The 72,089-nt window shown below is 39.0% G+C and overlaps 1 protein-coding gene across 1 annotated transcript; it reads left to right on the forward strand.

Moving 5' to 3' along the window:
- On the forward strand, nt 22,842-35,538 carry AGR3 (anterior gradient 3, protein disulphide isomerase family member). The gene is made up of 8 exons (XM_005678999.3): nt 22,842-22,935; nt 25,314-25,445; nt 29,669-29,732; nt 33,120-33,172; nt 33,680-33,756; nt 33,993-34,056; nt 34,523-34,606; nt 35,317-35,538. Exons 2-8 carry the CDS (start codon nt 25,337-25,339, stop codon nt 35,364-35,366), a joined length of 501 nt encoding a protein of 166 aa, XP_005679056.1. The 5' UTR covers nt 22,842-22,935; nt 25,314-25,336; the 3' UTR covers nt 35,367-35,538.

Consider the following 72,089-nt stretch of genomic DNA (forward strand, 5'->3'; position numbering starts at 1 on the left):
TGGGAAAAGAAAAACGAACAGAGCTTACGAGATTGTTGAGACCGTAACAAAAGATCTAATATTCATGTCACTGTAGTCTTGGAAGAAGAGGACAAAGAGAAAGAGGCTGAAAAGTTTTCAAAGAAACAATGGCTGAAATTTTTCAAAAGGGGTCAAGACATAGATTCAAGATTCTGAGTGAACCACAAGGATAGCAGGCCCAGAGAAATCCATCCCAAGACATACTGTAGTCAAAGTTCTATACAGGGACTTCCCTGGTTGTCCAACGGTTTAAGAATCCGCCTGCCAGTTTTCCCATACAGCTTCAATGGAAAACATCAGCTGTTCCCAAAGGAAGCTCTGAAACTGGGGTGACCCCTCTGTCCCATGCTGGGGTAAGGAGGCTGGGCCTTTATTCCTCTGTGTAGAACAGTTATGTGATTCTGGTTTTCAGGGAATAAGGATGCTAGCAAGCAAGCAAGTGAAAGTTGCTCAGTCATGTTCAACTCTTTGTGACCTCATGGACTATACAGTCCATGGAATTCTCCAGGCCAGAATACTGGAGTGGGTAGCCTCTGCCTTCTCCAGGGTATCTTTGCAACCCAGGGATCAAACCCAAATCTCACATATTGCAGGCGAATTCTTCACCAGCCAAGCCACAAGGGAAGCCCCCCAAGGATGCTGCTGCTAACTCGCTTCAGTCATGTCTGACTCTATGTGACCCCATAGACGGCAGCCCACCAGGCTCCCCCATCCCTGGGATTCTCCAGGCAAGAACACTGGAGTGGGTTGCCATTTCCCTCTCCAACAAGGATGCTAGATTTGGCAAATAAAAACACTCAACACACAGTTGAATTTGAACTTCAGATCAACAAGGATTTGTTTTTTTTAGTATAAGTGTATCCTATATAATATTTGGGGCACACCTTTATGAAAAATTATTTCCTGTTGATCTGACATTCAAATTTAACTGGGTGTCCTTTATTTTATCCGGCAACTCTTCCTGAGGGGGAGCATGGTCATTCAGAAAAGGAGAGCCTTCTGGAAGAGGGTGGTATCTGAGCAGGGCCCTGATGGGCAGGCTGGATTTGGACAGGCAGAGAGCACAGCAGGGGGTGCCCGGGGGTCACTGCACACTTGGGCCAGGCACACATTGCCTCAGTGATTCCCAAAGAGGCTGACAGTTGAGGCAGGAACGTGGGCAGCACTTCCAGGAGTAGAGGGGCATAAATCCTCCAGCCTTTAAGAGGATCTAGGGGCATGTTACAGCATCCACCATAGACACACATCGCTTCCCACTGTGTGCTATTGGGAATTATTTGTACCTGAGAGTCAGGTTGGTGGGCACGGGCTTTTACGAATCAAATCATATTTCACAGGAATAAAACAGAGAGGTTTTATGGTTTCTCTCACTTCAAAAAAGAAAAAAAAAGGACCCATTCAAGTTGAGATTGGTGAAATGACATCCCCAAATCCAAGCCCTTGAAAAAGATAATCTCCTGGATGCTCAATATATAGTTTTATTATCAACAACCATGACAACTTGACATGGTTGACAACTTGAATTGACAACTAATTCTGTTACATAATAGTTTCAGGAAGAATTGCTACAGAGCATGGTTTATCAAATTAATGTTTTTAAATACATAAACATCTATCCACATTTAAATTCCTTATGGAAAACATCCCTATCTAGCAAGTTAACTCATTTGCTTACTTAAGTGTACATTTTGTGATTAGAATACACTGAAAGGTTCTCTCACTTTCTGGGAGTCTTACTAAGATATCATGTGGCTCAGATGAACACATGGGTATCCTGCTTTAAATTTTTTCCAAGTGAAGATCTTTTAAGGCTATTAATCTACACATTTGGGACCAACATCATATTGTTGTTCAGTCACTCAGTTGTGTCCAACTTTTTTCAGCTCCATGGACTGTAGCACATAAATGTCATATGTCAATATGAGCACCTAATCTCTTTCAGAGAAAAATCTTGGCTCTGGCTGGGGTTTATCTCTTGGCCTGTCTCTGCAAGTATCATAACTTATTTTCAGGAATACCTCCTTTTTAGATTCCTTGTTCTAATTCCTAACTCAGCGTAGTTGAAACAAACCATATTGCTGTATCCTTCACAAGAACATAGAAGAGCTGTTTGCAACTGCTTTCAGGAAATATAACCCCAACTTGTAGCTTCATCATAAATCCTTATCTAAGAGTTGTCCAAAAACATGCAATTTATTGATTGCTTTAGGTGTTTGAAATTCATATCTTGACTGCTGAAAGCTACATTCTCATGCCACATTATTTTGACTTCCACAAAATTGCTTTTACAAAATTGTGTTTTAATTTTATCCTCTGTTCATCTTGAAGAATATAATACAAAAGAATTCTGTGAATTCTGCTAATAACAATGATATGTTGATAATAATAATGGTAATACTCATTATTAGTTATGTGATGACAATTCATGAATTCACTCATTCAATAAATATATATTAAGCAAAAGAAAAGAATCCGCCTGCCAATTCAGAGGACATGGGTTTGAGCCCTGGTCGGGGAAGATCACAAGTACTGTGGGACAATTAAGCCCATGCACCACAACTACTAAAGCCTGCACACTCTAGAGCCCTTCCTATATAACAGGAGAAACCACTGCAATGAGAAGCCCCTGCACCACAACTTGGAGCAGCCCCCACTCGCTGAAACTAGAGAAAGCTGCACAGAGCAACGAAGACCCAGAGCAGTCGACAAATAAATAAACCAAATACAAAGAAAAAAAATCTTGAAAGGAGAAAGGAAATTAAACATCACATAAAGGTTAAATAAACTGAAATGACAGCAGACTTATCATCAGAAACCATGGAAGTCAGAAGGAAATGGACATCTTTCAAGGAAGAAAAGAAAACTATTAGTCAAGAATCCTATATCCAGCGAAGTACCCTTCAACAATTAAGGAGAAATCAAGAGTACCTCAGATAAAAGCAAAGTAAGAGAATTTGTTGCTGGTGGACTGACCTTAAAAGAATGCCTATAGAAAGTTCTTCAAACAGAATAAAAATGATTTAAAAGAAAAAAAGGAATATTAGAACATCAGGAAGGAAGAGAAAACAACAGCAAGAGTAAGAATACGGCTAAATGCAGCAGACTTTTCTTTTAAACTGAGTTTTCTAAGTTACATATGAAGGTTAAAACATTACAAAACTTCATGAAGTAATTCTCAACTTACTTTTAATATAATTATTAAATTAATATAAGTAGGGAGGGGAGAATAAAGGGCTATAAAAGGAGATCAATGATTGGATACAGACAAGGAGAGCCCTCTGTGACTACAAAAGGGCAGCACAAGGGAGATTTTTCTGATAGGATATTTCTGTATCTTGACTGCAGCAGTAATTACACAAATAAACAGAAGTGATAAAAGTACACAGTACTATACTGCACACCTTATATGCCATGTCAGTTTCCTGATATTGACACTGTACTATAAGAAGATGTGACTACTATGAGAAATGGGATGAAGGCTACACAGAACCTCTCTGTACTTTCTTTGCAATTTCCCATAAATATATAATTACTTCGAAATAAAACCTTGAAACATTCTTTAAACTTTCCACTTAAAAGTTCCAGGTTCAGGAGGATTTATGGTGAGTTCTACCAAATATTTAAAATGGAAAAACAATACCAGTTGTTTGCAAAGTTTTTCAAAAAAATAGAGAAGGGAATATGTTGATTTTTTTTTTATGTTCTACTCTACGCCAATACTAAAAGGAACACAAAATTACTCATCGTTACACCTTATAAGTATAGACGCAAAAATTCTTTAAAATATATTAACAAATTGAATCCAACAACATATAAAAATAATATATCATGACCAAGCGGAGTTCATACTAAGAATGCAAGGTTGGTTTACCATTTGAAATTCAGTGTCACATATTTAACAGAAGAAAAAACAAAACACTTAATGATCATCTCAATAGATGCAGAGAAAGGTATGTGAAAAATTTCAACACTCATTCCTTATGTAAAAAAATTCTCAGGAACTAGTAATAAAAGAGCAGTTTCTTAATCTGATAAAAAGTCATCCATAAAAAAGTTATAGCTAACATTTTAATTATGAAAGACTATATGTTCTACCTTAGATAAAGAGCAAGATAAACATATCTGCCTTCACAGCAACCATGCAAACACAATAAAAAAGAAAAGGAAATAAAAAATTGAGAAGGAATAAGTAAATCTGTTTTTTTCATAAATCAAATATTTATGTGGATAATTGAATTATCTACCAAAAAGCTACTAAAATTACTAAGTAAATTTGGCAAGGTCACAAGGTTATAAAGCCAATATCCAGAATCAACTGTATTTCCATATTCTAACAACAAGTAATTGGAAAGCGAACTGATTTTTAAAAATGTTTTTCCAATGTCATCCACAAATATGATACATTTTATATGTGTAACAAAATACGTACAAGATCTGTATACTGAAAAGCAAAACATGAGCAGGTAAACACATCAAGGTATTTTATATGATGGAGTAATATTCATCAATAACAATCACTCAGAGAAATTAAGGAAGACTTGAAGGTACACAGATGAACAATGTTTCTAGATAAGATTAGATTTTTTTAAAATGCCAATCCTTCCCAAATTGATGCATAGATTCAAGGCACTCTCAATCAAATCCCCACAGGTTTGTTTTGACTTGAAGTTTTGCTTTGCTTTGTTTTTTTGTATGTGTGAAAATTGACAACCTAGTGTTTATATGGAGAGGTAGTTTCTAGACAGGCCAAAACTACTTTGAAAAGAAATAAGATTTACAATGCCTGATTCCAAGACTTACAGTATAGGTACTGCAATCAGGAGTATAAACATACAGACCAGCGGAGCAGAACGGAGGGTCCAAAGACACACCCCCATCTATAAGTTCAATCCATCTGCGACAAACATGCCAAATTCAACAGAGAAAGATTAGTCTTCAACAAATGATCCTGGAACAACTATGCAAAGAACATAAACCTCCACCACACTTCCCTCACACCAACTCAAAACTCAACTCAAAATCGGTTATGGACCTAAACATAAAAGTTAAACCTATATAATTTCCAGAATACAGAAAAAAAATTTGCAATAATGAAGTAGACAAAAGATTTCTTAGAAAAAATACAGAAAACACAAATATTTAAATAATAGATTAGAATATGTAAAAATTAAAACTGGTTCTAAGTATGACATGGGAAACAAAGTGCAACTACCCACTCGAAATGGTATTTCCTCTGATAAAGAAGCTGTATCCAGAACATAAAACTACTCTTAACAACTCAATATTAAGAACCTAATTTTTTTTAATGGAGAAAATATTTTAATAGACTTCTCACCAAAAAAGACACATAATCAAAAAAGTACATGAAAAGATGTTTAACATAATTATTAGAAAAATGAAAAGTAAAAATACAGTGAGACTTTATTAAATATCTGTGGAACGTATGCAAACTAGTTCAACAATTTTGTAAAACAGTTTGGTAGTTTCTTACTAAGTTAAATATACTCTTATCCATATAACTCTGCAATTCCACTTGGAGATATCTGTCCAAGAGAAATAAAAACATACCCATACCAAGCCCGATACTGGATACTCATAGCAGCTTTACTTACAATAACCCAAAACTATAAACAACCCAGATGTTCAACAACAGATGAGCAGGTAAACACATCGAGGTATTCTATATGATGGAATAATATTCAGCAATAGTGAGGAGAGATTTGTTGATGTGCTCAAAAACATGGATGAATCTCAAAACCATGGTGGTTAGCAAAAGAACCTAATCTATAGTGACAGAAAGCTGATTAGTAGTTGCCTGGGACTGGTGGTGTGATATCAACTGTAAAAGGGCATAAGGGAATTTTCTGGGCAGATAGAAATATTCTGTATCTTAATTCTGAGGGTGATTATATACGATAATAATGTCCTTGAACATCACTTAAGTATAACTTAAAATGGACACATTTAATTGTTTGCAAATTTAATCTCAATAAATGTGCAAATATATACATGAATTTCCAAGGTTCAAATCATACCACCTCCAGTTTAATAGCAACAATAAATCAGTCACCCATTGCTAACACTCATACTGGTCCCTCAAGTTTTCCGCCTCATACAGACAAAAGCCATTGCTATTTGGCAAGAGCTACTAATCAGACGTTTCATCCTTGTCCTGCGTATAGTACGTTGACTCTGGGCACCTTTCTTCTCTTGAGTCCCCTCGCCCATCTCCAACTTCAGTTATCATAAATCTGCCATTAGCAGATAAAGAGTGATGTAGCAGAAAGAAGCAGGAGGTATAGCTGTTGTATAGCACAGACTTAGATACTGTGGTCCTTCTTCTCCATTTGACTCCCGTCCCAATCATGTTAATTTATGCCAACTCTTTCCCCTTGCTTCTCTCTCTGTTGATTCAATAAACCATGTAATCTGAGAATCTGAGTTTGGTCGGTGAGACTTTTCATATTCTGAGCTCTAAAACTGTTTACTAGTAGCATGCTCTGAGCTATCATTAGCATCAAGGCACTTTCACATCATGACAAGAGTACCACCAACTTACACTGTGAAATTTATAAATGTACAATGGGATCAACCTTATGAAATGGAATTGTCAAGACTCTGGAACAAATGGCATCCAGGTATCAATGAAATTCAGAGAAAAACACATAAGTGAAAGTGGGTAAAGAGTGCTAAATGATGGGGTTTAAAGTAATTTCACATAAAGAGGAAAAAATACACTTATTGTGCCATCCAAAGGTGTGCACGTGGGTGAGACAAGGTCCCCAGACACCATGATAATCATTAACTCTAAGAGTCATGGTGTCACCGTTGAGGTTCACACTTTTTAAATTGTATGACACATCCATATTTTGGCAGTGAACATAATGCTGAAACAGGCTGGCAGAGGCAATGTGAGACATATGGAGATAAGTCACTTCTCCCTTTTATGGGAAATTATGTTTTAAGTCGTGCTAATATAAAGATTAATGGAAACTGGCTATTTTAGCTATAACTTTGCCTGTGAATCATCAAGATGATACAAGTGCCAGAAGAACAGCTTTAGTAATCAGATTCCACGAAATACTAAAATCACTGGTCTATGTCATACATTCATTTCTTTTCCAATGAAGACAATCAGAAGAAAGCAAAAGTATCAATTTTCAAATTGATTGTCCAATTGTCCAACAATTGGACAGTTACTGTGGACTCATAATCTCACCGCTGCCAATGAGGCAGAAACACCTTCACCACGACTTCTGCCTGCCCACCCAGCCTGTACAAATTCAGAAGTCTTTCCTGTCCATCCAATGTAAATGCAACAGTTTGTATATGATATTAGTTACCAAGCGGAACAAAGAGATCAGTGTTGAAGATATTTCAGAACAAATGAACATGTTACCAATACTATCCTGATGGAACCCCACACCTGTCCCCAGTATCAGCATACTCCCTGTGAACACGAAGGTAATATGGTTATGTCAGATTTTAATCATGATGCCCTTCAGAATCATGACAGAAGATGAATCAAGGGCTTGATCACAACTTGGGAAAGGATGATGTAGAAATGTATAGACCAAGCTTCTTTCTGTATCTTTCAGTTTTTCCCCGATTGCAACCTTGCCAATGCTAAAGCCATTCCTATGCAAGGCAGTAGGGAGCACTACCAAAAGAGAAATCAGACTTAACTTTGATACCTGTATTTTGAGTCTAACCCAGAGATCTTGTGGGCCCTTGATAAGCCAAGTTATTAATGCATATGTGTGTGGGAGGGGACTTGATAGTGAGCAATGGAAACAGCGCCTGTCCATCAGCTAAGGGAAGAGGTGTTTCAACACTTTAACAACTGAAGTGATTGTATGAGTACCTGCTAGTTGAGTATCAGCTTTGAGTGTATGTGTGTGTGTGTATATATATATATATATTATATTTGTATATTTGTGCGTATATATGTATATATATATACACACACATTAGATTTGTCAGTGCCTATGGTATATCAATTGCTAAATACTCTGAATCTATTCCAACAGTGTGTGCCAACTCATATACATGGACAAATACCTTTAACGCATCTTTTGGGAGGATGGACAGTTCACTATGTACTCTAAGAATAAAAGCAAATGAGGTGGGCACCAGGCTCTCCAACTGTTTGCATATATTTTGTTTAAATAAACACATATGAACACACCTGGCAACTACACTTAACACCCAAATGTCAGTAATGCGGAAGAAACAAAATAACCACTTCTTTCCAAGTATGAAACAAATTTCTAGTGTAAACTCACTGAATCTGTTGATTCTTCACATTTTTATAAAACAAATAGACTTGGGAAACATCTGGTAAATTCTATCATTTTTTTTAATTGTTCTCGTAATTTAAAAGTTTCTCTTTTTTAAAATATAAATTTATTTATTTTAATTGGAGGTTAATTACTTTACAATATTGTATTGGTTTTGCCATACATCAACATGAATCCACCACAGGTATACATGTGTTCCCCATCCTGAACCCCCCTCCCTCCTTCTTCCCTATACCATCCCTCTAAAAACATTTAAGGTTAAGCTTAAGTTCATCAGAGCTAAACTCTCCATGGACTAGTCTATGAAAATCTCATTTGTAACCTTTTGGGATGATTTCACTTTAAAAACACTTGGAGGCCCCTATCAGTTTTAGCATTTTTAGGGGAAGAAATAGCAAGATATGACAAGTAGTTATTAGTTGTTTCTAGTCAGACAGAACTGAGCAACTGAACTGAACTGAATCAACATTTAGGACAACGGATAATGTTGCCATACATGTATCGAGATGTTCTTTTTCACCAAGGCAATGTGGACGTGTAGGTTCTTGTCCAGGTACTTCCTACCACAATTTAAATGTGTATTTTTTCTCCCTGCAGGTTCAAGGTCCACTTCACTGCTTATTTGCATGCTCTGTTTTTCTTTGATTGTAGTGACACCTAACGTCAGAATCAGAGAGTACCTTCAGCTCAGCCCAAGCTTCCCAATTCACAGGGCTCTTCAGGTTACCACCTCACCTTCTCCACAGATGGATTTTGCTAGAATAATCTGTGGGGCCATGAAAAACGTGACTAAGAGTTAAACTTGTTTAAAATGAAAGTACAATTGTATGTGAAACTGTAAGAATCACACATTCTCAAAATGGGCCATTTCTTGAGGGAAGCCTCCCTTTTACAAAAGTGTACATTTTTGGAAAATACCTAAAACATGACATCATGATTATACAGTGGAAGTGAGAAATAGATTTAAGGGTCTAGATCTGATAGATAGAGTGCCTGATGAACTATGGAATGAGGTTCGTGACATTGTACAGGAGACAGGGATCAAGACCATCCCCATGGAAAAGAAATGCAAAAAAGCAAAATGGCTGTCTGGGGAGGCCTTACAAATAGCTGTGAAAAGAAGAGAGGTGAAAAGCAAAGGAGAAAAGGAAAAATATAAGCATCTGAATGCAGACTTCCAAAGAATAGCAAGAAGAGATAAGAAAGCCTTCTTCAGTGATCAATGCAAAGAAATAGAGGAAAATAACAGAATGGGAAAGACCAGAGATCTCTTCAAGAAAATTAGAGATACCAAGGCAACATTTCATGCAAAGAGGGGCTCGATAAAGGACAGAAATGGTATGGACCTAACAGAAGCAGAAGATATTAAGGAGAGGTGGCAAGAATACATGGAAGAACTGTACAAAAAAGATCTTTACGACCCAGATAATCACGATGATGTGATCACTAATCTAGAGCCAGACATCTTGGAATATGAAGTCAAGTGGGCCTTAGAAAGCATCATTACGAACAATGCTAGTGGAGGTGATGGAATTCCAGTTGAGCTATTTCAAATCCTGAAAGGTGAAAGTGCTACACTCAATATGCCAGCAAGTTTGGAAAACTCAGCAGTGGCCACAGGACTGGAAAAGGTCCGTTTTCATTCCAATCTCAAAGAAAGGCAATGCCAAAGAATGATCAAACTACCACACAATTGCACTCACCTCACATGCTAGTAAAGTAATGCTCAAAATTCTCCAAGCCAGACTTCAGCAATACATGAACCATGAACTCCCTGATGTTCAAGCTGGTTTTAGAAAAGGCAGAGGAACCAGAGATCAAATTGCCAACATCTGCTGGATCATGGAAAAAGCAAGAGAGTTCCAGAAAAACATCTACTTCTGCTTTATTGACTATGCCAAAACCTTTGACTGTGTGGATGACAATAAACTGTGGAAAATTCTGAAAGAGATGGGAATACCAGACCACCTAACCTACCTCCTGAGAAATCTGTATGCAGGTCAGGAAGCAACAGTTAGAACTGGGCATGGAACAACAGACTGGTTCCAAATAGGAAAAGGAGTACGTCAAGGCTGTATCTTGTCACCCTGCTTATTTAACTTATATGCAGAGTACATGATGAGAAACGCTGGACTGGAAGAAACACAAGCTGGAATCAAGATCACCGGGAGAAATATCAATAACCTCAGATATGCAGATGACACCACCCTTATGGCAGAAAGTGAAGAGGAACTAAAAAGCCTCTTGATGAAAATGAAAGAGGAGAGTGAAAAAGTTGGCTTAAAGATCAACATTTAGAAAACAAAGATCATGGCATCCGGTCCCATCACTTCATGGGAAATAGATGGGGAAACAGAGGAAACAGCGTCAGACTTTATTTTGGGGGGCTCCAAAATCACTGCAGATGGTGATTGCACCCATGAAATTAAAAGACGCTTACTCCTTGGAAGAAAAGTTATGACCAACCTAGATAGCATATTCAAAAGCAGAGACATTACTTTGCCGACTAAGGTCCGTCTAATCAAGGCTATGGTTTTTCCTGTGGTCATGTATGGATGTGAGAGTTGGACTGTGAAGAATGCTGAGTGCCGAAGAATTGATGCTTTTGAACTGTGGTGTTGGAGAAGACTCTTGAGAGTCCCTTGGACTGCAAGGAGATCCAAGCAGTCCATTCTGAAGGAGATCAACCCTGGGATTTCTTTGGAAGGAATGATGCTAAAGCTGAAGTTCCAGTACTTTGGACACCTCATGCGAAGACTTGACTCATTGGAAAAGACTCTGGGGGCAGGAGGAGAAGGGGACAACCCAGGATGAGATGGCTGGATGGCATCATGGACTCGATGGACGTGAGTCTAAGTGAACTCCAGGAGATGGTGATGGACAGGGAGGCCTGGCGTGCTGCGATTCATGGGGTCGCAAACAGTCGGACACGACTGAGCGACTGAACTGAACTGACATCAGTTCATCCTATTGATAAAGCATTGTCTCACTTAGTTACTGGGCTTAGTGTGCTCATGTGAATAATTGTTATAATAATAATGGAACTAATACTAATGGGGAAGTCAAATATCATTTTAAGATATTTATTTTTTCTTCCCCCCCAACCCCCCCCCAAAAAAGCAGCTCTCACTGACATATATACGCTGCCATGGATGAAACAGATAGCTAGTGGGAGTCTGCTGTACAGCAGAGGGAGCTCAGCTCGGTGCTGTGATGACCTAGGCGGGTGAGATTGTGGGGGTGGGAGGGAGGCTCAAGAGGAAGGGCATCTATGTATACAGATAGCTTATAGATTCACACTGTCATACAGCAAAAAAAAAAAAAAAAAACTAACAACTTTGTAAAGCAATTATATTTCAAATTGAAATAAATTTTTAAAAATAAGAAAAAGAAAGCAACTCTCTATACTGTCTTATTTCCAGTAACTATAAGAAAGTCTGATAGTCACATGTTTGGAAAGATACTATTTTTCTGTTCTTTTTCATGTTTTCTCTAATTTTCACAACTCTCAGATGAATATTATCATTATTTCTATTTACATTAATAATTCATTTGGCTACTAGTCAAGCACGTGAACTCAGACACCAGGTCTCTAGAGCATAAGGACAACTAGAGGCTATTCAGGAGAGGACAAATGGTCCATGATCACTGATCCTGAAGTGACTCCTCTAAGTAATATACCAAACCATGACAACTGTTAAGGAAATGATGACAGTGTTAGAGGGCACATTATAAAATACATGATGAAAAATCAAAAAAAGAAGATTCCCCTTTCAAGTTCTTGCTTTCCCTCCGTTAGCACTGGAGAACCAGTTCCCCATTCTGCCTCCTCATGGGATCTCTCTTCCAAGCTATTAGAACCAGCCTCTCCTTCGCTGGGACTCTCACTCTTCACCTCCATGTATGATGCCTCCCTAAGTGGGAAAAACACATAATCTGTATTCAAAAGATCTAAGTTTGAAACCAAGCTCTGTCACCATGAGCTTGGGCAACTCACTGAATCTATCTTGGGCTCAATTTAAGGGCAGTAAACGGTAGCTTTTGGCCCAAGATGGCAACATAGTAAGTCCACATTCTTCTGAACTCTCCTTTGAATGGAGTAGGGAAAAAACTATACCTCCTTGTATACCAGCAGTCCCCAGTCTCTTTGACACCAGGGGCCAGTTTCGTGGAAGACAATTTTTCCATCGACCAGGGTAAGGTGGTATAGTTTTAAGATGCTTCAAGTGCATTACATTTATTGTGTATGCGTGCTAAGCCGTTTCAGTCACCTCCGACTCTTTGCGACCCAATGGACCATGACCCGCCAGGCTCCTGTGTCCATGGGATTCTCCAGGCTAGAATACTGGAGTGGGATGCTGTGCCCTCCTCCAGGGGATCTTCACAACTCAAGGATGGGACCTGCATCTGTTACTCTACCTGCATTGGCAGGCAGGTTCTATACCACTAGCACCACCTGGGGAGCCCGCATTTATTGTGCACTTTCTTTCTTTTTTTTTTTTAATAATTTTTTTCCTGTATTTTAATTTACAATACTGTATTGGTTTTGCCACACATTGACATGAATCAACCACGGGTGTACATGCGTTCCCAAACATGAACCCCCCACCCACCTCCCTCCCCATAACGTCTCTCTGGGTCATCACCATGCACCAGCCCCAAGCATGCTGTATCCTACGTCGGACATAGACTGGTGATTCGATTCTTACATGATAGTATACATGTTACAATGCCATTCTCCCAAATCATCCCACCCTCTCCCTCTCCCTCTGAGTACAAAAGTCCGTTATACACATCTGTGTCTTTTTGCTGTCTTGCATACAGGGTTGTCATTGCCATCTTTCTAAATTCCATATATATGTGTTAGTATACTGTATTGGTGTTTTTCTTTCTGGCCTACTTCACTCTGTATAATCGGCTCCAGTTTCATCCATCTCATTAGAACTGATTCAAATGTATTCTTTTTAACGGCTGAGTAATACTCCATTGTGTATATGTACCACAGCTTTCTTATCCAGTCATCTGCTGACGGACATCTAGGTTGTTTCCATGTCCTGGCTATTATAAACAGTGCTGCGATGAACATTGGGGTACATGTGTCTCTTTCAATTCTGGTTTCCTCAGTGTGTATGCCCAGCGGTGGGATTGCTGGGTCATAAGGTAGTTCTATTTGCAATTTTTTAAGGAATCTCCACACTGTTCTCCATAGTGGCTGTACTAGTTTGCATTCCCACCAACAGTGTGGGAGGGTTCCCTTTTCTCCACACCCTCTCCAGCATTTATTGCTTGCAGATTTTTGGATTGTAGCCATTCTGACTGGTGTGAAGTGGTACCTCATTGTGGTTTTGATTTGCATTTCTCTAATAATGAGTGATGTTGAGCATCTTTTCATGTGTTTGTTAGCCATCCTTATGTCTTCTTTGGAGAAATGTCTATTTAGTTCTTTGGCTCATTTTTTGATTGGGTCGTTTATTTTTCTGGAATTGAGCTGCATAAGTTGCTTGTATATTTTTGAGATTAGTTGTTTGTCAGTTGCTTCATTTGCTATTATTTTCTCCCATTCAGAAGGCTGTCTTTTCACTTTGCTTATATTTTCCTTTGTTGTGCAGAAGCTTTTAATTTTAATTAGATCCCATTTGTTTATTTTTGCTTTTATTTCCAGTATTCTGGGAGGTGGATCATTGAGGATCCTGCTGTGATTTATGTCGGAGAGTGTTTTGCCTATATTCTCCTCTAGGAGTTTTATAGTTTCTGGTCTTATATTTAGATCTTTAATCCATTTGAGTTTATTTTTGTGTATGGTGTTAGAAAGTGATCTAGTTTCATTCTTTTACTAGCGGTTGACCAGTTTTCCCAGCACCACTTGTTAAAGAGATTGTCTTTACTGCATTGTATATTCTTGCCTCCTTTGTCAAAGATAAGCTGTCCATATGTGTGTGGATTTATCTCTGGGCTTTCTATTTTGTTCCATTGATCTATATTTCTGTCTTTGTGCCAGTACCATACTGTCTTGATGACTGTGGCTTTGTAGTAGAGCCTGAAGTCAGGCAAGTTGATTCCTCCAGTTCCATTCTTCTTTCTCAAGATTGCTTTGGCTATTTGAGGTTTTTTGTATTTCCATACAAATCTTGAAATTATTTGTTCTAGTTCTGTGAAAAATATGGCTGGTAGCTTAATAGGGATTGCATTGAATTTGTAAATTGCTTTGGGTAGTATACTCATTTTCACTATATTGATTCTTCCAATCCATGAACATGGTATATTTCTCCATCTATTAGTATCCTCTTTGATTTCTTTCACCAGTGTTTTATAGTTTTCTATGTATAGGTCTTTAGTTTCTTTAGGTAGATATATTCCTAAGTATTTTATTCTTTTCGTTGCAATGGTGAATGGAATTGTTTCCTTAATTTCTTTTTCTACTTTCTCATTATTAGTGTATAGAAATGCAAGGGATTTCTGTGTGTTGATTTTATATCCTGCAGCTTTACGATATTCATTGATTAGCTCTAGTAATTTTCTTGTGGAGTCTTTAGGGTTTTCTATGTAGAGGATCATGTCATCTGCAAACAGTGAAAGTTTTACTTCCTCTTCTCCAATTTGGATTCCTTTTATTTCTTTTTCTGCTCTGATTGCTGTGGCCAAAACTTCCAAAACTATGTTGAATAGTAGCGGTGAAAGTGGGCACCCTTGTCTTGTTCCTGACTTTAGGGGAAATGCTTTCAATTTTTCACCATTGAGGATAATGTTTGCTGTGGGTTTGTCATATATAGCTTTTATTATGTTGAGGTATGTTCCTTCTATTCCTGCTTTCTGGAGAGTTTTTATCATAAATGGATGTTGAATTCTGTCAAAGGCCTTCTCTGCATCTATTGAGTGTGCACTTTATTTCTATCATTATTACACCAGCTCCACCTCAGACCATCAGGCATTAGATCTCAGAGGTTGAGGACCTCTGTTACAAACTATAGAAAGCCATACTTACTCAAACTGAAAATTCAAAAATACAGGCAGGATCAGAGTGAGAAAGGACTGGTATGCCCATAATGTAAAACATATAAAGCAAAGCTTTCAGGGGCAGAAGGGAAGGGACCCCTCCAGCAGCTCTGCAGTGGGGCCTAAAAAGAAGGCTAAGTCACGGGATGGTGGGTGGGAGTAAATTTCAACTTTGCTGGAGTTTCTAGGAAGTGCAATAAAACGTGGAGTCTTCATAGAGTAGGGGGCCCCAAAGGCACTCACAGTAAAATCAGGCAAGACACTGACTTCAGAAAGTGACATCATTCCCAGGGTTTAGTATCTGGCTGGACACACCTCTGGAAAGGCATCTTGGCTTGCATACACTGCAACAAGATTTGCAGTCATAAACAGAACACTTTGAAAACAGAAAGGAGGTTTATAATTTAAAAGTGTGACTGCTAACTTTTTAACTGTAATAGAAGCAATAAATACTAAATTGAATACGACAGGAATCAAATCAACAAGTTAGAAAACAATCTTGAGAAATTCAGGCCTCCAAGGAAGAGGCTAAAGAGATGAAAATCATCAAGGACACATGGATAACAGTATCTGAAATTTAATATGTGCAAAACAAGTTTTCCAGAAAGAAAAACGTAAACAGACTGAAAACCAATACCCAGCTACAGAGCAAGAGAAAACACTTCTAGGAACTCAATGCAGACTTAGGTGTTTAAACAAATTTATCAAGTCCTCAGCAAAATTAGGGAGTAGAAATTTATAATACTTTTTTTCCCATTTTAAGAACAAGCAAAAGACTCCCACAAGTATCTGGACAGAAAAATAAAGTCAGACAGTACAGAGTTAGACTGGCCTCGAATCTTTCCTCTACACTTAACAGAAAAATACTGTACACTAAACAAGCAGAACGTTAAACAGCTACATCTAGAATTTACTGAACCACCAATAACTCAACATCCAAGCAAGCTCTCATTAGCATGAGAGTAACAGGCATTCTAGGTTTACACAGATCAGTAAATATCACCCACACACCACTGCTCTAAAATACCACGAAACAAAGAATTCTGATGGAAAGATATGACAAAAGAGAAATGTCATAAGAAACGAAACCAATATAACTGATTGTCAAAAATGGTCGAAAGTTTCACTATAAAACAAATAAATGCTAAATAGTTTTGTCAAATAGGATGCTATTGACTAAAAGTAACAGGAAACTGACTCAGCTATTTTCAACAATAAGATAAATATATTTAGAATGAGCCCTAAAAAAACAGTGATGATGATGTTTAAACACATGCACACACGCACACGCAAACACACACACACACACACACACCCCCACCCACCCATCTCTACCAGGCTCTTTTAAGATATAGCCACTTTGTCCTCCTTAACTACCCTCATGATACCAAGTTGGCTGCCGTAGTTCCATGCATTACATCCAAATGTGACGATATACAGTGAAAAAAGGAGACATCTTCTTTACATTTATTCATTATCATTAATAAGAAAAAAAACTTTTCTTAGACTCCCCCTCCTAGTTCTCTGGCCAGAATCACATCATAAATTTACGCTAAAACCAAGGCTGGTTGAGAACGGGACCACCATGACTGGGTTAAAACAACCTTGGAGTTCTCAACGTCAGCACTTTTGCCATTTGGGGCTGGATAAGTCTTTGCTGTGAGAGCCATCGTGTGCATTACAGGGTATTTCAAATCATCTTTGGCAGTTACTCACTAGATGCCAGCAGCACCCCCTCTCAGTTTAGTCGCTCAGTCATGTCCGACTCTTTGAGACCCCATGGACCGCAGCACGCCAGGCTTCCCTGTCCATCACCAACTCCTGGAGCTTGCTCAAACTCATGTCCATTGAGTCAGTGATGCCATCCAACCATCTCATCCTCTGTTGTACCCTTCTCTTCCTGCCTTCAGTCTTTCCCAGCATCAGGGTCTTTTCCAATGAGTCAGTTCTTCACATCAGGTGGCCAAAGGATTGGAGTTTCAGCATCAGTCCTTCCAGTGAATATTCAGGGTTGATTTCCTTTAGGATGGACTGGTTGGATCTCCTTTCAGTCCAAGGGACTCTCAAGATTCTTCTCCAAGACACAGTCCAAAAGTATCAATTCTTCGGTGCTCAGCTTTCTTTATGGTCCAACTCTCTCATCGATACATGACTCCTGGAAAAACCATAGCTCTGACTAAATGGACTTTTGTCTGCAAAGTAATGTCTCTGCTTTTTAATATACTGTCTAGGTTACTCATAGTTTTTCTTCCAAGGAGCAAGCGTCTTAATTTCATGGCTGCAGTCACCATCTGCAGTGGTTTTGGAGCCCAAGAAAATAAAGTCTGTCACTGTTTCCATTGTTTTCCCATCTATTTGCCATGAAGTGATGGGACCAGATGCCATGATCTTAGTTTTCTGAATGTTGAGTTTTAAGTCAACTGTTTCATCTCCTCTTTCACTTTCATCAAGAGGCTCTTTAGATCCTCTTCACTTTCTGACATAAGGATGGTGTCATCTGCATATCTAAGGTTATTGATATTTCTCCCAAAATCTCAATTCCAGCTTGTGCTCTTGCCTCTTCAATATTCTTGCCTTGAGAACCCCATAAACAATATGAAAAGGCACCCTTTCTAGTTTGTCAATGAAAAATGTCTCTAGACAGTGCCAATGGTTTAAAGTCACAGGAATAGAGTAATCAAGATTTCCCTTTGGGGCTACTTGTGAAGTCTACCCCTCCTAAATATATAGCTGCACAGAGACAAGGCAATATCTGAACTAACAAGTTTCTTTCAGAAAAAGAGACTTGTATTAGAGAAAATAATCTTAAGTAAGCAATTAACAGTATTTAGTTCAGTAATCCTGTAAAAGGGATATGTATGTTAGTCACTCAGTCACATTCAACTCTTTGGGACCCCATGGACTGAAGCCCACTAGGCTTCTCTGTCCATGGAATTCTGCTGGCAAGAATACTGGACTGGGTAGCCATTCCCTTCTCCAGGGATCAAATCTGGGTCTCCTGCATTGCAGGAAGATTCTTTACCATCTCAGTCACCAGGGACATAAGCAAATGTAACACAAAATGAAAATCTTGTGTTATCTGAAACAAAACAGAGGAAAGATGAACGTAGAGCTTTAGCAGGGCTGAGGATGCTAGTACATTGTTTACTCATCAAGCACAGAAAATATCAGTCCCTATTAGAAGAACTATAATATGCAATTTACTTGCCTTAAAGAAATTTGTCTTTGAATATTAATTTTTCATTGTGGATCTGTATGTTCAATATTTAGCCCTAAGAACCGTGACCAAGAACTGGCTATGTGAAGGGGAAGATCAGCTGTATCCTTTTCAGGAAACACACCTCAATTAATTCCTTTTGAAGTTATACTCAAAGATGTATACTTCCCCTAGAAACCTAATTTACTCCTTGTCTTGGTGCTTTCACAACTGCAGCTTATAAATATAATTTAGATTTTACAGATCAAACCATAAGCTGTGACTCTTATTTATCCTATTACAAACATTATGTCTGCTGTCTTAAGACCCTTTGTCCTCTAATCTCATGATAATAAGGCCATATCTGCACTTTCTCCAGTTTTTCAAATGAAGCCAGCTCTCCCAATATGATCCAAGAGCCCTGCCCTCATCCACCCCAGACCCATTGGTTACTTCTCTCCTTTCCTGGGTCTGTGACTCATTGACTCCTCTTTCTTCTTCCTAGTCTCTGTATCCATTCTTCATCCATTTGAAAACTCTCCTTAGATTCCTCTGAAGTCGTGCCATGGCTGCCTCCCAATTCTGCACGTTCCACTTTAACTTCATCCACAATTTCCAAAATAGGTTCTCTCCAAACTGGATCTGGGGACTCAAGTGGCCAGTCTAGGTCTCAGATCTCCCTCCATCAGAGAAAAAAATGTGTTGTCTCTTTGTAGGCGGAGGAACATTTTTATGGATGATAAGGAAAAAGGTTGCCTTCAAAGGTTACAGGTAAAAGCCGTAACTGAAGGACTGAATTGTAATGCAAAAAGCAACCTTTGTAATTGTAATCTTATGTAGCCCACAGGACAAGTACTATAGAATAAATCCCATTTATATCCATACTGTGAAAACACTGCATGTTTATCAAGTGTTTAATTGTAGCAGCCTCAAAGTTCAGAGAGTTGAGATACTTAATGGAAATGAAAGGGGTATTGTTTTGCATTGGGAAATGTAACTGCTCTTGAGAGAGCAGGAATCTGCAGACATTGACCAGGAGAAGCTCATAAACACACTATGCTTTTAAATGTCTGACATAAATTAACATGGCTCAATAACAAATTCTGGAGATACCTATTTCTTTAAAGCAAAGGTGCTTTTTTCTAGAAATCAATATTTTTAAAATAAATATTTGCCTCTACAGGATTTAGAACATAAAGACATATAAACATTTTCCACAGTAGATTCTTTTCTCTTTGAAACTGAATGGTTTCAAAACTTCCTCTTCTTATATGGTACAATATTCAGTATTATTAAATGAAAAAGAGAGAATTAGAAATATTGATAGAATGGCAATATTTGTTCTAAAATAAAAAATACATAGATATATACAAAGATGATAGATAGTAAGTGGAATGGGGACATGCTTGAATACTGAGAAAATATTTCTAGAAAAAAGCTGAAGAAGCTGATAATAATTATTGCCCTAGGAAGATGGAAAATGGAGACCTACTTCCGACTGTCAATGTATCTGTACTGTTTATTTTTTATATATCCTCAGTGAAAGACAATTGAAACACAGACAGACAGACACACAAATGCATGGGCACACACACACAAAATGGACAGATACCCCTAATCCTGAATTCAATTTACGATTTATGTGACCTATTAATCTTGTAAAAATATGGGTCACTGCCCTTAAAAGAATTAACAAGGGTAGACTATCTTGACTGATTAAAAGTCTTTTAATTAGATAAATGTATATACTATTCCCAAGTGGAATGAAATGGTGGTGAAGAAATGACTTGAAACAAAAACTAAAAAAAGGTATTTGAGATTTTTCAACAAAATTAAATTATAAGATGAAAAATATCACGTGCCACTGAAGTAAATTTTCTCAAATTTAACAGCTAACCAAGCAACTACAGAAAGAGTTATTTTCTTAAAAACAGTATGGTCTACAGATAAGTAGCAGTTGAAGCTGATGACAATCCTAAATATACTAATCATAAGGGCAACTTTGAAAATGATTGCAGGCAATTTTATGAAAAAATATAAGATCACACTGAAAAATAAAGACCAATAATACCAGAAAAACCTTCAGAAAAATACCAACCACCTGGTGTCTGAGACAAATATACTTAAGAAACTGATTAATGTTTATTAAAGAATTTTTTAAATTTTGCTATAATGTACATATACTTTAAGTATTTTTACTTGAGAGAAAAATCTTCAATAGAACTATTTGTGATCTACTGTACAACAAAATCAATTTTGGCTGACGTGTATATGTTTCAAAATACCATCTAAAATTACCTAATTCCAATGACCTTCATTAGCTCCTTTTACTCTCAGTGTTTTCCTAGTTCACAGGATATACTACATGGTCACACTAATCAGCTCAGACACCTTGGGACCTCATTCCATTACTCCTCAAGTAGCTGACTTTCTTATTCTCACTATCGATTAAAACCGATCATCTCTGGGGCATTTAACAGGGATGTCCTCAGAATGTTTTAAGATTTTTCTATAAACCACTACCAGTCAAGAACAAGGTGAAAGCTCTCCCATTCTACTAAGAGGAAAACTTACGGATGACTGGCCAGCTGTTCCTCTGCTTGTAAGTACTGGATGTAAAATGAACACTATACCTCAAGTTTCTGAATCTTCAGCAGGAAGGATTCTGTTTCAATAGCATGTTCCAAGGAAGGTTCCCTTTGAGGATTCTATAGCAGAAAGAAAGTACAATTAAACGAACACATGAATCAGAAGTATACTAAAAGAATAATAGAACCTGGCTACGTGGGGTTTCCCTTAGGATCACAAGGAAATTTTAGCAGGAAAACTATAAACTTACTATACAAAAGGAATACATTTACCATATAAATTTACTATCTCACATACATACATACGTCTTCATAAAACAAAACTGAACATTCCTGCCTTTAAGAGACATGATGTAGGAACAATGACTACTTTCTTAACATGATAAAATCAAGCCAGTACTCTATCCGAAGTTAAAATACCAGTAGGACACTCTTTAATGTCAGAAGATAACCACCACCTCCACTCTTTAGCAGTACATTTATTAATATAGTGAATAATCAAAAAAAGAAAAGAGAAAGACAGGGAGGGAGGAAGGAAGACAAAAATTTGTTGAACAACCACCTAGATTAAAGATCAACCAACTTTTTCTACAAAAGACCTGAGAGTAAATATTTTAAGACTTCACGGGTCATACAGCCCTTGTTTCAGCACTGCACTTCTTCGTTAGAATGCAAAAGTAACCAGAGATAATAGCAAGGCAATGGACATGGTTGTGCTTCATCCAGTCATTTCTATTTACAGACACTGACATTTGAATTTCATACAATTTTCACATGTCACAAATTATGATTCTTTTGATTTTTCACCCGAAAACATTTTAAAATGTAAAAACCACTCTTAGCTCTTGGTCTGCACAGAAACAGGTGGGCCAGGTTTGAAGACTCTGCCCTAGATCACTTTAACAATAATTAAGTCCAAGAAGTAGAACGTGGCGGGGTAGGTAGATGTGTGTCTGTTGGGGGGGGGGGTGAACAGAGAAAGACAGGCAGTACTGGGGAAGGGCAAGAGAAGCTTACTTTCTTTTTGACACAACTCCATACTTTAAAAATGCTTTTCTGTAATCACAGATTAATTATAAGAAAAAATTTTAAACTGTTAGATAAATAGAGTATCTAATTACCTGCTTTCCTTTTTTTTGGGGGGGGGCATGGTAAGGTAAGGGATTTTATACAGAGTCAAATTATTAAAATGTTAAATTTTAAAACAGCATATTTCTCTTTTCCTCTTTCTCAGAAAAGAAGGGGGGATCTGCTCTCTTCAGCTATTAATTCTAGTTCTGTAAAGAGAGTAAACCTTAGGAATTCCTGTTTTATATCTAATCTCAAGCCTCACTGACCTTTCACCGAGAACAATAGTGCGCACACAGTTCCGACATTCAGACCAGTTCCTCCCCTCCCACCACCCCCCTCCCCTCCCACCACCCCCCTCCCCTCCCACCACCCCCCTCCCCTCCCACCACCCCCCTCCCCTCCCACCACCCCCCTCCCCCACCTTTTCCTGGTGTTGAACTCTAGCCAAGCATTAAATTACCCTGGGAAGTAAAAGGTGATTGAAAAAAAACAAGTACAAAGGTGGTATTTGGCCTCATTCTATCAGGACACTCGATCTCAATTTAGAGAAAGAAGACTCTTTCTTTCTTAGTGTGAGAGGCTAAGAACTGGAGAACAGCACAGATTTTTCAGACAAGCCCATTTTTGTAAGTTTGCAGGTGGACTGTGCTCTTGTTTCAAGGCAGGTGGGGCTCTAGTTCAGGTGTGTGTGTGTCTATAAATCCACACCCATTTTTAACCAGAAACATCCAGAATACACTTCCAGCAAGAGCACTGACTATTTCAGGTAAGCAAGCAAAATTTCCAGATTATTTAATCAGTGGTCAAGCTCAGCTATATTTAAAGGATTTAAAGTGTAAAACTGAGGCCTTCAGTAAGTCAGAGGGAAGTTCAATGAAATTTTTCTTCTTCTAATAAATGAGATTTTCTTTGTTGGCTTCATACTTTTGTCAGGCGAGCGTAGGCTCCTCAGTTTTTATCTCGTCACAAAAATTTGGAGTGATGCTTTTATTCTCTACTTGTATTAATGTTACTATAATAAATTAACATTGATCAAAAGCGACCCTTTAAAAATTATGCTGCAAGTAACAACTGTTCCTCTGTTTTCTTTAATTTTCATATTGAAGTATAGTTGACTTATAGTATGCAAATTTCTGCTGTACAGCAAAGTGATCCAGTCATAAAGGACATATACGTAAGGAATATAAACAATATATACATATATATATATATACACATTTTTATTTTAAATATTCTCTAAGGGGCTCTCTTCCCCAGGAAAGAGAAGAGAGGGATGGAGTGAAAGTTTGGGCTTAGCAGATGCAAACTTATATATAGGATGGATACACACCAAGGTTCTACTGTTTAGCATAGGGAACTAATTTTAATATCCTGTAAAAAGAATGTAAAATTTCACTCCCTCTTTTCTTTTACAGAGAATTTTTAAATATTTAAGTAAATGACATACGTTAAATTACTTTTGAAAAGTAAAGTACTGTCAGAAAATGCTGCCAGTGTTTATAACACCTAATTGTAGATATGTGATTGTTGGCCTCTGAGTGCAGTGTGAGCTGCTCCCAGCACATGCCACATCATGTTCATCTGTGTTCCACAATTAGATTAACCCAGGCATCTGATACTAGAGGATTGTAAGTCATTCATGTTCTATTTATCAGGGAAATGACTACTCATCCAAAACAGTAATATATAAATTGACTGTCTTCATTATAGAATATATTTAATACCTCTTTTACAATTTATCAGTGTCAAACAGAAAACAAATATTTCATTTTTTTAAGTAGAACACTCTGACAATTATACCTAATAACTTGAAATCTGAAAAAAAAAATCAGTTCCTATTTAAATTTGGCAGCTTTAAACTAAGAAAAAGGTGAAGTTGTAACTTTTTTTTGCTAGAGATTCTACCTACTTATCTCTGTCTGTATCATAAAGAATTTTTTCTCATGCTTCCTCCAGATTAACTGCTTCTTAACTCCTTGCTTCTAAAGATACCTGGAAGAATCTTAAGGCAACTGGGGGCTTTCTTCCCCAGAAAAGACAATAAAGGCTCATAAAATTTTACAGTCAAATTCAGAGACTTTGAGACTTCAGGGGCTCAATCACAGATCACCTAGAAGCTCCCTGGACCCAAGTTAAGACCCTGCCTTAGATGGTTGCTTCCATTTCTACAGCCACTTTCACCCCAACAAAGCCTGCCCTCCCCACATTGGACTCTGTGTTCCAGACTCAACCATCTTTATCCCCTCCTGAAATCTACCCTTCCTTTGTTCCAACCTTTACAGTACACGATGACATCCATAAGGTAAAAGATGGCATTCTGAAATGTTTTACAGTATTACCAAGTTATAAGAACTTAAACTGTGATACTTATCAGCACCATGATTATTGTTTAACAGGGTTTCTCAATACAAAGAAATTTATAAGTGAATCCTTTCCAGATTAGGAAAGAAAATAATTTAAATAGAACCAAAGCAACCATTTTCAATCCAGGAGAGAACCGAAGGGATGCACCACTGGCAAGAGAAAGATACTGAAACGGGAGGCCTGATTTTTAAATAGGGCAGAGTTGCACACTGAAGGGCAAAAGACTGAGTAAACGATGGGAGGATAAAGATAAAGGACTATCAAGGAACTGAAAAACAAGAACCTCCATATTCCATTTTTCCTCCCATTTCCATTTTAAGCACTAATTGTTCATGCCTCATCTTACTGTCTTGGTATAAAGTTAAAATGGTGTTTTAATCAAAAGGCAAAGATTATTAATGCATGACACTTGTCACCTTCCCACTGCATTCAGCAGGGGCAAGCCCTTTAATCAACGTGATTTTATCTGAGATTTAAAGCAGCACTGTAAGCACTCAAAGGCTGTCAGAAATAGGCTTTGGGTGACTATTTGGGTGTCAACATCATTGTACCACCCACAGGAAGCCCAGACACTGTGGCTTTTCATCAAGTGGACTTTTATTGAATTGACTGCATTGTTACAATAATTTAAAAATAAAATGTGAAAGTTCTAGATGGTTGTACCATGTCAACTCACACAAGCAAAGCAACCTGTCAGCCTAAGTTTGGTCTAACTCTTAACAAATGCCTTGATAACAGCCTGAGGTAACCTACTAGATTCTGACATTTTTTACCATCCAGTTCTGAAGGATTCTTGAGAAGACATGATGTCACACTCAGCTCTGGTCCTCTGCCTCTTATTCACCACAGTTTCTTCCAACCTTGCCATTGCTATCAAAAAGGAAAAGAGACCTCCTCAGACACTTTCAAGAGGTACTGGAATTTCATTTTATTTTCTAAACTCAGTCATTTGGATTGTTTTAAAATTCTTCATCTCTTGCCCACAGTCTAGTTATAAAACCAACTCAATTAACTGGAATTTTTTGTTGTGTGTTACTTGAAAACAGGGGAAAAAGAACTCCAGAAATTATCAGTTAATTTTAAAGAGTGAGCCAAATCAAATGAAAAAAAAAAAAATGCTGCATCATCTACAGAAATAGTAGGAAACTGGTTTCATTGCCTATAACTTTGGTAACCAGAGTCCTAGAAAATTCTGGAAAATTCTGTTGATTGATATGTCATATTGATATCCTAAATGTAATCAGGATTTCCGTAGAATCTGTTCCAGTGCTCTGTCCAATATTTATTCAGGCAAGAAAATAATTTGGAATGATTTTATACTGGGATCCCTCAAAAATTATTTTATCTCCATCCTCCAAGAATTCTGGTTAACCAAGTGTTTGCTATGCTGACTCTGGGAAACTGCTATAGTATTTTTAGACCACACTACACTGTTTAGAAAACATCTATTTTGTACCAACTGCTTTACTTCGGCCTAAGAAACAATTATATCTTCACCTGTAAAGATATATAAATAAGATCTCAAAATTGATTCCCACATTTCCAGCTACCAGAAGTGTAAAGAAAATTATTCATCTGCACATAGCTAATTCTAAATTAGTAGCACATGCCAAAAAAACTTGACCACTAGTTGGAATGGCAATGTGAACTAAGTAATAAACAAATAGAGATAAACTATAGCATAATTTCAAATTTGAAAATATTGACTTTCCTTCCAAGTTAATTTATCCCTTAATAAATGTACTGGATGCCCGCCAACTGCTCACCAATATTCATCCAAAATAATTAATTCTACTTTAGTTTAAAATCACAGAAAGTCTAAAAATATCAGTAAGCTTTTATAAAATAAATAAAAGAGGGAAATATTTTCCTAAGTGTAATTTATCATGTTATCTCCATATATACACATACAATAGTCATAAAACAATGAACTCATTACCTTAAATTGCCAAAGTCCAAACTAGTCACTGCCCTTAAAGACCCTCGAGGGCTGAATTAAACACCATGTGTAACACCGAGTAGCATATGGAGCTGCTTGGAGTGGGGAGCAGCACCAGTTAGAGACATTGTTAGGGAGAAGAGGGAATATTAATTGGAAAAAGGTAAGAAATTGTTCAATATAAAAGTGAACCCCCAAACCTTAATTTTCTTTGGAATCAAAAGAACTGCTCTGCAACCAGCACCTGGCATACAGTAAGTACTCAATAAACACATATTGAAGATGAATGAAATCTCAGATGAGAAGTAAACATAGCCAGTACTGAATTAGGAATCATGGTAACTAAAATCATGGCATCCAGTCCCATCACTTCACAGCAAATAGAAGGGGAAAAAGTGGAAACAGTGACAGATTTTATTTTCCCGGGCTCCAAAATCACCGTGGATGGTGACTGCACCATGAAATTAAAAGACACTTGCTCCTGCTATGACAAACCTAGACAGGATATTAAAAAGCAGAGATACCACTTTGCTGACAAGTTAAAGTTATGGTTTTTCCAGTAGTCATGTATGGATGTGAGAGTTGGACCATAAAGAAGGCTGAGTGCCAAATGATGCTTTCTAACTCTGGTGTTAGAGAAGACTCTCTCGAGTCCCTCAAACTGCAAGGAGATCAGACCAGCCAATCCTAAGGGAAATCAGACCTGAATATTTATGGGAAGGACTGATGCTGAGGCTGAAGCTCTAATACTTTGGCTACCTGATGCGAAGAGCTGACTCATTGGTAAAGACCCTGATGCTGGGAAAGACTGAAGGCAGGAAGAGAAGGGGACAACAGAGGATGAGATGGTTGGATGGCAATATCGACTCAATGGACATGCATTTGAGCAAACTCCAGGAGATGGTGAAGGACAGGGAAGCCTGGCATGCTACTGTCCATGGGGTTGCAAAGAGTTGGACACGATTGAGTGACTTAACAGCAACAACAATGAACAGAGACCCTGAAGACAGTTTAAATTCTGTACCACCTCTGACCTATTGTGATTATGAGGTAAAGTATATAAAAACAATTATAATACAATTATTACTATTTTGCCAAGCTATGAACAAACTTTTTGAGAGCAGGGACTATACTCCCCCACCTTTGTACACCCAGTGCCAAGTGGAGCAAGGCATATAGCAGATGTTCCTTTAATGTTTGCAGAACTAAGTTCACCAAGGGCAGAGACCAGTAATTCTTCCCATTGCTGACATTGCGGCATTGAATGGTATTTGCAAAGGAATAGGGAAATTAAGTAGAAGCCTAGTCTCAATGGCTGTTTCCAAAGGAACTTTTATAGAATGCTAAATATAGCATAAAGTTACTACATAAACTCAAGCAAAGAAAATCCTTCAGGATTACTACAGACAGGAATGATTCCTGCTATGGTGGGGGTACTAAGCTAACATAAGCTGGTCTTCCAATGCCCAGCTTCTAAAATCAGGCAAAACAAACCAACACTATTTCTGGTAAGGGAGTATAATAATACAGTCACTTTGGAAAAAGTCTGGTAGTGCCCCCAGAATGGTAAATGCACAGTTACCATTTGATCCAGCAATTCCACCTCTAGGGATGAACCCAGGGAAGATGAAAACAGATGTTCACACAAAAGTTTTGCACCCATGTGTTCACAGCAGCAGTATTCATAAAATCCAAAAAGCAGAAACAACCCAAATGTTCATCAAATGATGAATGGATAAACAAAATGCAGTAGAGTGTTACAGCAGAATCGCCCAAGAACGAAGTCCTGATACACGCAATGACGTGGATGAGCCTTGAAAACACTGTACTGCATGAAAGCATCCAGCCATAAAATATATCACATCTTATAGGATTCCACAGACACAGACATCTGGAATAAGCTAGCCTACAGACAGAAAGTGGGTTCGGTGTTTCTTAGGGTTGAGGAAATGAAAGGATTAGGTGGTGATAACTGAGTGGTAAACACGTTCTCTAATTATTGCGGTGATAGTTACATAGTATGTAAATATGCCCAAATGGTTGAATTATAGTGTTATTAATTATATTTAATAGTCTATTAACAAGCTAAAACCTGACAAAAATCATACAATCATATTTATCTTGCTTCATAATTCTGCTTCCTAAGTCCTGGCCATCTTCTAAGCCATGGTATCAAAATGAGAAACTCCAGTCTGACACACTTGAAGCATATGAAAAAATCTGAGTACAAACTAGACTGCAAATATTTCTATTTTCAAACTAATTCAATCGTTTCCATCTGTAGACTGAGACATTTCCAGAAAATACTTTGAAATACTTTGTGCATTCTCCTCGACAGTCATTCTTCAATCGCTAGTATACATCCCCAACTCCTCCCATCACCTCTTTAAGGACCAGTAGGTTCTCTCTCTACTCCTTGTATTCAGTTTCCCTCTCCTCCACTCTTTTGGATGCTTCCAAAACAACTGTGTTTTATTGGTTTATCTCTCAACCATGAAATGTCCACAGCAGAAGTTTTTACCTGTTAAAACTCAGAAGCAAAATTTGAAATTCTGTTTTTTCATGATGTATTCTGATTTTAAAGGCATCCACATCTCTCAGTACTCAAGCTTCAAGGACACGAGACAGTATAGTCCAATATATTCCTAATAGATTTACAAAGTGTGCATGGGGTTCCCAGGGGGCGCTAGTGGTAAAGAACCCACCTGGCAATGCAGAAGATGCAAGAGACTTGGGTTCCATCCCTGGGTCAGGAAGATCCCCTGGAGGAGGAAACGACAACCCACTCCAGTATTCTTGCCTGGAGAATCCCATGGACAGAGGAGCATGGCGGGCTACAGTCCACAGGTCACAAAGAGTCGGACATGACTGAAGCAACTTAGCACCAGCACTTACAAAGCATGCAGATTAACTAGTCTTCTCCTGTATAATCTGAAAGCCAGAGTTTTTGTGTGGTCCAAAGATATCTTATCAATCACCACTAACCATAATAGCATCTACTGAACATTTACTAGGTTCAAGGCCATGGGTGTTGAGATGTGAAACACAGTTACAAAACCTCAGCACTACCATCTAAAAGGATACAACCTCTTCCTGTCTAGTTATAATCATGCCCTCTATATCAAATTTCACATGTGCATTTCAGAACTCTTCAGGGGTCTTGAGTTGATACACAGATTTCCCTTTTCTGTTTTAGGATGGGGAGATGACATCACTTGGGTGCAGACTTATGAGGAAGGTCTCTTTCATACTCAAAAAAGGTAAAATACCTCTCATTCAGCTTTGACAGATGATACACATACCTCATCATTGAGAGCCAAAAAACTAGCAAGTTAGCTTTTGAAAGGACACAGTAACAATTTGCTCTGATATTGAGTGCTGTTTAAACTAAGAGTTGCTATTAGAATTTTTTATAAACAAGAGTTCTAAATATCCTTGTGTTAATTCTTTAATAACCCAGGCAAGCTTTTATACTGAGGAATAAGTGACTTAACATTTTATTAGTGTCAGACATACAAAATAATGATTGGATATTTGTATATATTGAAGAATGGTACAGCAATAAGTCTAGTTTAGACTTATTAAAGACTTACTTAGACTTAAACAATATCCACCAAGTAAACTTTTGAATATAAGCTGCATACACAAAACACCTTTACACACTGGGCATTATACAAGCTTAGAAAGAAACCTGGTTTACAGCAGTGCTTCTCAAGGCTGTCTGATTATCAGAACAATTCAGAGAGCCTTGTTTAAAATCCACATTCATGGTCAGCCAGTCCAGTACTTACTGAGTACCCACTGCTATGTGCCAGGCATTGTTCTATACTCAATGACCAAGAGTGACATGACTTTTATCCTTGAAGATCTACTGACTTTGAGGGGATAGAGCTGAGACACTTACATTTTTAAAAGCACCCCAAATGTTTATCAACTATCAAAAGAGCATTCAACTCTTCAAAGAAAAAGGAAAGATTCCAAATAATTGAGTAACACACTCTCAACACTGGACGAACATTACCAAAAACCACAGAAATGTTTACAGAATAATCTTATTATCAAAGAGAAATGCAAACAGTAAACAACATATTAGCAAAGAGGAGCCAGCAGAATACTTAAAAAACACACTCTGATAAAGTGAAATTCAGTTTGGGAATGCCAGAAGATTCAAGATTAAGAAATCTGTTAAAATAATCTAATATTCATAAGCACACAAATCATCCAAGTGTCTCCTATCAACATCAATGGTGAAGAGGCATTTACAATAATGCCAAATCCATACTGGAGCTTTTAAAACTTTTATCCAACAATATCCATTTATTTTTGTTTATCTTAACAAAGAAATATCCATCCCAGTAAAAACAAACAAACAAACAAAAAAACAAACCTAAAAACCCAGTATCACGCTTACTGGGAAAATCAATTAAAGTATCCCACTGATGGGATTCTTTAATCACCACAATTACTAACATTGTTCTCAAGACACCAGTCAATGCAATTAGATGAAAAAAACTTAAGAAGAGTGTGCAAGTATCTTCATTTGCAGACGTTGACTGTGTACATGAGAAACTTGACAATCAACTCTAAGTATTTAGAAGTATGGAAATTAAGTTAAATTGTGAAGTCTCTCAGCCATGTCCGACTCTTTGCAACCCCATGGACTGTAGCCTAATACCCAGAAACCAGTGGCATATATATATACGTAAATAAAATTAAAGGACTTCCCAGGTGGTGCCAGTGATAAAGAACCTGGCTGCCAATTCAGGAGATGTAAGAGACATGGGTATGACCCCTGGGTCAGGAAGATCCCTTGGAGGAGGGCATGGCAACCCACTCCAGTATTCTTGCCTGGACAATCTCATGGACAGAGGAGCCTGGTGGGCTACAGTTCATTGGCTGACAAAGAGTCGGCCACAACTAAAGTGACTTAGCACACACACATATAAAATTTAAATGGTTAAATAGCAGAAAAAAAGACAAAACATCTCAGGATAAATGACAGAAAATGCACGAGATCTATTATGAACTGAATGGACTACTGAAAAAATTACAAAGCTATGACAAGAGTTCTGTGTTCTTATATAGGAAGACTCAACATTGTAAAAATGTCAATTCTCTTTATACTTCAAATTTTTTAAAGACAATCACAATATACTAGTACAATTTTTGTTTAAAAATTAATTCTAAAATTGAAATGGGGACATAGACACAAATAGTTAGGAACATTCTGAAAAAGAAACCAGTGGGGACTAGCCTTTAATCAATATGTAACATTTTACCAAACTACAATAAAACAATATGTTACTGGTAAATGAACTGAACAGAAAGGAGACAATAGAAATAAAACCAGAGACAACAGAAACTGTGTATGTGGGAAAGTAGCATTTTAAATCAGGAGTAGGGGACACAGCGTATGTAAAACAATTACTGTTAGAATTTGAGAGTCATGTGGAAAAGAAACTTGGATCCATACCTCACATTTTACACTGAAATAAATTACAAAGATTAATTACAAGGATGAAAGCATTAAGGTACTAGAATATACCATTGCAATATTTTATTTCCTTAACTTCTTGCAGTATGGAAGGGCTGATATCACGGTGAGGCATGAGGCATGTCTAGGACGCAGAAACAAAGCACTTAGTGTTTTGCCCTCGGGGCTACTCTTGCCTCACCTTTGTATTTCTTCAGGCTTGGGTATCGCCAAAGTGAAAAAGGAAAAAAAAAAATAGGAAATGTGAAGTTGGTAAATGTTAGCTTTCTATGTTATAAATTTTAAAAGCTGTAGGATTTATTTTACCTAAAATTAATATAAATTCTAAGTTTGAGGATTAAATGAAATTATTAACAACTCAAAGGTTGTTATTTTCTTTGAGGTCGTATTTCATATAATTACCTCTGTTCTTTTAAAGATTTATGATTTATATTTTTACATGTCTCTTTTTGGACCCAACATCCTCTCAAAATTAAAGATTAAAAAATATCTTATGTATCCAAATCATAATTCATTTATCCTGTACTATAGTCAACATTCTAACTTTTCTAAACAGCAGTCAATTAACTACCATATAAAATTTTTTTTCCAAGAGTTAAAATCAAACTGACACTGAAAAATATATAGGAAGGGAACTGTCACTGAGACTGCTTATAGAATTATGACAAGAGTGAAAGCTGGTAAAAATAACCAAATATTAATAGCCTTTTTGCAAACTAAAAACAGAAGAAAATAAATAAAAACTTTATTCTCCTAAAATTTTATACCACATGTTCACTGGAAATGAACATCTTGTTCATATCCTTTCAACTTTGGAGACAGAATTGACTCTGACTGTACTACAGTATATGTAAGAATCACCTGGTCAGCTTCTTAAGCTATGATTCCTGGACCTCACTCCCAGAGATTCTGATTGAACGGACCCAGAGGGAGTCATTTACATTTCTAATGAGCTACATTTCTGGTGAGGCTGATGCTTCAGTTCTGGGGTCATTTTATGAATAACACTACTATAGATTACAATGCTGTGATTTGTCAACCTGAGAATTTTAGTTAATGTCTTACAGAAAGTATGAAAACCTTAAATCTAATTTCCCTGTACAGTTTGACTTGAATGAATCACTTGACTCAATTTCACACTCTCTCTGTTTAGTAACAAGCCTCTGATGGTTATTCATCACTTAGAAGACTGTCAATACTGCCAAGGTAATTTATGCTTTTAAGATCGTATTGTATTTTCAATATGAAGTAAGAAAGTGACCTAGTTACAAATTAAGAAGGCACTTGAAATTGAAAAAAAAAGACAACTGATAGAGTACCACCATTTTACTAAGGGGCTTACTAACTATAATGATTGTTAGCAATCTACTGAATATATTTATATTATGTGTCCTTCAGGATTTTACATCTCTCTGCATCCCCTGCCCCCCAGAAAGGTGGGAAAACTGGCTGAAAAGATGATGCTTTAACCAATGAATTAGGTGACATTATAAAACTGGTGATTTCAATGTGATGATCCCTTGATGTTCCCCCCACCTTGGATAGACTGTGTCCCTCATTGCTTTCCAAAGAGAGACAGAGTAGCAATGGACCAATCAACTATTAACATCCAAGTTATAGAAGCAAACAAATGCAAAATACTAGCTTTATTTTTCTACATTATTTTAAAGTAATCTTGATCCTTGAAACTAACTAGCATTATCTTTCCCACAGCACTAAAAAAAGTATTTGCCCAAAATACAGAAATACAAGAAATGGCTCAGAATAATTTCATCATGCTGAATCTCATGGTACATGATCTCTACAATTTTTTTTAATAGTTCAATTCAATGGAAAAGTTTAATCTCTTCTAGTTTTTATTTAAAGGCTAAAAGAGCTATGCAGTATTAGTGGACAAAGAGTGTTATATAGAATTGTAAGAGGCTAAAATATACAATTTACTGAAAATCTGTTTACATAAAGTATTTTTAAATCAACTGTTAAAAACAATCCAATCCAATAACATTTTTTTTTCTTCTTTTGCTAGCATGAGACCACAGATAAGAATTTATCACCTGATGGACAGTATGTGCCTAGAATCATGTTTGTGGGTAATTGTGTAATCTCTTTCCATCAGATGTACAAAATCAGTAGCCTTCTTGCTTTTATTTACTTTCAAATGTTAGTTCATTTGAAACTATTCCTTTTAATACTATTTGAAATATTATTCCTTTTAAAGGGGAGTCATTAGTAACCCAGTCAACAACAGCTATTGTTAGCTCAACAATCGAACTCATTATATCTATATTTGCAACTTATAAATATTAAAGTTTTATTTTTAAATTAACTCATGCTATTCAATCAATCCCCAAAATACTTTCAATACAGTTCTCTAAACTATGTTGGTAGAGAGCTGTAGCACACTAAAATGGAAATTCTGATTAATTCATCATGAATTAACATGTATGAAAACTGATTTAGCTTGTAAATATGCTTAACGTTTGTTTCAGAGCTAGAGGCATGAATGATTTTCAGAAATTTTTAAAAATACATAAGTAACTTATTTTCTGTGGGCAGATCCTTCTTTAACAGTCAGAGCTGATATAACTGGAAGATACTCGAACAGATTATATACATATGAACCTCAGGATTTACCACTATGTAAGTATTCTCAAATTATCTTAAACAGTGATGCTAGCAACACTTGACTGTTAGAAGGGTGAGTGATGCCCTCCATCAGCACTTTCCCTCAAACAGTGCCTCCCACCCATCATAGTTCCTGGGATTGGCAGTGGTGGTTGTGGTCAAAATGTAAACTCTTAGCTCCAGTTGACATCAGAATTTCTGGGACAACTTGGAATCTCTTTTCTCAACAGGGATCTCTAACAGTCCTTGTGATCACTAAATGTTAAGACCATCAAACAGGATAGAGTACACACTAAAATTACACTTTAAGAAAACCAGTCCATTCTCTTATCAAAGATCATACATGATTCCCTCAAAGTGATTAACAATTAAATCTCTTCCTCAGTCTAATTTGGGACTTTCATTCTTAACCACAGTCACTATTAGCTATGCTTAATAAGATAGTTATGCTTGTCATATCCAACAAAACTAATAGAAAATAATCAGTTAACAAAACAGATACCCCCTCAAATCCCTCTGATAAAATTCTTTAACATAAAGGTAATTAATCAGCTCTTAAAGGTCTAATCCCTATATTTATGTGTATACTTTTATATAATAGTTTTTAATATTGCAGATAAATCCCCATATCTTTATAGTTGTTAAACAGGTTGATTTTAGATTCACGGTTAATTATAAAATTTCATACTCTCATTTACTGATAATATATATTCACTTTATTACAGTGATAGAAAACATGAAGAAAGCATTAAAACGTATTCAATCCGAGTTATAATATATAACCTCTAAGAGGTCAAAAGTCATGAAGAAAATCTTCTGGTTAACTGACCAAAACTAAATGGGTGGGTATATGAATTCTGTAACATTATCATTTAGATTCTTAATGTGCTTGAATAGTCTTATGAAGGTAAAATGATATTTCAATAAAAGTCAAAACCTGAGCATGACAATGTTGTGGTTTGCCTGCCCTGGTAGCAAAGAAAGCCTTTCATGAGCTGACAGTTACAGTGGAGACCTAAGAAAAAGGCATCTGCACTGGTTGTTTCTATTTTCTGATCTATCATTCCTTCCACCAAGTAACCTACTCTTATTTCTGACCCCTCTATCACATAGAGCATGCAAGCTTAGGTCATGCTTGATCTTCATGTCCCCAAAGCAAACGGATTCATCTCTATCCACTTATTGTTTGAACTTTCAGCAGCGCAGCTCTTAGAATTAACCATTTACTTCTTTTTATCTCTAATTATAATAAATTTAAATAACATTTTAAACTTTAAATATGTTTTTCTTATTAGGTGGATATTTAACACTTAAAAATTTTAAGAACAAAACTGTCTCCAGAATATTAAAGAATTCCTCCAGCTAACTAGCTGAAGAGGAATCTATACACTCTAAAATTATCAAATGTTCAACCACCAACTTAATTCTTCACAGGAAACTTCTGGAGGATCATATGCATGTCTTCTATTCCTTCAAATAACAGTCCCCCTAAATCCTAATTTTTTATGGACAAAATTTCCATCATCAGTTGGAGTAATTCTAGTTACTGATGAAAATCTCTTAAGCAGCTGAGATTAATATTCAGAAAGGTGTGAATGTTTGAGATGGGCAAAAATTATCCTAATCCATAGGATTTGGCTGCATTTAAATAACTTGATCTTAGATACAAAGGTACACTATCTTATGAGACAGATATACAACATTTATGATGTTGATATCTAATTAATTCCAATGTTTCATGAGTCAGAGAAAGAAAAGTTTCTTTCAGATTTTACTTATTATTCAGTTCATTTTAAGCAGACTTTTAGCAACTGATCTATTTAGATATAAATAGGTTACAGTTCAGTTCAGTTGCTCAGTCGTGTCCAACTCTTTGCCATGGACTGTAGCATACCAGGCTTCCCTGTCCATCACCAACTCCCAGAGCTTGCTCAAACTCATACCCATGGAGTCAGTGATGCCATCCAACCATCTCATCCTCTGTCGTCCCCTTCTCCTTCTGCCTTCAATCTTTCCCAGCATCAGGGTCTTTTCCAGTGAGTCAGTTCTTCGAATCAGGTGGCCAAAGTATTGGAGTTTCAGCTTCAGCATCAGTCCTTCCAATGAATATTCAGGACTGATTTCCTTTAGGATGGACTGGTTGGATCTCCTTGCTGTCCAAAGGACTCTCAAGAGTCTTCTCCAACACCACAGTTCAAAGGCATCAATTCTGCAGCACTGAGCTTTCTTTATAGTCCAACTCTCACATCCATACATGACCACTGGAAAACCATAGCTTTGACTAGACGGACCTTTATTGGCAAAGTAATGTCTTTGCTTTTTACATAACCATCAATATTAGATATCTATGTATCCCCTTTGCAAAGGAATATTAAATATCCTATTCTTATTTTAGATCAAAGTCTAGAGTTGTTTTTTTTAATGCATTCTAAGAGACCAAAGTATATGTGTATTCTCTATAGTAATTTAATATATGAAGAGTAATATAACTGATTTCATTGTTGCATAAATAGTACAGAGGCAGAAAATGTCAGTGGTTATTTGCAGTGAACTAAGAAGGAATTAGCTGATAGTTGCAGTCTTAAGAACTAATAAAATAGAATATTCACTTGTTTTTCTTCAAGTAGTGTAAAAATGTTACTAAATGATAAACTGATTATTCTTTACCATGAAAATATATGTGCCTTTATATGTTTTCACATGTAAATTATATAATTCAAGTGTGAATAGAATTACACATACAAGAACATTTACTATACATATAATGTAACTTATTTTCAAATAATGTGTACAATCAATGTAATCTTGCAACCAATTTAGTCTCCATCTCTACTCTAACAATTAAAATTCTATATCTTAGCTGATATTTCTGATTTCTTCATTTTATAAACTCAGTGGTTTAGACTCCATCATTCGTGGTTACCCGAGATTTGCAATGCAGGACTAAGCAGAGAACACATGAGTACATGTAACTTAACTTCCATTACTTTTAGCCTTATAACCTCTAAAAAGGTATTTATTCCATCATTAATACACCCAATATTAAGAATTATATTACTTATGCTAACTATCTGAAACAATATGTACAGTTCCGTGTGTACAGGCATTTTCATAGAGAAGTCTGGGGAACTTTCATTTACATTTCAAAGAAATATAATAGTTTTTAAAAGTTACATATTCAAAAGGAGATTAGGATTGTCAGTAAAGAAATTCCACTTGAATTTAAATGAGAGATTAGCAACCTTTTTTAAAAAATAAAAGTATATCCTATGCAACATGTAAGACACAGTTATACTAAAAGCATATTTGCCATTTATGTGAAATTCACATTTAACTGGGTGACCTGTACTTTCATTTCCTAACACTGGCAACCCCTGTCTAGAGTTACTGTACAAGCTGCCCCGTCTCATTTTTTGCCGAAAATAGCAACATTCCTCTTTTTTGTAACATTTCTTTTATATTTCAAGTCAATCAATTCCTAAGTTCCAGAAAGTAACTTCAATTATTTTATAGCACTTAATCTGTCCCAATTAAGCTTATAGGCTGTGCCATACACTGTGTTTGATACTATAGATCCAAAGATAAAATAGATAAAAATAAGGCAATTCTGTTCCCAAGAGTTCCTAATCTAATGGTAAGATCCATCATGAGGCTGGCCCTGACTCCAAGTGGGGCTTCGCAGAAGACGCAGCATCCATGCCTCTCTATATATCCCACCATCACAGAAATCCACATGGTTAAACAATAAAACACATTATAGGGGCTAAAGAAATTATCTTCATTGGTTTTAACTTGAAAATACAAAAGTGTACCAGGTTTCCTTAGTAAGGTCCTTCAGAATTTTAGATTAGGTGAAGATTCTGTGCCAAGCTTCAGACAAACTTTAACACAGAGGATCACATACTATAAAGACTAAGACAGATGTGCTTGAGAATCTACAGTAGCACTCCTTGAACAGTACTGCACTGAAAGTGACCTTAACAGGATGTCTGTGTATTCACAAACATCCTTACTGTGTAACAAAAGATAACCTCCCCTCCCCCCTCCTCCATTTTAAACATTGTTTCTAATGCAAAGTTTATTTTTTCACAAAAGAAAAGCACTTGGCTGTTAAAAGGCAGCCTCTCTCACATCCACGCATGCACACCCCCTCACAAAATACATGGTGACTGCTTCATGGGGAGGCAAGACAGTGGCAACCACCTAGAGTACGATGCCATTAAGTGTGTAATTCCCCCGTGGTTACAGTGCTGAACTTTACGAACATCAGTTTATGAACGTCTGTTCTTAAAAGATGAAATGAACCCACTGCCCACATCTTTGAAATCAGGCAACTGGATTTTTGGGGAGTAGTGACGGACTACTGCAACTTCTTGAAGTACCTTGTAAGTGTTTTCAAGGACAGGATACTGTTACAGGTTGAATTGGGTTCCCCAAAAATTCAGGGGTTGCAGTCTTAAATCCTCCAGTGTTTCCAAATGTGACCTTATTTGAAAATAGGGTCACTGATGGTCTTATTGACCAAGATGAGGTAAGACTGGAGGAGCATGGGCCCCTAAACCAGTATGACTGACATTCTAACAAAAACGGGGATTTTGAACATAGAATCATGCACAGAGACAGAATATCATGTGAAGAGGAAGGCAGAGATCCCGGTGATGCTACAGAAGCCAAGCAATGCTGCACGTTACAGCCAACAGCAAGAAGCCAGATGAGAGTGAACAGATCACCCTTCACAGCAATCAGAAAGAACCAGTCTTGCCAATCAATACCTTGATCTGGGACTCCCAGCCTCATCTGTGAGAGGATAAGTTTCTGTTGTTTTAAGTCAGCCTGTGTGTGGTCGGGGTTGTCAGGACAACCCTAGCAAACCAATCCACATGCTGTCCCCTCCCCCACCCCCAGTTTGGGGGTAAGGAGACACCAAAGCTTCTCCTACATTGAAGAATCATTTCTCCCTGTAAATTTGCTTTACTCACCTACCCTCCAAACAAATTTCTGCCCAGCAAAATGTTACTTTAGTACACAAAGACCTTTACATAATTGGTCGTCAGGTTTATGAAACATGAAAACTAATGCTGCGGTTTTAATGCAGAAACAAAAGTCACACCCAGAGAAAGAGCTGATTATCACATTTGGTATTTTTAGTTATTATTAAAGCAAACATACCAAACTCTCTAGTTCCAGGCACTGAGCTGAGATCTTACTCATTAATACCTCATCACAAATGTGAAATACCGTGCCCCTCACTTATGATTAGCTGGGGCCTGAAGATGTTCAATAACTTGATGAAAAAAAAAAAAAGAAATGTCACAAAGCTAATTAGCAGAGCCAGTACTCAAACCCAGCTAGTTTGGCCCCAGGGTCAACACAATTAACCACCATATTATTCCGCTTTAGAGCTGTATGTTGTGAAAAACAGGATTTAATCAAAACTGACAGTGTGCAATAACGGAAAACATGTAATGTGTATTCTTTATAAAAGAAGGGCAGTGCACACTGATTCCAATTAACATTTTATAGAAACCCTGTACGCAGTCCCGCTATTCTCGGCTTGGAGCTTTCACCCCCAACAGACCAAAGAACTCGCTTCCACCAGCTTTCGGTGATTCTGCATTTCATTCCCAACATGGGCATTTAAGGGAACCAAGAGCAACGGACAGGACGGTGTGATTTACGGTCCCAAACACACCTCCTCGTGAACAACGGCGGATATAAATGACCCGCTATTCCTACTGTATCACACTACTGCACCGTACCCACAGGAAACTTCCCAAGAAAGCAGCTTCCTTTTGGCAGAATTCTTCATTCTTAAAGGCGTCCTTCCAGGTACCACTACTACCGAGAGCGCAGCTTGCGGGACCAGCGCTCCGTCAGTCCTGACGTCAGCAGCGTGTCCCCCGCCCCTAAGACGTTTGTGATTAGTGCTCCCACCTGTCGTCTCCACCCTTAACCCTGGAACACAGAGGCTGTTGAAGCTTTAGTGCCTCCAGGTACTAACAGTAAAGGGGCGTTCAGCGAGTTAGTAAGAACACCTGTCTACCTGAAACCTAGAAACTGTATTGAAGCTCTCTCTTCTGACTTCATTAGCCCTAAGAGGAACTTAAGAACTGCGTTCACATCAATCATATAACTTTCTCGTATCCTAAGAAAAAATGCTGAGTAAAGCAACACAGCCCAAAAGAGCCGATATATGTAGCTCTCTGTGATTTCATGTCTTGATTTGGCAAATAACTTGTGTATATCACAGAGGAGTCTTAGCCAATCATGTTTCTTAGGTCAGACATGCTAATACCAATCTAAAACCTTCATAAAAATTACATGGCTGTTGGTTTGTTTCAAAACCTTCAACCTCTAAAATACAAAAATTAGTCATCTTTCTGTGTCCATTTTGTATTAGAGTCTTTTCCAAAGGAGGACAATCTCAGAGGTAAGCCCTTCAGGGGAACACCACGCAGTGTGATCATCCTGAAATTTGTTTTCTGGAGGGAGGGGGTGAGGGACTGGGCCGTGGGCTGGTGGGTAGCTTTTCTTTAAGAAAGCAATGGCAATGTGCTGTACATCTGAAATCAACGTGATATTCTAAGTCAATTGTGTCAATTAAAAAGGATATGCAAAAACAATAAAATAATAGTAAAAATAAAGCAAAGGCAGCTGCTTCAAGGAAAAACCACTCCACTACAAATTCATTTTCTAGATTCTGTAAGCTTATTGTTAAGTAGCAAGAGCAAGCTTTTCAGGAAGAACTCTTAAGGTCAAGTGTCAGCCAAATGTCTGTAGTTAAAATGAGGACTTCTACTTATTTCAAAAGATAAACCACTGTGTGTGGAGGGTGCTTTTTCGCTGTCATCCTCTCCACCAAGGATGATCGCTTTCTGTCAGCTAACATGGGCCATCACACCTGTTGCTACTCAGAACAAGATGCGATGTATTTGTTGATTTTATCCCTTGCACCAGGATCAATCATTATCCTGAAGAATTCACAAATGCACCCACATACCCAAAGCTGAGGATCTTTTTTAGCCTCCGTTTGACCCCACTCCTGGAAAAACTTTTCTCTAATAGAACCTGAAAGCAATCTTTATGGGTTGCAACAAACGTACACACCCTTTGTAACTGGGTCAGGCAATCGTAGCATGGGGCAGTGCAAACAAACCCGGGCTCCATAGCGTCAGCGACCTCCACTTAGGAGCTGGAGGAACAGGATGCCAGCCTGCATCCGTCTCCTTACAGGTGGGTGTTGGCTTACTTTAGGCAGATGGTGGGTTTATGAGTCTAATGTATTATATATTTCTCAATAGACAAATATTTGCACTGGACCAGAATGAATAAGAAAAAAATTCCTCAGTTTAGTTTCCAAAGTATATCTGAAGTTTTAGGACACCTCAGCATTTAAACTACTGTAGGAGGTGGGGGAGGGCTTCCCCGGTGGTTCAAGCGGTAAAGAACCCTCCTGCCAGTGTAGAAGCAGGTTCGATCCCTGGGTCAGGAAGATCCCCTGGAGAAGGAACTGGCAACCCAGTCCAGTATTTTTGCCTGGGAGAGTCCATGGACAGAAGAGCCTGGTGGGCTACAGTCCACAGAGTCAGACACAACTAAGCTACAAAACAACAGCAAGAGGGCAGGGGAACGAGTCATGAGCCCTGGCTTTCTTTTTTCTTCTGCTTAAAACCTGACCCAGTCAATAAAGGAATGGAAGGGAGCCATGTAGTGAGCTCTATTGGGGACTGACTAGATTTTTCCCATTTGGAGGGTTCTTCGATATGTAAGTACATACTAATTAATAGAAGGGTTCTAATCAGGTTTCCAGCTTGAATCAGAAAGTGTGGCCTATCTAGTTGTCTTTCTCTAGTAATTTATGTTGTTCCTTCCACAGTATGACAGGGTCATTTTTTATCTTAAATGTGAACTGCACTGGTGAAGAAATCTGAGTAAATGTTCAACAGGTTTAACAGAATATTAGTTTCACATTACGCCTCTAGAGTAGGAGTATACGTACCTGTCTCTTCCCTATAGGCCTGTGTTTTTTTTCACTTTTGTTTTTTCTATACTTACTGAAAAGATGGAGGTTAGTATTTAATTTGGGTTCCCTGCTGAACCTGAAAGAGCTTCCTCATCTGCAGGGGCAAGGAGACAGATGGATTTCAATGGATGATGACATTATGGAAAGCACATCACCTTCTCCAAAGCAGCAACCCAAGAAAAGCCAGATTTGGCCACTGGAATGAAAATTAATTTGATAAATGCAATAAATGTTTTAAGTCCTCTAAATGTGGTGTTTTGACTTTTGAAAATGAGTCACAGTAGGAAAACATTTTAAAAAATACTCCCCCAGAAAGCAAAATAGTTTGACCCATAAACTGTTTCATATAGCATGACTGGAAAATTCGATTTAAGAAGGAAGATAATTTGATTCATCTGATTTTCTCCACAAGGAAAAAGCAATCAGAGTAAGGTAAAATTTCCAAAGAACTTCTTGCATTTACTCCCAGAAGAAAGGTTCAGAGAAATACAGTAATTGAGTTTTCCAATCATGAAAGAGTGTCCTGATATATGGCTTGGAGTAGGACCACAGATGAGAATCTGGGGAAAATATCAAGGAAGGGCTATTTTTCTCTCCCTTTTTTTTTTTCTCTCTCTCTCTTATAAATTTAAAATAATTAGAGGAGAACAAAAATGACTTAAAAGAAGTGTCATGACATGAATATCCATTAATGTTCTTTAAGAAGTATAAATAAAAAATAGGAATAATTTTAAATTATTTTTGTTGGATGGAACCTATACAGCCTGAGAGTTATCTGAGTTAGAATAATTATTTTGATCAAATACTCTGCTTAATTATGACTCATGATACATGAAATATCTTTAAAACATAGATTTTTAAAACTTTTAAATAAATGATAAAATTAATCTTTGATTATTGAGAGCCTTCTAGTATCTCCGATTTTCATCATACCCAAACAAATAGTTCCCTCTCTCCCTATTGCTCACACTCTCAGGAGGCTTCCGCAGGCCTGAAGCCTCTCTTGAAATACTTCCCTACTTTTGTTATGTCAGCTCTCGCTTGTTGTCGTTCAGTCACTTAGTCGTGTCTGACTCTGCAACCCCGTAGACTACAGCATCGTAGGCTTCCCCATCCTTCACTATCTCCTGGAGCTTGCTCAAACCCACGTCCATTGAGCTCTATGCCATCCAGCCATCTCATCCTCTGTCATCCCCTTCTCCTCCTGCCCTCAGTCTTTCCCCGAATCAGGGTCTTTTCCAATGAGTCTGCTTTTTGCATCAGGTGACCAGAGTGTTGGAGCTTCAGCATCAGTCCTTCCAATGAGTATTCAGAGTTGACTTCCTTTAGAATTGACTGGTAACTCTCCATACTGCAGATTTTCTACCTGCCTTTCTAGTCAACCTTTTCTAATGTACTCCCTAAATCTCTGATCAACCTCCCTACTTGGCAAGCACTAGGGCTCCATCCAAGGACCTTCTTTACTTTTTTTTTTTTTTCCTTCTTTACTTTTTATGTATGATCTCCCCATAAGTGATCTCATCTAATTCTATTTATTTAAAACCCACACATAAACTGATGACTCACACATTTTGTCTTCTGACCTGATTTCTCCACCGGCTAACAGACTCCTTATTAGTAAATGGCACCATCTTAATGGTTCAAACCAAAAACTTCCCATGACTTTGGAAGACTCACCCATGACTATCCCTATTCCTCATTCCCCCAACTAACCCTTCAACAAGTCCTATTGACTGTACTGCCGAAATACATTTATTTGTGTACGACCTTACTTCTGTCTCCAGTGTTACCCTTCCAGTTTATTCATTATAACCTTTCACATAGACAACTGCAGTCGCTTCTGCATGATTCTTCTTGATCCAGTTTTTCTTTTGTAAGTCAATAAATCTGCTTTCTTAACCTAGAATAACCTTTTTTAAAAAAAAGGAACAAGGGCAAACCACTCCCTGGCATAAACCCACTTAATGGTTTCCCAATGGGCCATGTCTCTGCATGTTAAGATAAGAAAACCCAGTTGAAATTGACGTAAATGATAAAGGGAATTCTCTGACTCACGCCAGGAAGATCCAGAAATAGGGCATCTCAAAACCGTCATCAAAGTTCCATTTTCTGCTTTCTTCTGCCACCTACGGTGTTGAATCTCTTGCAATAATGGCTCATAAAATGTCTGTCAGACACAATCAGGATAACAAAATTTTTGTTCATGTCCAAAAGGAGGGAACAAGTGTCCATGGTTGCCCCTAACTGGATGTCTTAGGTCACAGACACACTCCTAACAAAAATGACTACAATTGGGAAATGACAGAATTGGGAAATGCTGAGAGGCCTGAGCCAACAAGGACCTGGAGCTGGAGATGAGGTCAGTTTCTCACTGAAGAATAAGGGCAATGCATGAAGATGTATAAGATTCACACATTCAGAAAAAAAGGATGTCTTAGTTTGGGTTGCTGTAACAGAATATCATAGTCTGAGTGACAATAATCATTTATTTCTCACAGTTCTGGAGGCTAGAAATGTGGGATCAGAGTGTAGGCATGGTTGGGTTTTTGGTGAAGGCTCTTGTCCTGCTCTGGGCTTCTCCAGTGGTTCAGTGGTAAAGAATCTTCCTACAATGCAGAAGACCCAGGTTTGATCCCTGGGTCAGGAAGATCCCCTGGAAGAGAGCATGGCAACCCACTCCAGTATTCTTGCAGTGAAAACCCCATGGACAGAGGAGCCTGGCAGGCTACAGTCCATAGGATTGGAAAGAGTCAGACACAACTGAAGTGATTAAGCATACACACGCACTCTACAGAGAGCTGTCTTCTCCTTGTATTCTCACATATAAGAGACAGACAGACAAAGAACTCTCTTGGTCTTTTCTTATAAGTGCACTAACCTACTCATGAGGATTCCACCCTCATGACCTAATTACCTCTGAGAGGCACGCATGCATGTTAAGTCACTTCAGTTGTGTCCGACTCTTTGTGACCCCATGGACCATAGTCCACCATACTCATCTGCCCATGGGATTCTCCAGGCAAGAATATTGGAGTGGATTGCCATGCCCTCCTCCTGGGGATCTTCCTGACCCAGGGATAAAACCTGTGTTCTCTTATGTCTCCTGCATTGACAGGTGGGTTCTTTACCACTAGGGTCACCAATCTCCACATTCTAATACTATCACATTTGGGAGTTAAGATTTCAACACATGCATTTTTGGAGAGATGCAAACATTTAGTCCACAACAAGGAGAAAAGGAAAGTTAAGTAGGCAAGCAACAATGTCCATGATTCATGGCCTATAGGGTACTACTGATCCGTTTGTTTTCCCAGCCTGCCCTCCAGCACTCTTGTACCAGTCTTCCTTTCGCTTGCTGTGTCCACACAAGCTGGCACTTATATTACTCTCTCATGTCAAGAATCTCTTTCTCATTTCAGATTATTTTAACTCATATCTCCTGCCTGAAACAGTCTTCTCACTCAGCTTTTCAACTGGTTCCTTTTAATCCCTCTGATCTTAACCCAGAGGACTGCCTCCTGCCTCTTCTGCTCTGGGCTGCTTAAAACCATGGCAGTTATACATACCCCCATTCTAACCATCGAGCCTTAGATTTCACTACATCTCTGAGGGATTTCATCACAAACAGCATAATGGCCTAAAAGTTCATTTTACCTTTAATTATTACAATTTGTATGTTATGAATTAAAATAGAGGTTTCATTTAATTTAAAAATAGATATTTGTTACTTTCCCCTTTGAATCAAAAGGAAACTCTCAGAGGAGTATCAAAGAAACCAATCTGGAAACCTTGCTTCCTCAGCAGTCAAGAAATCCTATTATTTGAGAAATAGCCCCAATCAATAAACTAGCAAATCTGGAGTTCCTGAGTCAGGGATCCCATCTGCAATGCCCATAGCAGGCGCACCAGTCCTGAATACAGGCAGCTGTTCTGCCAACCTGGTCAGAGCAATGCTTCCTTTGAAAGCACTTTCTGCAAGAATCCCATTTCCTACTGCACTGTGATCATTCCTCCAATGAATATGAAGCTCTTAGACTGGTTTGTTGGAGTGTATAAAATCACTAAGGCTTTAGGAACATGACTGATATTTGAAAATTAGATACTGAGGAGGAAGACAATAACCAGCAATATTTAGCCCAGTTACCAAAAAAAAAAAAAAAAAATTAGCCCAGTTACTACTACAATAAGTTAAAAACTACCAATTGACATAAAAGCCAGCAAACATACTGTGATAAATTAGAAAAGATAACTGTATGATAACTGATTTACAAAACATAAATTTGATAAGAGAAAGGTCAAGATAAAATGAGGTACTGGAGCCCTGGAAGGCCAACGATGCCTTTATTTGCAGAAGAGGAAAGTATTTGGCAACACCAGCAGGTACCCTAGGAAATTTCCCTGGATTTTGGTTGTGAAAATCAAAACCAGTCATGCGTGCAACTTAGCACGCACATAAGGGCTGAATTTTGGTTATGACACCTTATTGCAGCAGAGACCCAATCAAACACTGATTACCAAGTGTCTATCTGTGATGACAGTTCCCTGGGTAAAAATACATGTATTTGCAAGACAAATACTGAAAGGCTAATGCTGGCCTCATTTCAGAGCCTGTTAGATTTTTTACAATCCTTGACTTATCAGTTTAACACTGCATCAATCATTTAGAAGGATTCTTAGGTTATTTATCATTTCCTGTATGTGTATGCCCTTGTTGTAACAATAATGTTTGCCAGATTCTATCATCTTATAGGTTGAAAATGTAAAATACATACAATTTACTGAATTAAAACAATCTATTGTAAGATCATTATTTTATACATAACACTAAAAATGATGTAAAGTGTTGCCAATTCAACTATGACACACGATCCATTGTAAAAGCATCATCATTTTTTAAGCTGTTAAAATGCTGAAAAAATGTGCATCTTAGAGGAAATGTGTTTGTAAGAGACATAAGGTAATGCTAAATCTTGGTTTTTATGGTTAGATTTACTAATTCAGAGTTCCCTGAATCCCAGCAACTTAAGTTACTAAAAGAATAGGTAACTTCTTGCATTTTCTTTGAAGTTCAAAAGGAAGTAGTCTTAAATGAATAAAACGTTTTTCGTGTATTTGGAACCTAATATTTTCAATCTATGTACCTATGAAGTAAGCCAAGCTCTCTCTGACCTAGAATTATGATTGCTACTTTCACTTGCCTCTGTAATTTTAAATGTAAAATGAGAGGTTTGGAGCCAACAATAAATAGATGTTTGACCTTGGACAAATTATATAACCTCTAGATTTTTCTCCTTTATAAATTCAGATAATAATAACAGGGTTCTCTTATAGTATCATTGGCATTGTTACAGTATTCTCCTAGAGTATCTAAGTAAGACGAGTATTATGGCTGATTCATGTTGTACAGCAGAAACCAACACAACATTGTAAAGCAGTTATCCTCCAATTAAACATAAATAAAAAGTAATCAGGAAGAATGCTCGCTCACACACACACACACACACACACACAAGAGGTGTAACGTGCTTGGAACCAATGGTGCCCAGCACAGTGCAAGCACTGAATAAATTATAATTTCACATCTACTCAAACATGTGAGTAACACAGAATTAAGTTCTATTGACATGCCCATGGGAAGAGGAGTAGGAAAGGAAAGTGTTCCAACTACTACTGCTAATTTATAAACCACCTCAAAATTTAATATCTTAAAAGTGCAGTTTTATTATGTGTACTGATTCTGTGGGTCAGGACTTCATACAGAGCACAGGTGCATGATGTTGAGAAGACTTGAAGGTAGCCAGTGACTATAGGGCCTGGCACCCTCTCCAGTACTCTTGCCTGGAGAATTCCACGGACAGAGGAGCCTGGTGGGCTACAGCTCATAGGGTCACAAAGAGTCGGACACAACTGAAGGGACTTAGCACGCACCTAAGGGCGGTGAAGGCAATGGCACCCCTCTCCAGTACTCTTGCCTGGAGAATCCCATGGACAGAGGAGCCTGGTGGGCTACAGCTCATAGGATCGCAAAGAGTCGGACACAACTGAAGCGACTTAGCATGCACCTAAGGGCTGTGATAATCATCTTAAGGTGTCTTCATCTGGGAGTTGATGCTGGGCCCTGAGCTGGTCGTCAACCAGAAAATGTGTATGTGTATTTTTCTCATGGTCTGGAAAGGTTTGGGGATCCTACACCATGGTGGCTGGGTTTCAAAGGCAAGCATATCCAGAGACAGGCAGAAGTTGTATTGCTTTTCCGACCTGGCTTTAGAAGCCACATAACACACAGTATCACCAGATTGACAAAGAGGTAACAGAACCAATGTTTTAATGGGAGGAGTGTCAGAGTTACATTGAAAGAAGAGCATGCGGAATGGGAGGTTTTGTTGCAAAGTGCCTGGAAACACAATCTTCCAGAGAGAGTGAGAGAAAGTAAGAGAAATTTTCAAGACAACCTGAAGGATGAAAACCTCTTATGGCATAGCTTTGCAGCAAAACAATTTGGAAAGGCACTTAATTTTGAAGCGCCAAATAAGCACTGCCTAAATACAGAAACTCACTGAAAACTATCAAAAGTTTATTAGGCTCATATACTTTGAAAGAGAGCAGACTATAACAAAAAACTTTCCTAAACTTGCTTCTTAAACTGAGCAGAACAAAGATAATGAAAAAACATGAAGTTATTGTTAGATATACAGATACTCAGGATTCATCATAAACCAGGTAAGAGGAGAAATTCAGTAGTCAGCATATGCCTGGGAAAAAGAGTAAACAAAAACAGATTGGTTCATAAAAATTCTGTTAGTTTTTAACATTAAATTGTAGAATTCTTATGATTTAAAAATAATTGACCCGTTATTGTACAGATGCTTGCTCCTTGGAAGAAAAGCTATGACCAATCTGCTGCTGCTGCTGCTAAGTCGCTTCAGTCGTGTCCGACTCTGTGCGACCCCATAGACAGCAGCCCACCAGGCTCTCCCGTCCCTGGGATTCTCCAGGTAAGAACACTGGAGTCGGTTGCCATTTCCTTCTCCAACGCATGAAAGTGAAAAGTGAAAGAGAAGTCGCTCAGTCGTGTCTGATTCCTAGCGACCCCATGGACTGCAGCCCACCAGGCTCCTCCATCCATGGGATTTTCCAGGCAAGAGTACTGGAGTGGGGTGCCGTTGCCTTCTCCATGACCAATCTAGACAGCATACTAAAAAGCAGAGACATTACTTTGTCAACAAAAGTCCCTCTAGTCAAAGCTATGGTTCATCCATCTTAGTCAAAGCTATGTCCATCTAGTCAAAGTTTTTCCAGAGTCATGTATGGATGTGAGAGTTGGACTATGAAGAAAGCTGAGCGCTGAAAAACTGATACTTTTGAACTGTAGTGCTGTATAAGAGTCTTGACAGTCCGTTGAACTGCAAGGAGATCAAACCAGTCAATCCTAAAGGAAATCAATCCTGAATATTCATTGGAAGGACTAATGCTGAAGTTGAAATTCCAATACTTTGGCTACATGATGTGAAGAACCGACGCACTGGAAAAGACCCTGATGCTGGGAAAGATTGAAGGCAGGGAAAAAGGGGATGACAGAAGATGAGATGGTTGGATGGCATCACCAGCTCAATGGACATGAGTTTGAGCAAGCTCTGGGAGTTGGTGATGGACAGGGAAGCCTGGCGTGCTGCAGTCCATGGGGTCTCAAAGAGTCAGACACTACTGAGTGATTAAACTGAACTGATGCAAAGTACTAGATTATTTACTTCATATCTGAACTTTGCAACATTATGAAGTTGCTATAATTGCCCCCCTTTTACAGGTAAAAAAAGTTGAGGCTCAGAGAGAGACTAAAAAATTTGACCTATTTTATCTGATCCCTAACTCTATGTGTTTTCTACTACCACACAATGCTTTTGACTTGCTTATAAAATTAACTTCTTGAGGACATTAAGTTAAAAGAATCAGACAGGTACTTCTGGCCAGAACTGGAAACAGGGGGAAATCCCAAGTATCACAGAAAGGTTTTTATTTGAAGTAGACTAAAAAAAAAACAATCTGAAGAAGAGGGCATTTAAGGTTCCCAGCCAGCCACAGACCCAACGGTTCTTCAGAGCAATGTGCTTTGACAGGAGCCCCATCACACAAGGTCTAAGTTGATTTTAAGTATTTCTGCAAAGAGTATGAACCAAGAGGGAAAAATAAATTAACTTCGAACAGGAAGAAAGTAGAAATCTTCGGGGATGTCTTAATGGGCCCAAACACAAATTTTGAACAAAAATTATAAATGTTCCAAAGGTAGTTCCAGAAATCAATAGGGACAAACAAATGACAAAGTACAAATCTGAAGCTGGCTGTGTTAACTAGCTAGAAAAATAAATACAGATATTACATCAATGTTTCTGGAGCTTACTACGGCTATTAAAAAATAGACCAACAGGAAACTCTTCCGGAAGCTTTAACGTGACAGTTCTCCTAGGCCCACTTTCCCGCTTATTCTTCATAGGTTGTATCCTGGACTTTCCTTAGGGACATCATCAGATTTGCATTTTTCTCACTGTCTGAATTAACATGCCCTTCGAGACTTCTCTCAGATAATACAGTAGTTTATTGAGCTACTGAAACTTTTTTAATTTGGAAATATTTCTTTTAAGATGGTGTGATAAAGTCCTTTTATTGAGGTTTGTTACTTGAGACAAAAGGAATCCTGCATTTTTTTTTTAAATGTTTGTCACAGCACAAAGCAAATTACAGGACTGGACTTTATAACTGATAATCTAATATTGATACTTTCATCTAAGCACTACATCAAGTTCTCATATGAAGCTGGCTGTTTACCTGAAATCTCTCGGAAGAAGTTGGGGGAAAATGTTCATTCTTAAATTGGAAAGTGAAAACAACTCTCAATGTACTGGCCCTAGCAGAAAATGTAAAAGCAAATTAAGAGTACTAAACTATATTCTTTCCACAAATAAGGTAGTCCAAAATCACTGCTGATGGTGACTGCAGCCATGAAATTAAAAGACACTTACTCCCTGGAAGAAAACTTATGACCAACCTAGATAGCATATTCAAAAGCAGAGACATTACTTTGCCAACAAAGGTCCGTCTAGTCGAGGCTATGGTTTTTCCAGTGGTCATGTATGGATGTGAGAGTTGGACTGTGAAGAAAGCTGAGCGCCGAAGAATTGATGCGTTTGAACTGTGGTGCTGGAGAAGACTCTTGAGAGTCCCTTGGACTGCAAAGAGATCCAACCAGTACCTTCTGAAGGAGATCAACCCTGGGATTTCTCTGGAAGGAATGATGCTAAAGCTGAAACTCCAGTACTTTGGCCACCTCATGTGAAGAGTTGACTCATTGGAAAAGAGTCTAATGCTGGGAGGGATTGGGGGCAGGAGGAGAAGGGGACGACAGAGGATGAGATGGCTGGATGGCATCACGGACTTGGTGGACGTGAGTCTGAGTGAACTCCAGGAGTTGATGATGGACAGGGAGGCCTGGTGTGCTGCGATTCATAGGGTCGCAAAGAGTCGGACACGACTGAGCGACTGAACGGAACTGAACTGAACTATTTAGAAAAACAAAGCCCTTTGTTGGAACAAAACAAAGCCCTTTGTTGGAAACTCTCCCAGTAACAGTTTATGTATCACCATTTATAATAAAATTCATCCCAGTTATTAATTGCACATGAGCAATTTTAAATTCACACACACAGACACACAGAAGCACATAGACACAGCGGAATGGATCAAGAAACAAAAAAGGGCTGGTATCGTCCCTGCTTAAGTGTCTTTCTATGGTACCTAAGGCTAGTTACTGGTGGTTTAAGTCCTTTCCTATTCAAAAGCATCTATATCTGAAACCTGCTTTTTTAAGTGTTAACCTAAAAAGCTAGAATAAATCATTAAGAGTATGTTTCTTACCACTTATTATCACTTAGAGATAATTTAGAGAAAAACTGCATTTAGAATATTTCTGCAGCTCGCAAGGGATTACCAGGAGATCATTTTAGCATTCATCTCTAGATTATCTGACCCAGGATGGATGGGCTTGAACAAAGCCAGAGACTAATCCAGTGTTCCCTGGCTCATGTAAATGAATTGGCTGCAGTAACCTCATCCCTAAAATGGGAGATATTTTCGGACCATGATATTTCATAAACATTCACCCTCCTATAAATGATGACTACTCAAAGGGCCACATTTTAGCATCTTCAACTTATCTTCACAAATAGGAAAAACACTCTCTTTGAAAATGAACATCATTATTCTTTTGTACCTAAGGGTCTAGATTTAAATTCATTATTGAGTAGGGTGTAATTTGAGACTTTTCCCTCAAGCTTTGATTTGGAACTATAAGTAGGATGCTGAGGGAAGGTACCTAGTTAGCAGAAATCCATCCTTATATACCAGGAACAGCTTCATAGAAGGCTAAGGAGCTTTTAGAAGGAACTGTATAAACTAAAAGGATATGGAAAACCCCCTTTTAGAAACACTCCCACACCTTCCAACCCATTCCCTACAAACAGTATTTGATGTTTTGTTTGTTACCTTCAAAGTGCTCCAAGCCTCATAGAAGCCCATGAATACCATTAGAATCTAGACTGGTATAAACTGTTAAATTGGTTAACAGAAATTCAATTCCCCCAAATGCTCAATGAATACCCTGAGCAAAGAAACACAGTTTATTTTTATATTTAGACACTAACTGGATAAGTTTCAGTGAATGGATAAAAGTGACCTGTTTTAAATATATAAGACAAACTGCGTAAGAAGCATTTAGAGGCTAAATGGTAAAGAAACTTCCTGCCAGTGCTGGAGACATAAGAGACCTGGGTTTGATCCTTAGGTCAGGAAGATCCCCTGGAGGAGGGTATGGAACCCACTCCAACATTCCTGCCAGGGAAATCCCATGGACAGAGGAGCCTGGTGGGCTACAGTCCACAGGGTCGCAAAGAGTCAAACACGACAGTAGCGACTTGGCATGCACGCATAGTAAGTTTTATGTCAAACTGATTAAGTTTTTAATTAGCTTGTTGTCTTAAATAAGTAAATATTCCCACCTGAAATCTTATTTACACCACTTTTTGGCACAAACCCACATTTCCAAAGTCATATCAAAGTTTAACGTCAAACCAGCCGGATATCCATTATCATAAAGTCACAGTCAGTGATAACTGACAGTGAGACTCCATGCAACAAAAAAGGCCTTGTTCCAAAGTGGTACTTACCATCTACACAGTTGCACTATTAAAAATGTTGAAGGCAAAGTTCACGTTCTTTTCCCTCTACTATACCAAGAAATTCAGACTCATCAATGGCAAAGATTTGGATTAACAAAGCAAAAAGGGGTTAGAGAGAAATACTGTTATACAGTAATAATTCCCTCTCCTCGGGAGTCATAAGACTACCCCTAGGGCTTTCCAGAGAGAGTGAACAAACTGGGTAAACTTGGGGCAAATGTCTTTGAGTCTAAGCATCAAGACAAGCCAACAGCACCCCTAAAACGGCAAACCTGAAGGGCCTGCCTACATGGCTCCACTGGCAGGTTTAATTAACAACATGATTTGATCCTTGATTCAGATAAAGGACTATTTACAGGATGCTTCTGCTCAGTTCCCTGGTGCCTCAGGCAGTAAAGGATCTGCCTGCAATGCTGGAGACCTGGATTTGATCCCTAGGTTGGGAAGATCCCCTGGAAAAGGGAATGGCAACCCACTCCAGTATTCTTGCCTGGAGAATTCCATGGACAGAGGAGCCTGGCTGGCTATAGTCTATGTCATCACAAAGAGTCGGAACGACTGAGTTAACTAACACACTTCTGCTCGTTTGTTCCACCCAAGCAGTCAGGTTCACTTCAGTACTCCTTGGCTTGTGGTCAAGCATCTAGGCTTTGAGTGGTGCTGGACTCAAATCCTAATTCAGTCATTCAAACCTAAACAGCATTTTAAAAAGCAGAGATATCACTTTGCCAACAAAGGTCCATCTAGTCCAAGTTATGGTTTTTCCAGTAGTCATGTATGGATGTGAATTGGATCATAAAGAAGGCTAAACATGAAAGAATTGATGCTTTTGAATTATGGTGCTGGAGAAGACTCTAGAGAGTCCCTTGGACAGCAAGGAGATCAAACCAGTCAATCCTAAAGGAAATCAACCCTGAACACTCACTGAAAGGACTGATGCTGAAGCTGAAGCTCCAATATTTTAGCCTAGAACCAACTCGCTGGAAAAGACCCCGAGGCTGGGAAAGATTGAGGGCAAAAGGATAAGAGGATAGCAGAGGATGAGAAGTTGGATGGCATCACCGATTCAATGGACAAGAACTTGGGCTAACTCCAAGAGATGGTGAGAGAGACAGGGAGGCCTGGTGTGCTATAGCCCATGGGGTCACAAAGAGTTGGAGAAGACATAGCAACTGAACAACGACAACAACTAATCCTTACTGCTTGAAAAACATATTTATAAATTCATTGGCTTCTGGGTTATTGTTCCATGTTCAGAAGTTTTTGTGAAAGTAAACACAGCTTCACAATGACCAATCTCTATCATTTTTTCATGCTTTAGTGTTATTCCAACTGTCTAGAACACACATGACTACCTCTGTTTTCTCCTAGAGTGTTCTTTTTCTATTTTCAGTTCCATAGCCATTAATGTCTCTTTCCACAACAGTCCAACATCTTCCTAAGACCATTAATGGGAACCACTGCAAAGGAGGTTGTTATATCAAGCAAAAGCAATCACCACGATGGAAAATAGAACTCAAAGCCCCAGCACCCCTAAGTGATTCAGCACATTTGTGGAGCAAAGCAACAGCCATCAGCACAGCTCTGGGTATCTGAGGAGCTAGAGTGACTTCTACATTTTCGAGGCACATTCTTAGGTCAAGTGGAATAAGTTTAGCTGCCCTACTTTATCTCACAGTGGTTTTAAGAGGCAAATGATGCGATGTGCATAAAAGAACCTTGTGCCCACAGAAGCACGTTGCCATGGAAATGTGGAAGTAGCTGTATCTTCCTAGAAATAGGTTGTACATTATCATCTCAACTAAGCAGTGGTCTGATTTTCCATAAAATATCTACGTTGGTGAAGATTTTTTTGAGATTTCCTAAGGTTCAGTCCATTGAATACTAATAGATATTATGCAAATGAAATGACAATGAAACCCTTCCAAATTTTTTTGACCAGATAGTCTGAAAAAAATGCTTGGTTAAGCAAAATTAAACAGACTTCATTCCTGCAGAGCTTCTGAACGCCTTTAAGATGCTAATATGCAATACTTTGTGGGTGCTGTATAATGTGGTTTCTAAGCCTCTTTGACTATAAAACTGTTTTCTTAGGGAACATCTCTTGGCAATAATGCCCAGTGAGTATCATTAGGAAACAGAGCACTAATGATTTTTTTTCCTCGTACAACTTGCTGAACGAAGCAGAACTTATTCAGCATGTATCTCAGACCTCCAATTCCAGACAGACACATAGAAAGAAGCCAAGGAATTAACACTGATTCCAGCTGAGTTCATCCCTTTTCTAATAACATAAGATAAATAGGATTCTGAGCATCAGATATTTTAGAGACAAGTCAGGCTTTTGCTTGCCAGGTTTCTAAGTAAAATCATCGGTAAGCGGATATCATTAGGCCTAAACTCACCCACCTGCATCACCACAGCCGTTCTTCCTCCCCACCTACCCATAACCATATTCTGACATTCTAGGTTCTAACTTTCTCCTTCTTTTTTCCATTCAAAACTTAAGGCCCTAAAATTTCTGGGACACAGCTAGGGGTCCTAGTGAAAGATAAGCTGGACAGCCATGGGCAAGTTACTTCACTTTTCCCGGCCTTGGTTTCCTCTAGTAGAAAGCAGATATAATAGTGTAAACATACTTGTCATTTAAATTTAGGAAGTGAAAAAATTTGAGTAAGTCCCTTGCTATGGAAACACACTGGAGAAGGGACTGGCAACCCACTCCAGTATTCTTGCCTAGAAAATCCCATGGACTGAGGAGCCTGGAAAGTTATAATCTACGAGGTTGCAAAGAATCAGACACGACTGAGCAACTGAGCACACACATGGAAACTCCCACTACCTGCTCTCTGAAAATCAGGAACCAAATTGTTTTAAACAGTGTAATATCCCTTGTTATTTAACTTTGCTATGCACACTTGCTAAACTCAGTAGATGTGAGACTAAGGAGTGCTTGTGGTACCCACATCACAGAGTCCCTGGGAGACTAGATCAGTTAATAACTGCAAGGCATTTTGAGGCTGTCTGGCAGAGTACTTGCTATTCTTATTATTTTGGCTACTATAACATAATATTCTGTGAGTATTAATAATAGACCTAGGGAATTTATTTTTACTTAACAGAAGCTCTCAGTGTTTTAATCCAAGGTTTTAAAGAAAGGACTGACCCTCAAATTTTATTTATGTACTCCTTTGTTTTTATCAGAGGATCTTTTGAGGGGAAAAAGAGAACACAGAGATATGAATCAGGAGACCTCATTTCTGGCCAAACTAATTTCTAGCAAAGTACTAATCATAACATATTAGGTCAGGGCATAATCTGCGAGGTTTCAGTTTCTCCTTGAGAAAAGTGGGACAAATGCCTACGCTCCTTACCTCATGGAATCAAGAGAAAATGAATATAAAAGTATTCCCAGGGGTGCAGGAGTTACCTTCACCTTCCAAAGCAGGGGGCACAGATTCTGTCCCTGAGTAGGGAACTAAGGTTCCACATGGCTCCTGGTCCAAAGACTAAGACATGGCACAGCAGCAATACTGTAACAAATTCAATAAAGACTTTAAACACGGTCCAGATCAAAAAATATTTGTAAAAAATAAGCAAACGGTAACATGGAGCACTCAGGAGGGGACTGCTTGCCATTCTACTTAGCTCCCTGCTTACCGTGTTTCTGGGATGTAACCTCCGAATTTCAGTCCTTAAACCCATATGAAACTCAGAGTCATGAACCAATCTGCTGGAGAGGAAATCAGAGCATATTTCACACCGATCGGCAGATGTACAGCAGATTAGCAGGCTGTACATTCTGGAAACAACATTCTATCAAGCAACAAACATTCATGGAACACCTACTAGGTTCCAGAAGGTGTTCTTAATGCAGCTCTGGCTGAATCATGGGGTATGTGACTCTACCTACCAAAGCAGGTGCTGATGTAAGTTTCCCCTCTCTCCTGCCATATTGCTGATCCTTATCAAGTCACTTATATTACTGCTCAAGCTTCCTTCTTTGGAAAAATGGCCCCCTGCTTCATGAGACTAGAACTCTTTGCAAGCTCACGTTACTAAATTGTTTGCATTTCCTCAAAAGGTAAGTCTGACTGAAAACCAGTCTACTTATCAGGAAAGTATCAGGGGACTGATTTCCAACAGCAGTGACTGCTTTGTGATTCATTTATTTTCTTCCCTTGGAAATTTAATAAACTTTATCTAAAAGGTCATGAGTCCTTCCTGAACAGCACTCCAAAGGTATTTGTATAGCATTTAATATTTAGCCAATCCTTTACGATCAGACTGTTTCTTTTCCTCCTAGCAACCTAAAGTAGTTCATTACTATCACATTCTGTATAGAAATGAAGAAGCTGAGGCCCCAAGGCATAAACAGTTTATTATACTTACTCTATCAGTCAAGTGAGAATCAAGTCATCAAGTTGAATAACACTTTTAATTTCTTTTTTATTTTATGTCCTAAGTATAATTGACTATACAAAGAAGATTTAATCCTAGCAGAAGGAACAAAAAAATCTCAGATAAAATATGAATCTGGTGCTATACAATAAAAAATATTCCTGTGCTTTTTTCCTTTTCTCTCTTCAATAACCTTTCCTTTTGTCTGAATTATCTGCTAAATTACCCATAAAATATGCTATCAGCTTATTTTAGACTAATACAAAATTGTAAAAAATTTAAAAAAAAAAAACACAGGTGACTAAAAACCTTAAAAAGAAAGGGAAAAGTCACTGAGATTGAATTGCAACTCCAGAGCCTTTATCCTGTGAACTTCTCTAGTTCAAAAGCAATTTGTTTTTCTAATAAAATAGCATAAACCCTGACTGTCTGAGGAGACTTCAAAGTCATGTTCTCCAGCCTCAGCTGGGCCCTTACTGTCTGGCGATTCTTTCATACACCTTTATTGAATCTCAGCCCATTCACATCTTTAGCTTCATCTTCAACACATAGATTCCACAAGTTATTCTGATTTTTGGTAAATGGATCTTTTACCATTTATGGATGAATGAATGAATGTTTTCCTTTTTCAATTCCCAACTTCACTTAAGCAAACAAAACTATCTTCTCCTTTAATTCCTCTCACACTTTGGGGAACTTTTCCTGTTATCTCTAACAAGCTTAGATGGACTCCATTCTAAAGTGAACTTTCATCAGCCCTGTTATTTCCTCAGATTATCTCCTCTCTTGATCCTAATTTCTTGAGCTATCAGTATTTGGTTTTCCACAGCTTATTCTCTCCCCAACCATAACCCCAACCCCTAAAAACTGGCTTTTGCCTTCAATTATCTCCTTTTATGTCATACACAGGGCACATTTATTCACTCCGCAAATTTTTTTGGAGCATCACTTGGTGCAAGAAACGCGATTGTAACTTGGATTTTACAATCTAGCAGGGAAGACAATTAAGTAACCGGTGAACAAAAAATACTTGGAAATACAAGGTACGCTACAAAGGAGATGAACAGGTAGACTGCTGGTGAAAGCAAGGGAAGACTACCTACTGGGGTAGCGTGGTCAGGAAGGCTTTTCTGAAATGGTGGCAAAAAATAGCCGGTTGTTCTATAGCCTGTAGAATGACCCTTTAGGACAGACCAATCTATAAAGATTTGAGGCAAGAAAGAACATGGTGCCTTTGAAAAATGAGTCAGTTCAATACAGTAAGTAGGATGTGAAGTAAGGGACCACGGATCCTGGAAACAGACCCACTGGGGTCAGGAGCCATTGCAGGCTCAGATTCTGATGCTATTTCTAGTACAACTCCAGTCTGCCAGGCAGAAAACATTACCTGGAAACGGCAGTTCAGTTTAGGCAAACACTTCCAGGAGGGAGCTCTATCGTGAATGATCAGGATGCCCTAACAAATAAACACAGCAAGCAAATATCCAGAAACAGGCCGCATTCAGAGATTCTAACAGCCAGCATGAGGGGATTCTCTGAGCAGAGCTCTGAGCCCCAGTTATCAAAAGCCAGTTCCAAGGTGGCTCTAGAAGAGGAAGGCTGGTGCCCTATTCTGGGGGTCGGGGCAACCAAAGCAGGAGGTGAACCTGAGGCAAAGGCACCTCAGTGAAGATTCAAGGATAGAAAATAACACAGAAATCCATACACCAGAATCAAGGCAACTTGCAGAATCGACGTGTTGGTGATGAAGCACGGGTCCAGTCATCAGGGAGGACACAAGACTAGGGACCTCAACAGCAATGTGAGTTGATTTCGAGTGTCGGTGTGCTCAGCTCAAACTCTGTTTTTCCTCGCATCTGAAGCTAGGATTTCTCCTGGAAACCAGGGTGCGGCTGAACTCCCCGCTCTGAGTCTTTGAACTGCAGAGAGCAAATATAAGCAAGTTCCTATAAAAGAAACTGTTCTTTCAAAGATTTCAAGGATTTCCTTGTTGCCAGGTCTTATGGTCAGTTTCATCTTTATTTTCCACCACTCCTTGGAACCAATACGTCCATCCCATATATACTGCCTTTCTCTTAGCTTAAGGCTTGAAAATCTTTTAGTAAAATCCATCTCCTTCATTTTCACACCAAAGCAGTTGCCAATCCAGTCTATTCCACCTCCTCTGTTCCCCTTCTCTTAATTCTACCAACATAACCCAACTGAGCTGTCATTAAAGCCTCATCTAGAATCCCAAAGTGTCTTCTCTACTTTTAAAGCAATATAACCGATCATTTGTCTCCGTTAAAGCCCGTCTGAACCATATGAGTCTCCCACCAAATGGCTTGCATGCATGTTTCCATCTCCTCTTAGTGACTCACTGCATATTTATTGAATTTCTTCTGGGTGCCAGGTACTGTGCTAGGTACTGATCATTCAGTAGTGGACAAAACAGAGTAGCAATGAAAGGCTTGGCTTACACCAGTGGCTTTCAAATGTTTAGTCCCTAAAATCATTTTGTCCAAAAGAAATTTCTACTTGGAAGCCCAGTGTGTAAGACATACAAAATGAGAGTTGTTCTGATTGAGACAGGGACTGCCTACTTTTTTCTCACATCACAGGATCCTTCAGAGACTCTTTCAAGATATCTTACACTTCCTTGGTTTTCACATACTATGCTTTGAAATACACGCACGCCTGTGCACACACGTGCACATCCCCACACACACACATGCAAACACCTCTGGTCAGAAACCATAAATTTCCTCAATTCTTGCTAACTACTTTCTATGTTTTGTCTTATTTCAATCACAAGTTCCGTTATGCAAACTCAACCACATTTTATTTGACAGTAGTTGTACTTCTGCAAAGGGTTTAATTTTTGCAAACTCAAGCATACATTGAATCAGCTTATTCACAGATAATTTAGTGATTCTCACACTACAGACGTAGTGCAAGTGGGCAAGCCTACAGTGGTACTGTAGCTTCTGAGCCAATCACACATTCTCAGCTTCCTTTTATGCTGTATATTACAGATTGTCAGACAGACTCTAAAAATCCTCTACTGATGTCAGGCAGATGGAGATAAAAAATTAAGTTCTAATTTACAAATGAATTGAAGGCATGAGAAATATTATTTATATACATTATAAATATATTCTTCAGGCACTCTGTCTATCAGATCTAATCCCTTGAATCTATTTGTCACTTTCACTGTATGATTGTAAAGGATTTGATTTAGGTCATACCTGAATGGCCTAGTGGTTTTCCCTACTTTCTTCAATTTAAGTCTGAATTTTGCAATAAGGAGTTCATGATCTGATCCATAGTCAGCTCCCAATCTTGTTTTTGCTGACTCTATAGAGCTTCTCCTGGAGAAGGCAATGGCACCCCACTCCAGTACTCTTGCCTGGAAAGTCCCATCGATGGAGGAGCCTGGTAGTCTGCAGTCCATGGGGTCGCCAAGAGTCAGACACGACTGGGTGACTTCACTTTCACTTTTCACTTTCATGCATTAGAGAAGGAAATGGCAACCCACTCTGGAGTTCTTGCCTGGAGAATCCCAGGGACGAGGGAACCTGGTGGGCTGCTGTCTATGGGGTCACACAGAGTCGGACATGACTGAAGTGACTTAGCAGCAGCAGCATAGAGCTTCTCCATCTTTGGCTACAGAGAATATAACCAATCTGATTTCGGTATTGACTATCTGGTAATGTCCATGTGTAGAGTTGTCTCTTGTGTTGTTGGAAGAGGGTGTTTGCTATGACCACTGCATTCTCTTGGCAAAATTCTGTTAACCTTTGCCCCGCTGCATCTTGTACTCCAAGGCCAAACTTGCCTGTTACTCCAGGTATCTCTTGACATCCCATTTTTGCATTCCAGTCCTCCATGATGAAAAGGACATCTATTTTTTAGTGTTAGTTCCAGAAGGTCTTATAGGTCTTCACAGAAATGTTCAGTTTCCTCGGCATTAGTGGTTGGGGCATAGACGTGGATTACTGTGATATTGATTACTGGATTAGCCTTGGAAATGAACAGAGATCACTCTGTCATTTTTGAGTACTTGGGTAAGTACTGGTATTTTGGACTCTTTTGTTGACTTTGAGGGCTACTCCCTTTCTTCTACGGGATTCTTGCCCACAGTAGTAGATATAATGGTCATCTGAATTAAACTCACCCATTCGAGTACATCTTAATTCACTGATTCCTAAAATGTTGATGTTCACTCTTGCCATCTCCTGTTTGACCACTTCCAATTTACCTTGATTCATGGACCTAACATCCCAGGTTCTTATGCGATATTATTCTTTATAACACTGGACTTTACTTTTACCACCAGCCACATCCCCAACTGGGCACTGTTTCCACTTTGGCTCAGCCTCTTCATTCCTTCTGAAACTATTTCTCTGCTCTTCTCCAGTAGCATATTCGGCACCTACTGACCTGGGGAGTTCATATTTCAGTGTCATATCTTTTTGCTTTTTCGTACTGTTCATGCCAACAAAGGTCCATATAGTCAAAGCTATGGTTTTTCCAATAGTCATGTATGGATGTGAGAGTTGGACCATAAAGAAGGCTGTGCACCAAAGAACTGATGCTTTTGAACTGTGGTGTTGGAGAAGACTCTTGAGAGTCACTTGGACCACAAGGAGATCCAACCTGTCAATCATAAAGGAAATCAATCCTGAATATTCATTGGAAGGACTGATGCTAAAACTGAAGCTCTAATACTCTGGCTACCTGATGCGAAGAGCTGACTCTGAAAAGACTCTGATGCTGGGAAAGATTGAAGGCAGGAGGAGAAGGGGATGACAGAGGATGAGAAGGTTGGGTGGAATCACTGACCATCATGGACATGAGCTGAGCAAGCTCCAGGAGATGGTGAAGGACAGGGAAGCCTGGCATCCTGAGTCTATGGGGTCACAAAGAGTTGGACACAATTGAGTGCCTGAACATCAACAATATATAGTCTCACTTATAATAATTCATTATTTACTAAAATATTGCCTATAAATACAGACTGATAGACTGTCAAATAATATCCATAGAAGTTAAATTTTAGAAGATACAGAAATTCAGATATTTCTCTCGTACTTAAGCTTTGGGGAATAAGAACTTTTTTCCCAGGGCTAAGAGGTTCTCCCCATATATTATCTTTTACAGTCTCCAGATTATTCTTAAGGGGCAGGAAGTTGCATTATTTGTTTAAGCAAGTATCATTTGTCAATAAAGATAGTGTGCTGGAGAGAAGGAATGGAGAGCAGAATGAGTTTGCTCCTTAGGATAATATGTAACATTTGCAGAGGACTGATTGTGTTTCAGGTGCTGTTCTTGGTACAAGTTAACTCATTTCTTCTAAAACACCCTGTACCATAGCTACTACTTTTTCCATAGTTCACTCACTAGAAAGCAGAGCTACAAAGAGATTACAGAAATTGCTTCAGGTACTTCAACTAGTAGACAAGATACAAAGCCAGGCACTGTCTCGGTGATTCATGCTCTTAGCACGGCTTCCCATTGTTCAGCAGCGCTGCAGACTGTCCAATGTGAGCGGAGGACTGATGGTCACAGCTCAACACGAGACTGATATTCACAGCTGCTGTAACCTTACATTTTAAAAATTACCACTCATCTTCCCCTCCCCAACAATATCTCTTCCCTCAGCACTTTATATAAAGTACAGACGCCCACCACCAACACTCCAGGATCCCCTCACTGGTTTTGTTTTCCTTCATCCTACTTACCTCCATCTAACAAACTTTACGTGTTGCTAACTTATGTGATTAATTGTCTGCCTTTCTGTCAGTTCAGTCGCTCAGTCGTGTCCGAACCTTTGTGACCCCATGAACTGCAGCACACCAGGACTCCCTGTCTATCACCAACTCCCAGAGTTCATCGAAACTCATGTCCATCAAGTTGGTGATGCCATCCAGCCATCTCATCCTCGGTCATCCCCTTCTCCTCCTGCCCCCAATCTCTCCCAGCATCAGAGTCTTTTCCAGTGAGTCAACTCTTCACATCAGGTGGCCAAAGTACTGGAGTTTCAGCCTCAGCATCAGTTCTTCCAAAGAACACCCAGGACTGATCTCCTTTAGAATGGACTGGTTGGATCTCCTTGCAGTCCAAGGGACTCTCAAGAGTCTTCTCCAGCACCACAGTTCAAACGCATCAATTCTTCAGTGCTCAGCTTTCTTCACAGTCCAACTCTCACATCCATACATGACCACTGGAAAAACCATAGCCTTGACTAGACAGACCTTTGTTGGCAAAGCAATGTCTCTGCTTTTGAATATGCTATCTAGGTTGGTCATAACTTTTCTTTCAAGGAGTAAGCGTCTTTTAATTTCATGGCTGCAGTCACCATCTGCAGTGATTCTGGAGCCCAAAAACATAAAGCCTGACACTGTTTCCACTGTTTCCCCATTTATTTGCCATGAAGTGATGGGACCAGATGCCATGATCTTCGTTTTCTGAATGTTGAGCTTTCAGCAAACTTTTTCACTCTCCTCTTTCATTTTCATCGAGAGACTTTTTAGTTCCTCTTCACTTTCTGCTATAAGGGTGGTGTCATCTGCATATCTGAGGTTATTTCTATTTCTCCCAGCAATCTTGATTCCAGCCTGTGCTTCTTCCAGCCTAGCGTTTCTCATGATGTACTCTCAATAGAAGTTAAATAAGCAGGGTGATAATATACAGCCTTGATGTACTCTTTCCCTATCTGAAACCAGTCTGTTGTTCCATGTCCAGTTCTAACTGTTGCTTCCTGACCTGCATATAGGTTTCTCAAGAGGAAAGTCAGGTGGTCTGGTATTCCCATCTCTTTCAGAATTTTCCACAGTTTATTGTGATCCACACAGTCAAAGGCTTTGGCATAGTCAATAAAGCAGAAATAGATGTTTTTCTGTAATTCTCTTACTTTTTCCATGATCCAGCGGATGTTGGCAATTTGACCTCTGGTTCCTCTGCCTTTTCTAAAACCAGCTTGAACATCTGGAAGTTCACGGTTCACGTATTGCTGAAGCCCGGCTTGGAGAATGTTGAGCATGACTTTACTAGCATGTGAGATGAGTGCAATTGTGTGGTAGTTTGAGCATTCTTTGGCATTGCCTTTCTTTGGGATTGGAATGAAAACTGACCTTTTCCAGTCCTGTGTCCACTGCTGAGTGTTCCAAATTTGCTGGCATATTGAGTGCAGCACTTTCACAGCATCATCTTTCAGGATTTGAAATAGCTCAACTGGAATTCCATCACCTCCACTAGCTTTGTTCATAGTGATGCTTTCTAAGGCCTACTTGACTTCACAATCCAGGATGTCTGTCTCTAGGTGAGTGATCACACCATTGTGATTATCTGGGTCATGCAGATCTTTTTTGTACAGTTCCTCTGTGTATTCTTGCCACCTCTTCTTAATATCTTCTGCTTCTGTTAGGTCCATACAATTTCTGTCCTTTATCAAGCCCATCTTTGCATGAAATGTTCCCTTGATATCTCTGATTTTCTTGATGAGATCTCTAGTCTTTCCCGTTCTGTTGTTTTCCTCTATTTCTTTGCACTGATTGCTGAGGAAGGCTTTCTTATCTCTCCTTGCTATTCTTTGGAACTCTGCATTCAGATGCTTATATCTTTCCTTTTCTCCTTTGCTTTTCACTTCTCTTCTTCTCACAGCTATTTGTAAGGCCTCCCCAGACAGCCATTTTGCTTTTTTGCATTTCTTTTCCATGGGGATGGTCTTGATCCCTGTCTCCTTGTACAATGTCACGAATCTCAGTCCATAGTTCATCAGGCACTCTATCTATCAGATCTAGTCCCTTAGATCTATTTCTCACTTCCACTGTATAATCATAAGGGATTTGATTTACGTCATACCTGAATGGTCTAGTGGTTTTCCCCACTTTCTTCATTTTAAGCCTGAATTTGGCAATAAGAAGCTCATGATCTGAGCCAAAGTCAGCTCCTGGTCTTGTTTTTATTGACTGTATAGACCTTCTCCATCTCTGGCTGCAAAGAATATAATCAATCTGATTTCGGTGTTGACCATCTGGTGATGTCCATGTGTAGAGTCTTCTCTTGTGTTGTTGGAAGAGGGTGTTTGCTATGACCAGTGCGTTTTCTTGGCAAAACTCTATTAGTCATTGCCCTGCTTCATTCCGCATTCCAAGGCCAAATTTGCCTGTTACTCCAGGTGTTTCTTGACTTCCTACTTTTGCATTCCAGTCCCCTATAATGATCCAACCAGTCCATTCTGAAGGAGATCAATCCTGGGATTTCTTTGGAAGGAATGATGCTAAAGCTGAAACTCCAGTACTTTGGCCACCGCATGAGAAGAGTTGACTCATTGGAAAAGACTCTGATGCTGGGAGGGATTGGGGGCAGGAGGAGAAGGGGACGACTGAGGATGAGATGGCTGGATGGCATCATGGACTTGATGGACATGAGTCTGAGTGAACTCCGGGAGATGGTGATGAACAGGGAGGCCTGGTGTGCTGTGATTCATGGGGTTGCAAAGAGTCGGACATGACTGAGCAACTGAACTGAACTGATTTCGGTGTTGACCATCTAGTGATGTCCATGTAGAGTCTTCTCTTGTGTTGTTGGAAGAGGGTGTTTGCTATGACCAGTGCGTTCTCTTGGGAAAACTCTATTCGTCTTTGCCCTGCTTCATTCCACAGTCCAAGGCCAAATTTGCCTGTTACCCCAGGTGTTTCTTGGCTTCCTACTTTTGCATTCCAGTCCCCTATAATGAAAAGGACATCTTTTAGGGGTGTTAGTTCTAGAAGATCTTGTAGGTCTTCATAGAACTGTTCAACTTCAGCTTATTCAGCGTTACTGGTTGGAGCATAGACTTGGATTACTGTGATATTGAATGGTTTGCCTTGGAAACAAACAGAGATCATTCTGTCGATTGCATCCAAATACTGCATTTCGGACTCTTTTGTTGACCATGATGGCTATTCCAGTTCTTCTGAGGGATTCCTGCCTGCAGTAATAGATATAATGGTCATCTGAGTTAAATTCACCCATTCCAGTCCATTTTGGTTCGCTGATTCCTAGAATGTTGATGTTCACTCTTGCCATCTCCTGTTTGACCACTTCCAATTTACCTTGATTCATGGACCTGACATTCCAGGTTCCTAAGCAATATTGCTCTTTCCAGCATTGGATCTTGCTTCTATCACCAGTCACATCCACAGCTGGGTATTGTTTTTGCTTTGGCTCCATCCCTTCATTCTTTCTGGAGTTATTTCTCCACTGATCTCCAGTAGCATATTGGGCACCTACCGACCTGGGGAGTTCATCTTTCAGTGTCCTATCATTTTGCCTTTTCATACTGTTCATGGGGTTCTGAAGGCAAGAATACTGAAGTGGTTTGCCATTCCCTTCTCTAGTGGACCACATTCTGTCAGACCTGTCCACCATGACCCACCTGTCTTGGGTGGCCCCACAGGGCATGGCTTAGTTTCATTGAGTTAGACAAGGCTGTGGTCCGTGTGATTAGATTGACTAGTTTTCTGTGATTATGGTTTGTGTGTCTGCCTTCTGATGCCTCTCACAACACCTACCATCTTACTTGGGTTTCTCTTACCTTGGACGTGGGGTATCTCTTCACGGCTGCTCCAGCAAAGCACAGCCACTGCTCCTTACCTTGGACGAGGGGTATCTCCTCACAGCCACCCCTCCTGACCTTGAACGTGGAGTAGCTCCTCTCAGCCCTCCTGCACCCACCTTTCTATACTAGAATATAAATTCCAGGAAGATAGGAATTCTGGTATTTTTAGTCACTTCTGGAAATGCTAGCAAGTCCAACTATTTTTTGATTGAGTGAAATTTCCTTCACCTTTACTAAAGGTTCATTACCACCAAAGATACTTAAACATCTCATAGTGTGTATACATACACAAATAGATAGGTATCGATATATGTTGTTGTTGTTGTTGTTTAGTCGCTAAGTTGTATCCAACTCTTTTATGATGCTGTGAACTGTAGCCCACCAAGCTCCTCTGTCCATGGGATTTTGCAGGAAAGAAAAAAAAGTGGGTTTCCACTTCCTTCTTCAGGGGATCTTTCTGGCCCAGGAAGATCCTTCCTGAGCCTGCATCTCCTGCATTGGCAGGCAGATTCTTTATCACTGAGCCACCATGGAAGGCCATATAGGTATATACACACATGTATACATATACATTACGCATGTACACATTCACTGTGTATACATGTACATGCACACACATACACCTGGAGGGTATAGTAAATATATTAAGAACATGGTCAACAGTAAACACTGGGTGTTCTTGGAATAAACATGGCGCATCCTGGGAAGTTTACACTGGATCCTAACTCACCCTCTATCCCATTAGCTTATTTTCTTAGATGTTTACACTAGGGCACATGCATCCTGAATGTTATCACTTCTCACTGTAAGGATACATATATAGATGCAGGAAATAGAGGCCTTTTCCTATTTCTCCGGAAAGAATTAAGTGGCACTGTCATTCTACCCACCCCAAATCGGGCCTCTGTTGGGGTACCCATCTGCTGCCAGTGCGGTTATAATCACCACCTGAATCACCCCAGGCTTGCTGCCAGCTCCCCGCCTCACCAGTTTCCCTTCCCTAGCTCACCTCTCACCAGTCAGTATGAGTAAAGCCCAGGGCCAGCTCCACCAGGACCTTAAATAAAGTCACTCCCACATCTCCATGGCAATAATCACCCCCTTAGACAACACTCTCGATGCTGTTCCACTGCATCCTCACCTGCAGGAGACAAACGCTGGGTAAAAAGGAATTACATGAGCTTGCACGAATACAAATCAACTCAGACCTGGATACTGCAGTAGACTGGGTTGATTTTATATCCTGCTCAGCTCCCACTCACAGTTTCAGAAGCATCCAGGAGTGCCAAATGGGTTTAGGAAATGTGATTTTGTTGCAAGGAAGAGAGCTAAAAGTTGAGAACTCTGCTGAAATGAGGGCCCTGGGGAAAGTGGTTCAGAAAATTAGACCCTGTGGCCAAGAAACACAAGAAAGCAACTTTTTTTTTTTTTTTTTTTTTTGCAGAGATCTGGTAGAGAAAATGCAAATAAAACAAACCTGGTCTTGTAAAAAATTAAAAACTCCACACCTGTCCTATGTGTGGGTGTGGAAATGAAGCTGACACATCCTCATTGTGTTGGAATCTTCCAGAGGAAAGCCAGTAACATCAAAATGGTCCCAGATCAGAGATACTACTCAAGCACCTGTCAGACACAAATTCAAAAGTCCTCCCTAGAAACTTGTCATCCACCCAGCACACCGGACTCCTACAGAAGAATAATGTCTAGAAAAGATGATTTCACAAAGTGTATAGATCATTGGAAAAAAAATCTGCTCCCCCCAAAGAGTCAGCAAGCAAACCCAGAAGGTTTGTTTAGCACTGCTAATTCAAATAAGTTTAAAATTGTTAAAGAAATGGTTAAAAGGAAAGACTCAATAAGGGTGGCATGCTATGAAAATAAATGAGTAGATCACGATAAATGCAGTAAAACTTCTAGAAATGAAAAACAAAACCATTAAAATTTATCAGAGCATCCTAGTTCTACGAAATTGGGCAGGAAAAGGGATGAAGCACCCCAGGGCTCTCTGGAAGGATTGGAAATGATTGCATTTACATTAAAGGGAAACATAACCAGGATAGCACTTTGCCCTAGTTCTAGCAGAGAAGGAGATGGCAACCCACTCCAGTGTTCTTGCCTGGAGAATCCCAGGGACGGGGGAGCCTGGTGGGCTGCCGTCCATGGGGTCGCACAGAGTCGGACACGACTGAAGTGACTTAGCAGCAGCAGCAGCAGTGACAAGAAGACACACTAATTCTCTCAAAAGCACCAGGGGCATTATGCTAACACAAGAACAACAGGGGAGGGTCCTAACTCTTCTGATTTACACACCTTTCTGTCATAGTCATAGTACTTCCCTGGTGGCTCAGATGTTATTAAAGCGCCTGCCTGCAATGTAGGAGACCTGGGTTCTATCCCTGGGTGGGGAAGATCCCCTGGAGAAGGAAACGGCACCCCACTCCAGTACTCTTGCCTGGAAAATCCCACGGATGGGGGAGCCTGGCAGGCTGCAGCCCATGGGGTCGCAAAGAGTCGGACACAACTGGGCGACTTCACTTTCTTTCTCTTTGTCATAGTGCAGTGCTCTGTCTAGAGGCTCCCTGGTGGCTCAATGGTAAAGAATCTGCCTGCAATGCAGATTCTTGGTGACTAAACCACCAGCCACCACCTCATGAACACACTGGCATCCTTGGAAGAGGTACATAGAGACAGCAGAGAGTATAAAAAGGGCAGAGGGTTTTCTGGGTCACGTCATTAGGTGGAGGAAGCACTATTTTATTTTTTTCCTCTTGCATTAAGCACTGAAGATAAGTATGACCCTGGAACTACTTTTTCCTTGGATTTTAGATAACAAGATAGACTCAACAAGGCATTTTTGAGGCCATATCTTTGGCGCTGACCTGTGGTTGGAAGTAAAATATGAAACTCTTTGTTCCTATCCGGCGCTCCAGAATTCTAGCAATTAGTGAGCACTGACTGGCCCCCTGGGCTCCGTTTTCCCATCGGTAACTTCCTTCTTCTGAGCTTAATAAATCTTTGTTGCATTATTACCTCACCTGAAACATGCCTCCAGAATGCCTTGTAAAAGGAAAAATGGCCACAAAATCAGAATCTGAGAAAGGGTGCACAGAGCTCTTTCATGAAAGTTATTTTTTAAAAATTATGAAGTAGATCTCTCTTTAGTTCCCCTGAAACTGGTAGTGTTTCCAAGGGACAAGATCTCAAAGGGTGTACTCTTTTTTTCTGAAATTGGTTTCTGAAGTTTAATCTTTCTTGGACCACATGTGCCAGAATAAATATTCTATCATTTCATACATGATCGCTGGTTTACTCTAGCTCCGAACATGGAGTCAGTCAACAAAGGGAAGCGGCTTTGCCAAAATTCAGTAAAGTATACTGTTTGCAACAGTAACAAAAGTAACACCCCAAACCACCAGGAATAAACTTTTACTTGCAAAATTTTTGAGAGTGATAATTTTATAGGGAAAAAAAGTCTCCATTAAAATTCATGTGTTAGTTTAGAAATCGCAACGCAGCTATTTCAGGCCCTTTTATCCACTTCTCCATCATTCAGTAGCTCTGAACTATCTAAATACCTCTAACAAGCAAAACTAAAGAGGAAACTGCTAAGTCACTTCAGTCATGTCCAACTGTGTGCGACCCCACAGACAGCAGCCCACTGGGCTCCCCCGTCCCTAGGACTCTCCAGGCAAGAACACTGGAGTGGGTTGCCATTCCCTTCTCCAATGCATGTAAGTGAAAAGTGAAATTGAAGTCGCTCAGTCGTGTCTGACTCTTACCAACCCCATGCACTGCAGCCTACCAGGCTCCTCCATCCATGGGATTTTCCAGGCAAGAGTACTGGAGTGGGGTGCCATTACCTTCTCCATAAACAGGAAAACCTTATGATAAAAATTGACTAATGGTTTTGCAAGGAAAGTGCAATTTACTACCAATTTACTACAAGGAATAAAGAGGATATAAAACAGGAATGGCCAATTACATTTTCAGGGTATTGTGCTTGATAAATTAGCACTATAATAAAACTTCAGAAATCACAGCTAGAGTTACCAATAATAAGACATACACTGGCGTGCATGATTTTAGAAATTTTAAATACTTTCACAGTTTTATTTTCTCTCCCCATGTTCAAGAATTCATTAATCTAAGTGTTCTAAAGGAATCCAAGCTATAAATTATACATATTTTGGACATGTCGCATAAAACTTGCTTGAAAGCACTGTGAGGAAATGAAGATTTTCATTTAAGACCATCATAGAATGA

The sequence above is a fragment of the Capra hircus genome, chromosome 4, assembly GCF_001704415.2.
Source record: "Capra hircus breed San Clemente chromosome 4, ASM170441v1, whole genome shotgun sequence".
In the NCBI taxonomy this organism is placed as follows: Eukaryota; Metazoa; Chordata; class Mammalia; order Artiodactyla; family Bovidae; genus Capra; species Capra hircus.

Excerpts from the sequence above, each read along its gene's own strand:
- AGR3 (XM_005678999.3), top strand. The coding sequence starts at position 25,337 with ATGATGTCACACTCAGCTCTGGTCCTCTGCCTCTTATTCACCACAGTT. Across the intron at positions 29,733-33,119 it reads CTCTTTCATACTCAAAAAAG|TAACAAGCCTCTGATGGTTA; the intron begins GTAAAATACCTC and ends CTCTCTGTTTAG. Across the intron at positions 34,607-35,316 it reads ACCTCAGGATTTACCACTAT|TGATAGAAAACATGAAGAAA; the intron begins GTAAGTATTCTC and ends ACTTTATTACAG.